Below are 72,089 nucleotides of genomic sequence, written 5' to 3' on the forward strand. Positions count from 1 at the left end.
ATATCTATACATGAGTTCATGGTCGAGTATTTTTTATTTTCCATTCTATGATTGATAAATGATAATATGTCCAAATTTTAACTAAAAAAATTGGTTTTTGAGTCAGTATTTTAAACATGTATAAATTTGTAGAAAATATCAGATTAAATACACCTGAACTGTAAAACAAAAGGGGTATTCGGTCTCATGATTTATTCTTTATGCAATTATGAACCCCCATTTGCACTCTATAATGCTTGATTGATATTCTGTTGCCTTATCTTTAGTGGTATGTTTCTGCTTTTGGATTACAGACATCATTTTCCCTAGTAACCTTGAACCTCTATTACAATCTGATCGCCCAACCACAAGTGTAGTGATTAGCCATTTCAATTTCAGTGCATTTATGTTACCTCTCAACTCACTTGTCCATGGAATATCTAAAAACATGGAAAGACAAATTTTTGGAAAGTGTGAGATGATAGTGAAGCCCTATATTTTTGTGCAACGTGGATGCCAAATTATTATCCATCATTATCTTCACTATATGTTGAAGCCTATTGGTCAACTCTTCAATATCTTCTACAAACTAGGGTATTTGACACAGATTCACCAATTATAAATATAAAATAAAAAAATAGATGATCTTGTTAATTAATAAATCCAATTAAAATCATATTTTTTGTGTTAGGAATATCAAATACATCAGAGATGACAATGACAGTTTTAGAGAACTAAACATGCATTTTGGCATCTACCCGAATTCCCTTGTGCAGGCGTCAACAAATCTTATTGCCCTTCCATCTGTTTTGAGAAAACCACAGCCTGAATGAGATAATATGTGTGGAATAATCTTCCTGATGAAAATCAATATTGGTGGTTAAGAAGTATTTTTGTTCAAAATTGGTTCAAAATATAAGGTCACTTACTTGAGACCCATCGCAAACTTTCAACTACCGAGAGCAAAAATCTGGTATGAGATGTACATCAAAAAAGTATAAGGGCAAGTAACATGTAATGAGATTAAGATAAATAATTTAGAATATTGAAATGATACAAAAAATAACAACACAAATACAGAAGATTAATACATCATACTAGTCGTCATCGTCATAAAAGTCCTTTGCATTATCTCCATCACACAATTGAGCATTCTCGGCACGTTACCAACACTTCACTATGACTAGGAGCTTAATGCTTTCAATAGTAAGATGTGCCCTCTTGAAAGTGACAACTGCACGTCCTGCAGAGAATAAACACTCTACTGGAGCAGTAGTTGCACATAATGAAAGAATTTATTGCGCAAGGGTAGATAGTCGAGGGTAAGTCTGTGCGCCTATACGTGGCCACCATCCTAGTGCTGTCTTCGTGTCCTTTCTCTATGTTGATTGGAGATAAGTTTCCAATTCCTCCATTGGAGTGGGTACCCATCGTTCCTTCTCCCTAGCCAGTGCTATCCCATCGATGAGTTCAGAGAGCCAATCATCATCCTAAGGGTCATTAGAAACTATATCTTGGTTCCCATGAAGGGGCATTAGTTGGCGAAAAAGTGCCAAAGCATCATGACTGGCGCTAGGATAGAGTGATGAGCCCTTGTTGAAAGGGACAATAATGGTTGTTGTTGTCGTCACACAATTGTTTGATATAATTGACTCATACTTAAACATCTTACACTTCATGCTCTCACAAGCTTGTCGTATAGATGCAATTTGACTACTGATCAGCTTTCTTCCCGACGTAAGGATTGTATAAATATCAAACTTATGCAAGAAATTATCAATATGTCTCATCAAGGACTTCAAAATGCGAAGGACTTCCACGACTTTCACTGTCTATGAGCCACTAAAATAGTTTGTTGTCCTGTAAAATGGCCCTTGGATGTCATGGGAGTCAGCCAACATTTCCCACTCTTCACGTGAGACTCTCAAATCCTTATCCATTACAAACAAGATTTGTAAAGACATAAAATCAATGACATCTTTCTTCTCCAATGCAGTATGTAACATGTCATGCGTATTGTTCCATCATGTTGGGAAGTCTAATGGGATTTGGTTGTGATTTTTTTGCATGTCTTTGCAGGTCTTCACACACTGTTGATGTCATTGAGTCGATGCTCAGATGCTTGTTCCTAAGGCTCTCAAACGGGCAACTACATCCCCCAAAACAAAGACACTGTCATGAATCACCAAGTCTGCATGACTCGCGTGACCTTGTGCTTGGCATCCAAATCATCTATGTCAGCGTGTTATGTGGTCCAATCTCTAGCTAGGGTAAATGCTTGAATTTGGCGCGTGCCGGCCTTAGTGCTTGGAGTGGAACACTGAGCAGCCTTGATCTCTTGTAGTGGAAGTCTTTGCAATAGCTTAAGTATGCATAGAAGGGGTTAGAGAAGAGGTTGGGGACGCAGGCCCATCAGGGAAACATGGTCATTGCATTAATATCATTACAAGGTTACATCATAATCGAGAGCATTATATGGGGGAAGCCGAGAGATGAAATTGAAGTAATGAGACAAGGAGTAGTGCACATTGGTAGCGTTGCCCTTGGGCCTTGAGGCTTGTCGTTCTGTGCGCTCGCTCGCCGGCCCTGCCGCTACACTCATGGCCCCCCATCGAGTGCCACGTGCCCGTGGACCTGGCAATCATACACACCATCAGCAACCATGCAGACACCTATCACTCTGTCTACTCGAACACCGTCATGCTCAACGCCTCAAGCTGGGCGCTGCGCGCACAACGCTATCCGTAGGGGCGCCAAACACCCACAGTGTCTCGGTGCTCTCTATGTGCCAGTGCCTTAGTCTCCTCGCGAGATGCCTCCAGCCCTACGCCCCGCACATGTTGTGTGTGCAGCATGCGCACGGCCGCGCGGCTCACCCACACGACTCCATGCGTAGTGCTACGGCACTACCGCGTACCCTACGTGTCCCACGCATGCATGTGGCACTTGGCACCCATGCGCGCATCCTCTGTAGGTCACGCACTCAGCACGCATGGGCCTCCCATGATCCACTTGCTTGAGTGCCGACTAGCACACACAACTTAAGCGCGATGGCCTTAAAGATCAAGGTTGGGCATTACCACCCGCAATGTGTGTTCGATGTAGTTTGCACTAGAGGAGTCAGTCTCTAAATTGACAGTCCAGCACACGAACATATCCCCATAGTTAGCACACAGAGCTCTATGCAAGAATGCCGAATACTTTGGGGGCTTACATGCCTGCACCGCCTGAACTTGTCAACACCCTTGTTGATGCTAATTGCGCCATTTCATAAGCCCGTAGTAGGCCCTCGAATTGCCATAAATTTGAGTCGATCTCCCATGGCGTTGATTTGGTTGGTATGTTCTTCCACTTGATGAGGTACTCAATCTTGTGGTAGCAACCATGATGTTCTCCCTGGTCAATCTCCCTATGTCTTCTAGTCAAAATGCACTCGCACATTCGGTGGAGCACACTAGGGCTGGTTCCTCGCCTCATCTTTTGGGCTCTGATATATACTTTTTCAGCCCCGATACATAGAAGACCAGATGGACCACCAATCGACGGGTTATGTTGAGCTGGTAGGCAACTCGTTTGATCTTCGCCACCACGTCAAATAGCCCCTCATAACGTGGTACCAGACCTTTACGCCTTTGCTTCCCCTATTTTGTCTTTAACATTTGGCCGTTCATCTTCAACAAGAGCAGTTCACTCACTTGAAACTCCACCACAAAATATCATCCACAAGAATATCATCCAAGTACACAACCAATAATAATCGATATACTCCTAAAAAATATTGTTTAAACAACAAAATGTTGTAGGAATGTTTGCAAGTCTAAAAGGCATAATGTTGAATTTAAAAGATCCATAATGCGTCATGCACGATGTCTTCAGCTCATCTCCCTCCTTGATCCACACTTGGTGGTACCCGCTCTTCAAGTCCATCCCTAAGAAGAAGCAAGTGTGATGGAGCGCACCAGGCCGACCCTCAAGAAATGTCTTCACAGCTGCCCTCATCATCATCGGTAGCCCCGCTGGTCTGCGTCCAGCCTGACCGACACACCAAGGTGACAGTAAAGACACCCCGGTTCAAATAGCCCGAGTAAAGCACATCTGCGTGACTCAAACATTTTGACTTTCCGCGCCCGTGCTTATCATGTTCGTTGGTTTTCCCATTTTTGTATGTTCATTTTTATGTGTATGTACTCGTCACCTCGTGTTTGCCGTGTTCCATCCGTATCGTCGTTTTTTGCACTGTTCATTTTATCTTCGCGTCATTGAATTTCCATAGTTATATTTCTTTGGTGTTGCAAAAAGGGGTCCCCTTGTTGGACCCCTTGTTGGACCCTTTGTAAGGGCCCATCATGGTCCTATATAAAGCAATGATGAGCACCGAACATATCTAGATCTGGTTGCTTTTCTTTGGAAGTTACATTCAACCTTGATCTCATGAGAGGAAGAAGAAGAAACGGGGGGGAGGGGGGGGGGGAAGAAGAAAAGAGTATGAGGCATCACCGGCGACCATCATTGTTGCGACTCTACCATGACCTCACGGATGCACCTCCCGTTTGCGTCGCTCTCTATGTACCATCTGAACTTCTTTGATTTTGGGCGTCTCCACGACACGGTCTACTTTGACATTCATGTGATGGCCCGTTGCATTGCTTCCAGCGATCTCCTCTAGACAAGTGCACTAGCTTGGCAGTGCTCGTGTGCTGATGACGCATTCGTCACCTGTTTGATAGTATTTCCTACCCGCTTGAGTACTCGATCAAACACCAAATGTCTTGGACTTGGGCATTGATTTTGCAGAGTCATGAGATTGGCTGGCCTGACTGCTTTCCCATGACACAAATGAAAGGCCGGTTGACCGTTCTCATCATCGTGTCATATTTGTGGATTGCTGCAAATGAACACTCATCGTGACCACGCGGGCTCGCGGGTTTGCTCCACGCCGTTCCCACTCGCTAGGATGATCGGGCAAATGATCAGATGTGGGCTGCTGCCATGTTCGCATTTCGTGTGGTTTCATTGTCTATTATTGCACTGCCCAGGCCCTTGCACCTGGTCACACCATTGTGGTCAGGTTGACCGTGCGGCGTGCGCACATGCGCCTTCTCGCCAACCTCTCTGGCAATTGTTCTCGCTGCCTGTACCCGCTCACACGCTACGCGCGAAATTGATTTGGTGCACGCCTGCCTTCAAATTCAAATGTGCTCCAACCTCCGTTGTCGGGTTGGTCGTGTCCATCAAATTGCTTCTAGCTGTTGTGGCATCTTGGCGACGCCTTCTGTTGCTTTCCTCTGACTCATCCTTGTTTATCTCCATGACCTGCTTTGGTGTCGTGTCTTGCTGCCTATCGAACCTCACCGTGCCCATCCGACACTACATCTATTTGTGCCAATTACTGCACTAACCAAGATATTGATGACAACCATCACCATCGACGAGGTACATCATTTTCCCCTCACTCACCCGTTACATTACTTTCTTTAGTATATTTCTTACTGCACTCCACCACGCTCGTGTTAGTTTAGGCGAGAGAATTTATTGAGAAATCTAAGAATTGAGAGATCTCTTAGGTACAGGACGAGCCTGTCCGTTACGTACGAGCGTCAACAGAATTATTTTGTTCGACACCATAGTCACCGTCGTCACTCTGATGAGGGTCAGAAGGTCACCGTCACTGTCGCTAGTCACCCACCTTGGAGCTCGAAACTCTACAAATCCCTACAAGTCGGACCTCCACGTACACTTCCACCTAGGTTAGGTCATCACATAGTTACATATCCCAGTAGGGATTTTACCCATCAAACGATGTCCTCGGTGACGTCCGGCATTAGAGCATCCCCAAACCTATCAAATAATTCTTTAGCATTTGGTACATGATATTTACTTTTCACTAGTACCTTGTTCAACGCTCAATAATTCACACAAAGTTGGAGCAACCCATCCTTCTTCTGGAAGAGGACGGGTGCACTAAAGGGTGCCTTGGATGGCCAGATCAGTCTGTTATCCAGTAGTTCTTGTAGTTGTCAGTTCCTCTAGGTAGACAGACAGCATCTTATATGCGGCTCGTGCAGGCGGATAAGTGCTAGGGAGTAGTTCAATTTCATGGTCCACGTCCCGCTTGGGTGACATCTTCGCTGGGAGTTTTGCGGGCATCATCCCAAAAAATCTTGTAGTACGTCCACTATCAGCCTTGGTAGTCACCTGCAACGACACCAGGGTTATTTTCGTTGTCACCCCAACTAAGTGCAGCCAAATGGGCTGGTGCACACCCTTGCTTTCCACCCTTTTTCTGGGGTGCCGGCCCTTGTATGGTGACGAGGAAGGTCTCTTCCCCTTTTCTCAAGCCATCCTTGATTTGTATCGTGGACAAGAGGGTGATCTTCCAAGGTTTTTGGACCCCTTGGTCTCTCATGAAACATGGGTGAGATCCCTTCGGGAACAATATGCCTCGATATTGAGGGAATACAACCGCATGGGCTCCTATCAAGGGGCCGATACCCAAGATGACTGCAAAGTCACCATGGGGGACACCATTAAGTTGGTTTGGCCCTCCCACATTCCCACTTGCAGCAACACCCCTTGGCCAGGCCGACAATGTCTCGCGTCTCCGAGTTGACGACCTTGATCTTCCCCGTACTTGGGGAAAGTTTCAAGTTGAGTCTTTTTGCCTCCTTTTCTATTAGGACATTGTGTGTCGCCCCCGTGTTGACCATGGCCGTAGCGGGTTTATCGTTGATGAGTATTGGGACGTGCAAGAGATTCAGACTTTCATACTGAACAGGTGCATCCACTTGCAATGTCGCTAGGCACTATAGGGGGGTTCAGTGCCACCGTGTTGCTACTCCCGAGAACATCCAGTTGGGTGGGGGGCACGACCATTGCGTTAACATTGGTGGCTGCCTCCACGCCCCTCGGGCAATACCTCATGAAATGGGGGCCTCCACCTGTGAAACAAAGCCTTCCCTAGTCTTGGGCTCTTGCCTTGTCACGACCCTTACCGTAGCCCAGTTTTAATTTCCTCTTTAGGCCTTGACTAGTTGGAGTAGAAAGTGCCTCCGTACTCTCTTTAGGCCTTGGCACTGCTTGTTCCATTTTTCAGACTTCGCGTCCGACTTCCCTATTCTGTTAGCACTGAGGTGAACCATTCCCTCCACAATTTGATACACATTTTTGGGGTCTTGATAGTGTCTCCTCTCCAACTCTGTCTGGGACTAGTGGGGGAGTCCTTTTGTGAAGCAGTAGAGCTTGTCCCCGCCCGATGTCGGTAATCCTCCTAACTATGGATACAAACTGATGCACATATTCTCTTGGAGTACCGGACATCCGAAGGTTGTCAAGCTCTCCCCGCGCCATCCACGTAGCGATGTAAGACATAAAGTTTCCTTTAATCTTCCACACAAATTCTTCAAATGTATTCGATGGCCAATCTTCGTCCTCTGAACATTGGCGCCACCATAGCTTGGCATCCTTGGAGAGGATGCAGGTGGCCTCTAGGACCCTTTTCTCCTCCAAAGTGTCTTGAATCTCAAAATATCTTTCACAATCATACAAGAAGTCCCCCACGTCCACCTTCCTCTAGGCACCATTGAACTTTGGGGGTGGCATCGTAATTCTTTCCCCACCTCCATTGGGCTGGGGTTTTAACCTCTCAACTCATCATTGCTCTGCCATTTCAAGCTTTAGGGACATCACCATGTTTGTGAGCTCGTGTACTGTGTCTTGTAAGTAATCTCCTCTCTTCCTGAATTTCATCCTCAGGTCATTGAGGCTCGAGTTTGCTTCATCCTTGTTGGTGTCCACCTGGGTTTTCAAACCCAAGAAGTTCTTCTACAATAGCCAGAATTCCTGCCTATGTTGTTTTGCCTTCAAGTGTCTCTCTTTGAGTGACTTAGAGTGTCTCCAAAACTCCATCTCTCCTCCAACGGGTTCACAAACATAGGCTGAAGAACCCCAACATGGCTCAAATACCAATTGTCACGTGGTCAAATATCAAGCTAGGTTAAATGCTCAAATTTTGCGCGTGCTGGCCTTAGTGCTTGGAGTAAAACACTGAGCATTCTTGATCTATTGTAGAGGAAGTCTTTTCAATAGTTTAAGTATGCATAGAAGGGGTTAGAGGAGATGGTGGGGATGCAACCCCATCAGGAAATAGGGTCATTACATTAATATCATAAACATGTTACATCATAGTCGAGAGCATTACATGGGGAAAGACGAGGGATGAAATGAAAGAAATGAGACAAAGCACAATGCATCTTGGTAGCGTTGCCCTTGGGCCTTAAGGTCCGGCGCTCTGTGCACGCGCTCGTCTGCCCTACCACTACGAGTGCACCCCCAGGTCGGGCGCCGCACACTCGTGGGCTTGGCGATCACACACACCACCCCAGCCTTGGCAATCACACACACCATCAGCACCCCGCGTTGACACTTATCGCGCTATCTGCTCGGACGTCACCGTGCTCGGTGCCTCAAGCTGGGTGTTGTGCGCCCAATGTTACATGTTGGGCGCCAGCGCACGTAGCAACATGGCTCACCCAGACATACTTGGTCAATACAACCACCTCTGATCTAGTCCTCCACGATAACTCGGTCACCCTTGATCGAGTACACCTAGAAGACCTAGGACCTTTATACTTGGGACATTTAGACAACTCTCGCCGGCCCGACTCGGGTACTTTGCCCCCCCCCCTCCCCATATGCTAACCGGTCTGGCATCGATGAACCAGCCCACGAGGTCTGGCATCGGTGGGCCTGGCATCTTCCATCGAAGTTGTTCCTCCTACTTTACCACACGTCGCACCACTCGGACTAGACACAGAGGCATATCGAGCACCAAACGACCGTGGCAATGCATTGGCTGGGCAACCATCATCGACAACCTGGGTGGCGAAAGTAGAAAGGACTACGCACACGGCTACCACTCAACCCCTCTCAAAGGTCACACTCCCTCCACTTAACGATGACACGACCCCCAAGCGGGGCTAGATTGACACGGAAGGTGTGAGAGTTGTCGCCTTCTCGAAAGAGGAGGTCTCGCGAATGGCGGCCCCATTCGCTTATACTTTGATAGGGCGATTCGCGATGAAATGTCCCCTCATTGATGAAATCATGAGGGTCTATGTAGTGCCAGGATACTTCACTGGCCCGATGGTTATTGGCGCACGCATCCACCAGATTGTCTTTATTCACTTCCAACAGGAAGCCGACTTTAGGAAAGCTTGGAGTCATACCACGTGAACAATTAGCGGTTCCACGATGCACACCTATCTATGGACAGCCGAACAAACTAGCACCTTGCGGGAGCATTGCCCCCACTCTGTACCAGTCTGGATCGGTTTTCCAGGGCTTAGGCCGCATCTCTTCGCACCCACCGCTCTAGAGTCCCTAGCTAGTGTTGTTGGCACATTTATACGTCTTAACAAGGACGTCCATCTGTTCAATCGCCCCTGATACGCAAGGGTATGTGTCGAGATTGACTTACTAGAGCCCATCCACCGCATGATCCTCATCCGCAATGGGGATGAGCTGATTCGTTAGACCATAGTGTACGAGAACCTTCCGTAGTTTTGTACGCACTGTATCCTCTTATGGCACACACTTCATACGTGTCGCCAAACGGCGTCGCAGACTTCCTCGGCCCCCCTTAGAGGAATACCTCCCACCTTTGCCTTATAACGAATACATAATAGAAACAAAGTCTACTTCTCAAGGGCGCCGCCCCATCCAGAGACCGAATCAGAGAACACGCCCCGCCCCCGCACCACTTAGTGTGTCGGCCCCTACCCTTCCCCCGCCTAGGGATTCTATGCCACCCAAGCCCGTAACGGCCAAGCACACAGTCTCAGGATCCCAATGGGTGAAGAAAGGGGTCGACAAGCGCCCACATTCCCTACCCCACCCCCCAGCTGCCCCCACTATCGGCAATCGGCCGGGTGAAGGTAAGGAGGTACAAGCATCTATTAGTACCTCCAATACCTTTGCCCTCTTGGATCTCCAAAGTCCTGAGGGAGACTATGTGGAGGCAAGGCAGAGTCACACGAGTATTCCACACACCTCTGGCCACACATCCACTCGTCCCCCACCCGTTACAAACCCCTCATCGTCGCCCCATTCCACAGCCCCTCCTCGTTCATCAGCCCACCAGCCCACATCCTCATCCCCCTCATCTTGTCCTCCATCCACTCCACTTTCCTTCCCCATGCCTCACTCACCCCCACCACCTCACGCTCCACCACCTCGCTCACCTCCATCTACACCCCCTTCATCTACTCCACTTCCCTCCCCTACGCCTTGCTCACCCCCACCACCTCACGCACCTCCACCACCTTGCTCACCTCCATACACACCTTCCCCTTCATCTCCACCCATCACTACCCCTAGCCTACTGCCACCCATCCCCACCACTAGCCTACCGCCCCACCCTGGCCATGTTCCCCCCCTGATATACTCACTCTCATGCCCGACCTCCACCCATCACATATTCCTTTTGAGCAAGAGGACTGCTTGACTAAACATCGAGCCCCACTCCCTAGCTCAGAGGATACCTGTGGAGATACTAGGGGCCACGCCTCCACAGGCGAGGAGGACAATGTCGCCTCCCTTTCAGAGGAGTCAGATGTGGACACCCCCCCTCTACCACGTCATCACTCGGAGACCCCGCATACACGTCGCATCTATAACACCCGATCGAGGGTGCGTCACGCGAGTCGATAGTTTTATGATTCCAAGTCTTGTTTGGAATTGTAGAGGGATTGGTAACCCTCTAACCCAGTCACATCTCCTCTCCCTAGTCAATAAGTACAACTTAATAATAGTTGGACTTATTGAACCGATGACCACATCGGATTGCTCCACTCCCATTGCGAGGAAACTCGGAATGGATCATGTTTATTGCCATCCGTCGAATAAGCTCTAGTTTTTTTGGAAGCATGACTATTCGTTGGAACTACTAGTTGAAGGGACCCAGTACGCCACTTTTGACGTACCAACCTCCCCAAAGCCCTATAGGCTTACTATAGTCTATGCCTCACATAGACACTTAGTGCGGGAGGCTCTCGAGGGAACTCACTTTGCATATTCACTCTCACTCACAGCTTGTTGACCTCCCTTGGTTTATAGCTGGGATTTCAACTGCATGCGGGCAGTCAGCGAACGCCAGGGAGGACGCCTACCTCGGCCAAGTTCTATGCAAGCGTTCAACGATTTTATCCACCAGATATCACTTGTGGAGCCTCCTACTATCGGAGAGAAGTGGACTTGGTGTAATCAGCGTCAAGTCGATGCGCGTATGTACTAACGGATCGACCGTTGTTTCACCAATAACACGGCGCTGATGCAGTGCACCATCGTGATTGAGATCCTCCTGAGATATTATTTGGATCACTCATCGATCCTCCTTCTCCCAGACTCGAGTAATCAAGTTTGCCGCCCCCCATTCCGCTTCCAAGCCATGTGGTTAGAGCATAACGACTTCCGTCATTTTGTACACAGCCATTGGCATGGAACGATCTCGACATCACCTATGGAGAACTTCAGCTATCGCCTGAGGAATCTCAAACTCCACCTGTAGTGGTGGAATCGACATGTCTTTGGAGACGTCCACGCGCCAATCGAAGCACTCAAGATGGAATTAGCTGCCGTCGAGCGACAATTGCAAGATGTTTGGACGGACGAGGTGGGAGAGCGCCAAGTTCAACTTAAGGAGCAACTTGAGGATGCTATGCGATGCCAGGAGATTTTCTATCTCCAGAAATTGCGTATCCAATGGCTACGAGAAGGTGATAGAAACACATATTTCTTTCACGCCTCGATTCGTCACAGAGCCAGGCCCAACTATACAACTCTACTAGAGACATATAATCAGGACCCTGCCCAACTGGCATACACATGAGTGGCATTTTACCGCTCGCTCTTATCAGCACAACCAATTGTGTTGAGTGAGGACCTTCTCGCCTCTATCCCTCACTTGGTGACCAACCAGGACAGCGCCCTCCTCACAACCCTGCCCACTCGAGTAGAGATCAAGGAGGTAGTCTTTTCCTTTGCTAGGAACAAAGCCCCCGGACCGGATGGATTCTCAGCGGAATTCTATACGGCTTGTTGGGACATCGTAGGCACCGATTTGGTGCTCGCTGTCAAGGAGGTGTTTACGCGCAAAGTCTTCCCTCGTAGTTGGAAATCCACTGTTTTGGCGCTCATACCAAAAGTGGCTCTTCCAACTACCTTTCGAGACTTTTGCCCCATTAGTCTTTGTAATGTATGCTACAAAGTTGCATCCAAAATCATTACAAACAGACTAGGGAACCTCCTTGAGTGACTCATCTCGCCTGAGTACTGTAGTTTTGTCAAGGGTCGATAGATCCATGACAACATCATGCTCGTTCATGAGCTAGCCCAGTCCTTGGACGCTCATATTCGGGGCTCAAATGTCATCATCAAACTGGATATGGATAAGGCATTTGATCGAGTCGAGTGGAATTTCCTTACCCCAGTGTTGCGCCGCTTTGGGTTCACTACTGAGTTCATCGATCTTGTAGATGCTTGCATAAGAGAGAATCACTTCTCTCTTTTGATGGATGGAAACTCTACTGGCTTCTTCACGGCCACGAGAGGTCTCTGGCAAGGCAATCCTATCTCGCCTACCCTTTTCATATTGATGGAAGAGGTCTTTAGCTGATCACTCACTCGTGTGATCGATCATGGCCTCATCCAACCGTATTTTATGAAAAGGGGCTGTCCGATCCTCTCGCATTCTATATTTGCAAATGATGCCATCCTCTTCCTCAATGTATCTAAAAAATCCATTAAGGAACTTATGAGTACCCTCACAACCTACGAGCAAGCTTCGGGCCAGCTTGTCAATGCCCTGAAGAGTAGCTTCATAGTTGGTCCTTCCACTACTATAAAGCGCACTCAGATCATCCAGCAGTATACTCGCTACCCACGAGGATGTCTTCCTTTTGAATATCTTGGATGTCCTATCTTTCTGGGACCCGCGAGGCATCATTACTTTGATACCTTGTTGGGTAAACTCCGAAAGAAACTAGAAGGATGGAAACTTCGTTTCCTATCACCTGGCGGGCGTATCCAACTTATTCGACACGTCCTCATGAGTATCCCATTGCACACCGTCACGGTTCATTCACTGTGTTCTACGGTTCTCTACTTAACGGAACGACTATGCGCACGTTTCTTATGGTCAGGCCACCTAGAGGGAGAGCGTCGTCACCATTGGGTTTCTTGGGAGAAAGCATGTCGGCCGCAGATGAGGGGGGTCTAGGGATCAGATGCCTCACAAATGTCCAGGATATGCTCCAAAAGAAGCTCGTAAGGCGTTTGTGCACCACATACTCACCATTGGGGAGTTTTATTTACGCCAAGTATGGCGAGTGGGCCCATCGAGAGGTTGATATTCGGGGTCCTTGGCGATGGCAGACGTGGCAGCGCCACTGGCTTTAGCTTGCCCAGATCACTCGCTGGCACATTGGATGAGGAGAGATTAGCGTCTGGTTCGACACCTGGCATGCTGATGAACCACTCGCGCACGATCCACAATTTGTCCCACATGAAGTGCGACTAACAGTAGCTGCTTATGGGTAACACGCAACACCTACTAGAGCAGCATGGCCTCCCTTCAGATACGTTACCTGAGGTCCAAAGTACCTCAATCGGGTCTAATCACGACTTTGCCATTTGGACGCTTACACCCGGTGGAGCATACTCATGCAAATCTTCATGGGAGCATTTCCGTGAGAAATCCCTCATCCAGCACTGGGGTCGCCGCATCTGGCATCTGGCGATCCTTCCTCGAGTCTCCTTTTTCCTCTGAAGACTCTTGCATCACGGCCTACCGACCGATGATTGAGTGATCGGTATAGGCTACTCTCTCAGCTCTCGCTACCACTATTGTCCAACAACCCCCCATACTGAGACCATGGATCATCTTTTCTTTCATAGTGAGACATCACTTGAATGCTGGCGCCAAATCACAGACCATTGGCGTCCACTATCTCATGCTACACTGACCCTGTTCGAGAGTTTTGGCAGGGTGTTTCTCTCGCCAACATACTCTAAACAGAGCCCCATTCTATACATCACCATAGCTTATCTGCTATGGGAGATGTGGAAAGGGCGAAACTCTTCTCGTTTTGCAAGATCGCCCATGCGCCCCGTGGATATCATGCGGCAAGTCAAGATGTGGATCAGGCGCATCCACCACCTCATTCCCCCTCAAGCCGGCAAATCAGCATTCGCATGTGACCTCCTCCGCCCCTGGGGCATTCCGGTGACCCCGACCCCTACACGCATTCAGTACCGGGTTGTTTATTGGCTGCCACCGCCAATAGGCATCCTTAAATTGAATGTAGATGGTGCGGCCAAAGGGAACCCGGGGCCAGCTGGAGGGGGGGGGGATCCTCCGGGACCATACAAGGAGCATTCTTTTTGCTTTTTCTTCTTTCTACGACACAGACTAATACAGTAGCCGAAGCTATGGCGATACGTGATGGTCTACTCCTCTGTGAGGAACGAAACCTTCACAATATTGTCGTAGAATCGGACTCACAGGTGTTAGTTGACATGCTTCGTGTAGGTACATGCTCCTAGTGGTGGCTTCATCGTGTATGGCAAGACATCATGCAGTGCCATCCTCGCACAACCAGCTTTCGACATCAGCGGCGAGAGGGCAACCAGACAGCAGATGCCCTCGCCAACCACGTGGTACATGTACGAACCCCTTCTTCCCTCTTTCTTTCTTGGCAGGCACTTCCTCCGACACCTAGGGGCTGTTATCGCGTCAATCGTCTCGACATACCGACCCTCCGTACGCATCGTATCCTCGCGACGGCACACCCGAGGGATTGGAGGATTGCGTGGAACCCTAGAGCTGGAGGGATGACCTGCGCCCACCTCGGCTGAAGATCTCGCCATGTACTACATTGATACCATTTGACGGAGGCGAGAACATCTCCACAATTACTCCATCATCGTCATCGCTGGGGGCTCCGGTGGGACGTCGACACGAACACATCTCCGAGCACGTGCCAGGTATCACATATGTATCTTTTCATTTTCTGAACATGGGCGTGGATGAGTGGGATCCGAGTGTAATTGGGATATTTATACTTGGTCCACGCCTATAAACACTTATAAACACTCCACTTATATATAAAATCCCCCTAGGTGGCATCAAGGGCACAGCTGGATCGGTCTTCAAGCACAACCGTCAGGTTGGCAGTACCCGGCACCATGTTTTTTGCCATTTAAAAAAAAAACATGGCTCACCCGCACAACTCGTTGTGAAGCGATGCGTCACTATCGCGCATCCCATGCATGTACGCGACGCTAGGTTCTCGCGCATGCGTTCTCGACGGCCCCCGCGCCCAGCATGTGCGGGCCTTCCTTGATCCACTGTGCTTGAGCACTGATGGGCATGCGCATCCTAAGGGCAATGGCCTGAAATATTAGGGTCGGGTTTCACCACCCGCACTGCGTGTTCGTAGTAACATTGCATAACCTTTGGTTGAAAAGGGTAACCTTCGCTCCACTCCTAAAGTCACACCTTCAGATAACATCTTCATTCTTCTTCTGATTTTCTTCATTCGCTGTTCATTTACCTCATAACATGACCTCTGAACCTTTTCGTGTTCGGAAGCATTAGCTGTTAGGCATGACTTTAGGAGCAATTTATGAGCAAAAGTGACTTTAGGTGCAACTTTAGAAGCAAAAGAAAAGAACTACATCTTCAATCATCTTCAAGAATGTTACGAAGTCAATTGTGAAAGTCTTCAAAAGGCTGTAGGACTTGAGTCAACTATGGACTTTTATGGCAATGAAATAATTCTTATCCATTATAAGAGGTGCGGCTTTAGGAGCGGAGCAGAAGCAATAAAGCGGAATAAATATCTCCAATCATATTATTACAAAATTTATTTTAAAATTTTAAAAATCTAAAGTAAAATTATAAAAAGTGAAGCTCTACAGCCTATATCTTCCATCATCATAACCAGCTATCGGCTTAACCCTATCTATTCTTTTTTTTCATGATTTTGACATTAAATAAAAATAGAAGGATAACCAAATTTGGTCAGTTGTTGTTCTTCAATCAAATAATATGAAAGAAGCTGATAGAACTGGGCAAGGAGGTGCTTACGGCATTGGCCTACTTTGATAGGCTTAGCATTGCAAGCCTTTGGAGTAGAGAGCTTGCCGTTTGTTTCTATTACAGTCACGAGCTTGTTGTAGTTGGTCCTAAGGGAGAACCTTGCTGCTTACTTGCTATATCCCTGCGTCCTTGCATCTTTCTGGAAGAACAAAAGGAACCTCCCCCTCTCCCCAGGGACCGACAGTATGGAGTATAGCCAAGTGGTATGGCAACGATTTTTGGTACCGACATTTAAAGGTTCAAATAATTTTACTCCAGATTATGAACACCCGATCGGATATGTCAAGAGCGACTTAACGACTACAGGTAAACTTGGTTCTACCAAAATGGAAATCTCAAATTTGAAAACCGGGAGAACATACAAGGTCTTGAGTCTACAAAATCACTTTTTGAGTCGACCATTTCTTGGTTTCTAGTGTGGAGTCTATTCGTCAATCGCCGACACAAGGAAACAGCAAGCTCCTTGCATCAACTATGACATTTTGAGTTTTCGGTTTTTGGGTTTCAGGTAAAATCAAATGCTAGGAGTTTTGAAGACAGCTTTCTCGGTATGAGGCTTTAACCGATTGAGAATGAAATTGAGTTAGCAAGGGAAAGGGAAGACATGTAAGGAGCTAGCAAGTCTTGGTGTGAGGCTTCACCGATTGAGAAGGGGAAGACATGTAAGGAGCTTGCAAGTCTTGGGTGTGAGGCTTCGCCGATTGAGAACACCACTCCCTTAGATAGAGTTACAGAGTTACAAACAACAATAAAACCAGAACGAGTTGACACTCAAGGCCTCCGCGTCGAGGGCACCTGGAGCTACGATTTAAGAAAAACTGGTTCTGATATTTTCTTTCATCGGTTTTTGGAGTTTCAAATCCGTGCAGCCAAAAACAGAAGGGTCTAAATGTACACACTATTTCTTCTCATCACCGCAGAGAGGAATGGTATCAACTAGGGCACTATTTTCGCCACTAGCCACTCGCTCGCCGACCGCTCGGGCTCCGCGTTTCAAGTTCCTTATCCTAATTGTCTCCTCTGCTCTACCATTAACACATCTTCTTCTTAACACTTTGTGTTACCGCCAATCGTAAACTCGTGCCTATTGCTCCAGCCTCTCACTGTAATAGCTTGCTTCTCAGTTGGCTCGCACCTCAGGTGGTGCCACTAAGCCAGAGTGGGCTGAGCAGTCGGCCTATGTATCCGATTCGCACTGAAGGACTTAGTCTCCATATCATGAGTCCTACACACAGACATGCCCCACAGTTAGCATGCAGGCCTCTGTGTAGGAATGCTGCATACTTTGGGCCTTACACAGCGCGATACACAATATCATGTACTTCATCAACTATGCAATTCTCCGCAACCCTAGGAGGAGGTGTATTCATTGCCATATGCAACGACTTCAAGGTAGCTTGAACAATGATGTTCAGCACGTGTGCAGCACATAGAACATGTAAATCCACTATGAAACTGTCATTGACCGGCTTGATCTCCTTTGCAAGTAATGATATCATCTGTATGTTGATTGATGCATTGTTCACAGTGATAGAGCCAACTTACATTAAAAATAGAGAGTTTTGTAATAAAGTAATATACTGCATAATGAAGTTTGATGGGTTGTCGCCGATCTTCTGATGTAACACGATGAGTGCCGGGATTGGATGGCTCATGTTACAACACAGATTAACGATCAAGGAAGGAAATGCTTTCAAATGATGTAGTATTTTGAGTAAAATCAATGAGAAATGTTATGACACCCTGATGATTAGGTGGTCCATCAACTAAAGGATCGAGAGTGGACCGGTTCAGCCGGACTCCCAATGACCCGTTAGGATCAGCTAGACGTCTACGTAATGAGGGGTAGGACGTGCCCACAGGCGTCCACGACCTCTATTTATAGGTGATCTAACGGTTCTCACAAAAAAACCCTACCTCCCAACACAAGGTGTCTAATCCTAATAAATCGTTGGTAAAATCTGGGCAGAGGAGCAAGTCGCAGAGACGGCACTAAAAGAAGTAATAATACCATACTTTATAAGGGGGGGGGATGGTAGAACCTAGTGGGATCTCTTATCCAACGTTCTCTTGGTGGTGACTCGAAGAGGCGATTGCCCAAAATGTATGCAGGAAGATGGCGAGCAGGAGACTGGCGTGCTTCTTGTAGGCCATTCGTTGTTGGAGAGGGCATTTTATTGAATCTCTACGAGGTCCTAACAAAGCTCCAATAAACTCCAAGAAACTCCAATAAAGGGTGTTTTCTTGAATCTGCTTCAACAAGCTCCAAGAAATATCCAAGAAAATGTCTTTTCTTGAGTATGCTCCAAGAAGCTCAAAGAAAACTCCAAGAAGCTTCAAGAAAGCTTTAAATGATGGCCTTTTTCTTGAATCTGCTCCACTAATATTCAACAGAACTCCAAGAGAGGGCCTTTTCTTGAATATGCTCCAAGAAGCTCCAAGAAAACCTCAGGAAGCTCCAAGAAAACTTCAAGAGAAGGCCTTTCTTGAATCTCCTCCAAGAAGCTCCAAGAAAACTCCAAGAAGCTCCAAGAAAGGTCCAAGAATGGCGTTATTGGAAAGTCGTCCACCCAAGAAAAGGTTTCTTGGTGAAACAAGGCAGAAGCGGCTGGGATAGGGCGGCAGTGCCAACGGCGGTGGTGACGATGGTGATCTCAAGAACAGTCCAAGAAGAGGGTTCTTGGCACTTCTTGAATCAGATCCAAATCAAGAAACTTACCTTCTTGATGTAGACCTTCAAGAACAGCTACAGGACGCGGTAGCTACGGCTCCTCCACGGGATTCTCAATGTGGGTAGGGCATCGTGGTAGTCGATCCCATGATCTATGCTAGGCTAGAAAATTGTAATGATAATCTCCCAAAGGGAGGATGCGGGAGCCCAGTCAAAATGAACTTTCACTTTTTTCAACTAAACTCCAAGGCTTTCTTTGGGCAAACCATCCCTTTATATAGGGGAGGAAGGATACCCAAGTGGGCCGAAATAGGGCAAAACCATCTCGTGATGTGGTTTCCCCTAAAACTTACATCAAACAATGTCAAAGAAAATTACAACGGACGAGGCCAAAACACGCCGGCCCAATCCAAATTGTTCAGAAAATAGAGGTACAAGAAATAAATGCATAGCCCACAGTGATTGGTGACGTAGGCTGATAGCGAACTAAGTCACTAAGAGTAAAGGTGGGATAGATCCCCCACTCAGGTGGGATACCCAAGACATAGACATTGTCGTCAATCTTTCAGACTATCGGGAAAGGCCTGGTGCTACAAGCATGGAGCTCTGTAGCGACCCCTAGAGAATCTCTCTCAGGCCCCAATCTGACCATAACTAGTTCATCCCCGAAAGTTCAGTGGACCGACGTCCTAGATCAGCAAATGCCTTTATATTTCTCATTTTGATGCAATGCAAGAATACATGAAATGATGCATGCTCCTACAGGCTAATGCATATGCATGGCCTAACTCTGAAGTGTTAGTATGACTACCTATATGAATGTGATCTAGCGACTACGAAGTACTTGACCATAGTCTACTTCGAACAACGCCCAAATAAAACAGTTCGCCATCGGGGTAGATAGGGAACTCGATCTCTTGAATGTTTAGATTCTATGACACTGGATGACAACCCACGCTAGAACATAATATGTTCCCTACTGCACTATTAAGGATCTTGTGTGTTGGAGCAGGGATCAGGCAGCTCGTCGTGAGTTGACGCGATAATGCGGTCAAGTGAGTCCGTGTGGAGACAACTTTAAGATAATAGGGAAGGGCATCCGGAGGGGCGAACTGGAGGGCCGGTGGTGGTTCTGGCTATGGGGCAGGTCCATGTGATCCTGGTGGCGCGATCAGAACAAGACTTCCCTGATGGCAGCATGGTGTTTGGGGTTTTGGTCGCAAAATGATGCGACGACATTGTAGACATAGCCCGCGTGGGCCGATATCGTGTGCCCATGCAAGGGCACTGAAAATTGGAGACCTTCCATCAGATCGGAGCTCAGAGATCTTGTCGTGGGTACATGCGACACTACCGAAGAAGAAATCCTCGTGATGGAAGTCTCAGTGGCCCGTAGAAGGGCAAGACTAATACCATACTGCAAATCTGGTGGTCGCACCAGTGATGAGGCGAGCTGTTGTATCAGAATAGTAACCAAAATATGAGCTCCCTCTAAAGAGATGGGGCTCAGGTAATTCCTCGCAGACGGAGGCGACGGTACTATAATACAAGACCGAGAGGGGGCGGTCTCAAGGGCCTTCGATCAACGTGAAAGAAAATTACAACGGACGAGCCCAAAACACAGTGGCCCAATCTGAAACTGTTCCCAAAATAGAAATACAATAAATAAATGCATAGCCCACAAACATTGACGGCGTCGAGTACTTGAGCGAGGGTCGTGGACGTTGGCTTGAGCTGCGCAATGAGGTCTGATGGTGTTCCGTGGCTTGGTTAGTGCGATGGTCCCCCATCACCTTCGTCCTCAACCTGAAGTCATCCAATGCTTGGAACAAAATTATGCTCATATTCTCATCATCATGTTTCCCCACGAGCTCGTGTATTGCAAGCACACGTACACATAGTTCCTATCGGTTGTTCACCCAATGAACCGTGATGCCGCAAAGACCACATGAATTCTCAATAGTCCACTCATTGATTGTCAATGAGACTTTGGGGACATTTGATAATAAGTCTATGAGCCTTCCCTTCATGACCTTGTATAGCTTCTATTTTGCAGCCTTTATTGCCTTCAATCATGGCGGGTCAACTATCATCTCAGCAGCGTACTTCCACATAATCTTGAATCCCACATTGTCCACGATGGCCCATGGGGAGTCCGTGAGACAAAAAATTGTGCTATGATTTCCTTCATCTTCTCTAGTGTCTTCATGACTACACCGCCCTTCCCAGAGAATGCCTCATCTATCGTCTGTTGATCAGAAGGAATGCCCTTCTACTTACCATATACTCTACCATGACTGAACTGCAAATGCATCTAGAATATGTTTGTCGACCCGTCTTGCCACCTCTTCAACCTATTTTGTAGTCAGTCAACTTTTTAGTCGCGGCATAATAGGCACACCCATATGCTTGACCCAACCTCTGTGAAATGTCTCAATATTTCTGCCTTCCCTTTGCGTTTGGTATGTGGAGTCCCAACCAATGATAGAAAGGTTTCCTGAACATCGCCTGTCGATGACTCTCCTACCAAGTCAACGCACACATCGGCACATGGAAATTCCATGGACGACTAGTTCATAGAGAAGATATAAACTCTGCTCAGCTCATTTAAAAATCCAAAATATTGTATTGAGCTTCATTCTAAAAATGCTCATTCAGTCAAATTTGAAAATAACCTCATTTACCTACATTCAAACATTCATATGACACAACATAAAGTAAACATTGAATAAGTCTCCATGAAAGGAACAATAAGAGACAATAAAAATTCATACACATTCAATAAATAAGCTGAACCTTGTGAAGATATGATATGAACGGTGACAACTACAGGTGAGTTAGGAGGGAAGGAGGGAAAAAAACTAAATTTCATTTGCATCCACTACCAAAATTAAAACAACAGGCAATAATGCTAGAAATGAGGTTAATTTTTTAAATATTTAAGTCTTCTTCTTATATTTGTCCTCTAGGATATCAGATCAGCCTACAAGGCCGTGTGTTATCCACAAGCTGCAGGGAAGCAACAGAAACAAGATCTAATAAATAAACTAAAGCAGGTCCAATATCGGAAAAAAAAAAGATTTCAAATGTTGCGTTAACCTTGGTGATTAAACTTTATAATCACAGTTAGTGATGGTGGACTCTTTATTCACCTGTTCAGACATTAGTCCGTATAGCAACAAAGAAAATTAAAAGTAAGTTATTTACCTGCTTGACTTTAATAAGTGTTCATTGTGATGTCACCAACGTGGCCGTTCCCTTCCAATGTGGCGACTTTGCACCTACTCTATATCAACCCTGTACAGATATGCGGAAGGAACCATAAAATAATCCATTAAATAAACCTGACTAGAATTGAATGAAGAAAGGAAAACCCTACACGAAAGCCCTCTTGCATTTGGTACGTTTTAATGATTGCCAAGAAAAATACTGCAAAATAATAAATTAGGTTGGTAGATAGCCCACTGTGGTTTATTATAATTATTACGATAGCTTGACAAGACAATCATTAAAAAATGGGTTAGCTTTTGTATTTTGTGATTACATTTGTATGTTCCTCTTCATAACATGATTCTGAGTCTTGGTTCTTACTGTGTGAAGAGAAATGAGATACAAAAAGTGTGAAGTGTTCGATCATGATTCTGCACTATTCTTTTATGAACTATTTATACTAATGATTGATCTTATAGATGTTAAATCCAAGCTCCTCGATCTGTGAAGTCCATGTTTAATCGATCCGCCTTTTTCATTTCCTTTCTTCTTGTTACACAAACAAGAAGGTTTAAATGAGATACAGAAAGTGTGAAGTGGCATTCAATCATAACTCTACAGTATACTTTGATGCACTATTAATACTTATAGTTGATATTATAGATATTAAAACCACACAGCTAGATCTTTCAAGGCCATGTTTAATGAAATTACTAAATTTGCTGAGGCGTGCGGTAGGTTTGCTTGTCAAAATCATATATCCACCTTGTTCTTGTCTGTTCCTCTTGTTTCACAAGCAAGAGGCTTTAAATCATGGAGTCGGTGGGGAAAAAATCTAAACAAGGAGCTATAAAAGACCTTTCTAAACTCCTCATCTACATGTTGAATGCATTTTAGGGAAAGATATTGGAAGAATTTGGACCATAGTGTATCTATTTAAAGGAATTTTTTTGGCACCATAGCGTTGCCCTATACGGAGACATCTCCTCGGTTGAAATGTGAAATGGCATTGTGTGAATTGACATTACAGCTCAATTTTTTCAAAAACCCTGAGCATGTTTTTAACGATGAGAATCTTCTCCAAAAATTAACCTCGGTTCGAGTTTTTTTAGTGAAACTTACTCTCAAATAATGTCAAAATACATATCTATATAAAACATCATTGAGAGCTAATCATACCACAGATTTGGTGGAGACACTGTGTTGACTTTTATTTCCAGAAATAGAAATAAAAATTACTTTATTACAACCAAATATGAATATTTTTCTATTCTAATCTTCGGAACCTTTTTCTTACAGATACGGATGCCTAGAAACGGAAGAAATTGAAAATTTTAACCCACTCTACGACGAAGTCTTGGAAGAAGAACAAGAAGACGTAAAACGAAGAAGAAGGAGAATAAGAAGAAGAATAAGCAGAAGAAGAAAAAGAAGAAGCAAACAAAGAAAAAGAAGAAGAAGAAGAAGAAGGAGAAGAAGAAGGAGAAGAAAAAGGAGAAGAACAAGAAGGAGAAGAAAAAGGAGAAGAAGAAGAAAAAGAAGAAGAAGAAGAAGGAGGAGGAGGAGGAGGAGGAGGAGAAGAAACAGGAGAAGAAGAAGGAGAAGAAACAGGAGAAGAAGAAGAAGAAGGAGAAGAAGGAGAAGAAGAAGAAAAAGAACAAGAAGGAGAAGAAACAGGAGAAGAAGAAGAAGACGAAGAAGAAGAAGAAGAAGAAGAAGAAGAAGAAGAACAAAAAGGAAAAGAAGAAGAAGAAGAAGAAGAAGAAGAAGAAGAAGAAGAATAAGAAGGAGAAGAAGGAGGAGGAGGAGGAGGAGGAGGAGGAGGAGGAGGAGGAGGAGGAGAAGAAGAAGAAGAAGAAGAAGAAGAAGAAGAAGAAGAAGAAGAAGAAGAAGAAGAAGAAGAAGAAGAAGAAGAAGAAGAAGAAGAAGAAGAAGAAGAAGAAGAAGAAGAAGAAGAAGAAGAAGAAGAAGAAGAAGAAGAAGAAGACGAACAAGAAGAAGAACAACAAAAAGAAGAAGAAGAAGAAGAAGGAGGAGGAGGAGAAGAAGAAGAGAAAGAAGAAGTAGGAGAAGAAGAAGAGAAAGAATAAGAAGAAGAAGAGGATGAAGAGGAAGAGGAAGAGGAAGAAGAAGAAGGATAAGAAGGAGAAGAAGAAGAAGAAGAAGAAGAAGAAGAAGAAGAAGAAGAAGAAGAAAAAGAACAAGAGGAGCAAGAAGAAGAAGAAGCAGAAGCAGAAGAAGAAAAAAAAGAACAAGAGGAGCAAGAAGAAGAAGAAGCAGAAGCAGAAGAAGAAGAAGAAGAGGAAGAAGAAGCATAAGCAGAAGAAGAAGAAGAAGAAGAAGAAGAAAAAGAACAAGAGGAGCAAGAAGAAGAAGCAGAAGAAGAAGAAGAAGAAGAGGAAGAAGAAGCATAAGCAGAAGAAGAAGAAGAAGAAGAAGAAGAGGAATAAGAAGAGAAGGAAGAGGAAGAGGAAGAGGACAATGCCGTCTCCACACGTCATCGGTAATGACAATGCCGTCTGGTGATGGGGACGTGACGGGATGACACACGGAGGGATGAATGGTGCAAACGCAATGGTTTTTCCCAACATTCTTGGACACGTGACGAGACGTTGACATGATGAAAGTTTCATCATCTGTTCCATCACCAATGTTTTCTTGTGTCACTGGTGATGATGACGCTGTCCGGTGATGGGGACGTGATGGGACGCCACAAGGAGGGACATGTGACACGAACGCGATGGTTTTTTCCCAGCATACTTGGACGGGTGACGCGACGTTGATGTGACGAAAGTATTGTAATCTGTTCCATCACCAATGTTTTCTCGCGCCACTAGTGACGATGATGTTGTTTAGTGATGGGGACATGACGGGATGCCACACGAAGGAATGCGTGGTGCGAGCACGATGATTTTTTTCCAACATACTTGGACGCATGACGTTGATGTTACAAAATTTTCATCATCCATTTCATTACCGATGTTTTTTTGCATCCCTAGTGACGATGACGCCATCTGGTGATGGGGATGTGGTGAGATGCCACACAGAGAGACATGTGATGGGAACACAGTAGTTTTTTTCCCAACATACTTGGACGTGTGACCGACGGGGACGTGACGAAAGTTTCATCACATCACCCTTCGTCAAGTTCCTCATCTGTTCCATCACGTCCAGGGCGTCACGTCCCGGACGTGCTGTTCCCTAAGGGGAAGGCCCATATTTACCCCTATGTAAGGGGGGGTACCCCTCTTAGACAAAGGAGAAAAGGAAAGAAAAAGGACTATTTTATTTTATTTTAATTTGCCATTACAAATTTGGAATTTTGAAACCCTAACGATGCAGGCGTCGCCGCTAATGTCAAAACCGCGCCGTCCGGTTGTCCACCCACACTGCTCAACCATCCGTCGGCGTCACCCGGCTGCCTGCTAATGTTTCCCAGCTGCCTGCTCTACTGCCTGCCACTGACACCTGCATTAGTCAGACAGCTTGCATGCGCCCGAGTTGCTCGCAATGCCACTGTGATGCGCTGTGCCACCACCGTGCCACGCCACCGTCAACCGCACTGTTCCGCTACAACCACATTGTGATGTATCAACTCTGTATTGGTATCCGCACCATCATCCCACACTATTGCCACCCGAGTTGTTGTTGTAGGCCGTCCACATCCTCAACGAGTCAGCCACCGGCTCCCGTTATTGTTGGCACTAGCGAAAGCATTGCAACTAATCTGATACACTCTACACGTCTACCCATTTATGCATTGTTATTTCCTTCAGTACCTCCCGTGCACAGCTCCACGGCTGGGGTTAGGAGAGGTCTAGATAGGATTAACATTCTAAGGGGTAGAATTTCAACCAATACATCCTTTGTTGGACTTGTCGAGGGTGTGTGCTCTAATGGCAGTAATCACGTTCATGCTGTCAGTCTTCAACTTGACGTCATGTCATTGGGAGCCTAGTGGCATACGCAACCCGCTTACGGTGATTTATCAGTTGCATGTGTCTTTCAACACCAGGTTTATACTTCTGGTTGACTTTTGCATGCACATACACATCATCATCCACTTGCATTACATTCACCCAATTGACATTGGATTGGATGATCAATCCCCTTCTTTCATTCCACATCAAGAACCCAACAAAGAGGAGATTGGAAGATTGTAGAATGTAGTTGAAATAACAAAACATTCTTCATTGAGATCCAGCTTACCTGTGAAGTTTTAACCTTGAACTAAGAACACCTCCTCAGTATGCCTCCACATCTTAATAAGATTCCAAAAAGTGCTGATGGAAGATTGGAAGATTGCATAAGAGAAGAGTGCAAAGAGGAAGAATAAAGAGATCAAAATGGTGGTCACCTAATGTTTTGAATTGAATCAAATCAGATTATTTAATCTCAGCATTGGGCTGGCTCAAACAATACAATCTGAACCCGATGCAAAAACTGAGTCCAGATCAGTATTTACCCTAGACTGATCAAGCGATATATTAGAATCTCCGATCCCTAGAAAGCCATGCAGACTTTAAATTCTCATATATGGTTAAATGTCATTGATGAAGAAATTAAATCTATTGCAGAAAATACTTTGGGGATCTCATCACATCACCCAAACGTGCGAAGCTCATTGGTTGTTAATGGGTAATATGAAAACATATAAATATTATATTTTTGCTAATTATTTATTCAATCAGAGGCCATATCGAATAATGAGACTTTGTCTCTACTTTTATCAAAAGATACTTTTATAATTATACATGCAATTTTAGCACATTTTGATATTGAGATACATCAGATGAACTTCAAGACTATGTTCCTCAACGAAGACATTGAGAAGACAATATACATGGTGCAACCAGATAATTTTGTGATTGGAGACCCAAATCCAAGGGTTTGTAAGATGAATCATTCATTTATAGTATGTACCAAGCTTCTCATGAATGGTATCACAAATTTCATCAAACCCTTATCTCCTTCAATTTTGAGATAATTTTAAATAATGAATGTGTGTACCATAAGATTAATTGAAGTAGTCATATTTTCCTTTAATTTTACATTGATGACATAAATTACTTGCCATAAATGATAAAAACTTACTTTGTAACACCAATAAATTATTGAAGTCATATTTAGATGAAGGATCTTGATAAAACCTCTTGTGATTCAGATGTATTGTGATCATTCTCAAAATATTTTAGATTTGATTCAAAAGTTAAATATTGAAAAGTCCTTAAAAGGTTTTGGCATGGAAAATTATAGACCTCTAGATACCTCAGTTGGTAAAGAAACTAACCTTAGTTTCCATTGGTGTTCAATGAATAATTTTCAATTCAAGAGATTCAAATTATCACTTATGCATAAGATATGGGAAATATTATCTATGCAAATGTTTGTACGCCTCTAGATATAGCCCATATTTTAAGTATACTTGATCAATATTTGAGTAATCCACGTATGGACCATTATAGAGCAGCCAACATAGTCATGTTATAGTTTCAAAGAATCAAATGACATATGCTCAAATATAACAAACTAGGTCACCTTAAAACGATTGCTTCATCGGATTTGGATTTTTCAGGATGCATTGAGAGAAGAAAATATACTTTGGGTTTTATTTTTATTAAGCAGGAGCTATATGCAAAAGAAGTGTGAAGAAAAACTCATAGCATCTTCCACCGTGGCAACATAGTATACAGAATCTTATGAGGCACCAAATCATGGATATTGGGAGCAGAACTTTGTCACAGCCTTGAGACTAGTTGATGCAATTAAAAGACCCCTAAAGCTCCACTGTAACAATGATATGATCCACCAGCGTGTTTATGTTTGGAGGAAGGAACGACAACGGCCCAGCCCGCTAACGTCGGCCCAGCCCAAGGTCGATCCTAATTAAGGCCTCACTCATGCGAGCAGAGGGGAGGAGAAGAAACTATCTGTGAGAACTTCCTCCCTTATCTCCTCCTAGCCTCTCCTCCTCTCCCTCTCCCTCTCCCTATGCCTCTCCGTAACATCCTCTTGTTCTCGCAGGTGGACGCGGCCAATCTGCTCGCGGAATGCTCTCCTTATCTGGCGATCCTCGCTTCCCCTCTCCCTTACCATTCCCCTCTTCTCTTACCCCAGGAACCCCTTTCACCTTCTCTACTCTCCTTTGGACAATGATATCGAATTTGAATCAATTGCATTACGATTTCGACGAATTACATTGTGAAAGTTACGATCGGGATCGTAAGATTGGTATCAGAGCCACATGCTTCACCTTCTGCCGCTACCACCATGGACACCAAATCCAAACCCGCATCTTCCGCCGGCGGTGATGATACGGCTGTGAAGGCTTTGGCCGATGCCTACGATCAGCATTTCATGCCGCTAGCCGCCTAGATGCAGCATCTCTTAGCGGCGCAACACCAGCTGTTGTCAGTATTCAGCTCCTCCAGTGACGCACCCGCTCCGATGGCTCGAAGCAGCCCGCATGGAGGGTGCTGGGGATGGCCTCCTGCCTTCCCCCCCCCCCCCCTGCCTGCTCGGGGAGAAGGCCCATTTGAAGGTAGGGACGTGCGAGGGGGGTGTGTCACCCTCATGGACCCGTGGCCTCACCCATAGGAGCACGCATTGCAGCGATCAGGACCCACTCATCATGGTGCCCCGGCTGCGTACAACTATGGAGGGCGCATGGCTTGCGCAAGGAATGACTTCCAGCCATTTGGGGATGGGCCTCGCCGACTACCGCCGGTGCATCCCCATCACGACTATGTGGGGGAGCCCTGGGGTGGAGACCGCAAGGACAAGTTCGACGCGGTGTCCAAAGCATCTTGGCTCCCTCTGCCGCGACAACCTCGATGACCTCGCCTCGAGTTCTTGGAGGGTCCACCGGATAGAGGGCGACCCTGCCTTTGCACGGCAGATCCTCCTATCTTCTTGGACGGGGATTCGGACCGCTGGCTTCGTCGCATGGAGCAATACTTTCGCTCTGTGCCAGCGGACGACGCGGAGGGCTCGCACATAGCGTCGCTGTACCTGTACGGAAAGGCCTCGGCGTGGTTCTGTTATGTTGACAACCGCGCGGGGCTCCAAGACTGGTGGGATTTCATACAGCAACTCAACCGCAGCTTTGGCATCAAGCCACAGGAGGCGTACAGCCATCTCATGCGTCTTCGGCAGACCGGAAGCATTGACGAGCTAGTGGCGTCCTTCATGGATTTTGTGGGGTACTTACCCACCCTACCAGATGACTCGACGATGCACACGCTCCATGCCACTCTCCATCCCACCCTTTAGCTGAGGTGAATTGTCTCAGACCGTGCAACACGGAGGAAATGATTAATTGTGCCTTCAAAGTGGAGGCGACCCTAGCGGAACTGCAAGCCCAAGGGACCGCCGGGTCATGTGACCACCGCGTGGGCAAGAAGGGGTACCTCCTTGCGCTCTGGCTGCCACACGGGGGGGCCCCAACAGCGGGCGTGAGAGGCCTCCCCGACCCATCTCCTCAACCTCATGGAAAAGGAGTTCATTCGCCAATGAGCACAAGGATTGTGCAATTAGTGTAGCGAGAGATTCACGCCCAGCAACTGCTGCAAGAAGGATCTGCATATCCATATCGTCACTTATCATCCTGAGGAGCCTGGTGGTGACCAAGAAGGCGAACTTGACAAGGCCTCCGAGGATGAAGACAGGGCTGACAAAGCCAACCTCAATGCAGTCCATTTGGAGTCATAGGCCGCTATGGGATGCACATCATCGCACGCTCTCCATATCTAGGGCAATATTCAAGGGAGGCTAGTCACCGTGATGATTGATACGGGGGCGTTGGCCAATTTCATTTGTTGTTGCCTCACGGAGGAGTTGGGCCTCTCATTCAGTCGTGGTCATCCCTATCATATCTGCCATGGCAACAACATCGTCACTAAAGATGACTAAAAGGTCGAGGTCATTCCCGTGGGTTTGCAAGGGTACATGGTGGTGGTTACCCTACTGCCGATGCATGACCTCAGCACGGATGTTATCCTCATGTATGTGTGGCTCCGCACCCTCAGATGGACGCATGCTCATTGTGACCTCTTCCTCCTCAAGTTCCAAGCATACGGGGTAAGGCACACCTTGGTGGGAAACCCCGAGACTAGCCACACTGGCACCACACGTCAGCGAATCAACAGGGTGCCATGAACTCTCTACATTATGTACACGTCGCCCTCCAGCCTTGTGGGAGTCTCCTCAGCCTCATCCAAAGTGCAAGCACTCTTGGAGCAATGCTTTCCACAGGTCTTCCAGCCCCCGAGCGGCCGACCCCCGCGTCGCACCTTTGACCACCAGATCATTCTCCTGCCAGGTATGGGTCCTATCAACTCTCGACCCTATCGGTATTCTCATCTCCAAAAGAACGAATTGGAGCGTCTAGTGCAGAAGCAATTGAAGTGGGCATTATTCGTGCCTCCTCCAGCCCCTACTCATACCTGGCCCTCCTCGTTGGCAAGAAAGATAATGGGTGGCGGTTTTGTGTCGACTACCGTGCCCTCAATTGGATTACAGTTCTGAACCATTTTCTGATTCCCGTGGTTGACGAGCTCCCTGAAGAATTGCAAGGCATGGCCTTCTTCTCCGAGCTCGACCTCAAGTCGGGGTATCACCAAATTTGAACGCACTCAGCCGACATTGCCAAGACTGCCATTCGCACCCATCAAGGGTACTATGAGTACCTCGTTATGCCCTTTGGATTGTCGAACGCATTGGCAACGTTCCAAGCCCTCATGAACCACATCTTTAAGCCCGTCCGTTGGAGGTTCATTTTAGTCCTTTTTATGACATTCTTATTTACAGCCGCTCCAAAGATGAGCACGTCGAGCATCTCCAACAAGTACTCCAGCTCCTTGACGCCCACTCACTCTTCGTCAACATCAAGAAGTGCTTCTTCCTCCAAGACCAGCTTGGATATTTGGGCCATTGGATATCTTTCGAGGGTGTTGCCATGGACGCCAAAAAGGTGCGTGCCGTCCGCGAGTGGCCGCCACCCTCACCCTCCGGCAACTTCTCGGATTCCTTGGGCTAGCGGGATACTATCGGTAGTTCGTCGCAGGCTACGCTGCCATTACGTGGCCTCTCACACGTCTCCTCAAGAAGGGCATGTTCGCGTGGTCATCCGAGGCCCAAGCAGCCTTCGAGAACCTGAAACATGCTCTCTCCACCGCTCCTGTACTCGTTCCCCCCGACTTTACTCACGAGTTTGTGTTGGAGACATATGTATCCAGTGCGGGCGTAGGCGTAGTGCTCATGCAATACGATCGGCCCATGGCCTATTTCAGCCAAACCCTTCCGCTGACCTCTCAGGCTTTTTCAGCCTACGAGCGCGAGCTCATGGCTATCATCTTGGCGGTGTGCAAATGGCGTCATTACCTGCTCTTTCAAACTTTCATCATCTGCACCGACCAACAAAGTCTCAATCACCTATTGGAGAACCAAGAAGTCCAAGACGACTACAATCGGTGGCTATCCAAATTATTGGGGTATCGCTTCACCATTCAGTACAAGATGGGACACGTGAAACGTGGCCGGCGGACGCCTTATCCTGTGTTCCCCCTTCCACGGAGTTCGTCCTCCAGGCCATTTCGTGGTCCCATTGGGACAACTTAAGTGCTTTCCGCCAGGATGTGTTAGAGGTTCCAACGCTCGCCCCTATCGTTGAAGCCATCAAAGCAGGCCAGGCTAATCCCCCGCTTTTTACCCTCTCTAACGAAACACTCTATGATGGCAGGGTGGTGATACCCAAGCTCTCCCACTTCATCGACATGGTGCTCAGTGAGTTTCATACACAGCCGATGGGCGGCCACGGTGGCTTCCTTAAAACCTAAAAGTGCATATCCTCCCAGTTTTGTTGGACAGGCATGAAGCGCGACATCAAGACCTTCGTCAATGTCTGCCATGTCTACCAACAAAACAAGGCATCCACGCTTGCTCCGCCAGGTCTCCTTCATCCTCTTCCAACGTTGACACGCATCTGGGAAGATATCTCCATGGACTTCATCGACGGCCTCCCCAAGTTGAACAACCTTGACTCCATCTTGGTGGTGGTGGATTGCATCAACAAGTATACCCGCTTCATCAACCTCCGCCACCCCTATTCGGCTAAGGACATCGCTGAACGTTTCACCCGCAAGGTGATACGGCTGCATGGCACCCCGAGCACCATTATCTCTGATTGGGGAAGCATATTCATGAGCACTATCTGGCAAGAGCTGCACTCCCTTCAAGGCACCCAACTCCGTCACAGCTCCGCCTACCACCCGGAGTTGGACGGCCAAACCGAGGTGCTCAACCGGAGTCTCGAAGCTTACCTCCGTTGTTTTGCAGGTGACCAACCCAAACACTGGAGTCTTTGGCTGCACTTGGCTGAACTGAGTTACAACACCTCATTCCACTCCACCATCAAGACCACTCCATTTGAAGCGGTGTATGGTCGCCCACCCCCCACTCTACTTCAAAATGGCTGCTCTTCCTCCCCCGTCGATGATGTGGACAAGCTCCTCCGTGAATGGGATGCCCACCTCAACCGTCTGCGGCACCACCTCGACCGCACCAAAGCACTCATGAAGACTTAGGCAGACAAGCATATGTGGCCGGTGGGATTCACCGTAGGCGACCAGGTCTACCTCAAGCTTCAACCTTACCGCATGCACTCCTTGGCACTCTAGCCCTTCGAGAAGCTCGCTCCTCGCTACTTTGGTCCGTATCCCATCACCCAGTTCATGGGTGCCGTCGCCTACAAGCTCGAGCTGCTGCCGGATGCAGTCTTTCACATGTCACAACTCAAGCGGGTCGCGCCTGTCAACATTATTCCCCAGCCGCTCCCCAAACATCTCACGACCGATCCAGTTTGTCAGGTCATACCCGAAAAGATCTCTGCCTTCCTTCCTTCCGCCAATGGCTGTCAGGTTCTCACCCATTGGAAGGGCCTTTCACCATCCGAAGCGACTTGGGAACAGGCTGCCACACTTCGTGATCAATTCCCTGACTCCCAGCTTGAGGACAAGCTGGTCAAATTAGGGGGGAGCATTGATATGATCCACCAGCGCGTTTATGTTCGGAGGAAGGACCGACAACGGCCCAGCCCGGTAATGTCGGCCCAGCCCAAGGTCAATCCCAATTAAGGCTTCACCCGTGAGAGCAGAGGGGAGGAGAAGAAATTATCTGTGAGCACTACCTCCCTTATCTCCTCCTAGCCTCTCCTCCTCTCCCTCTCCCTCTCCCTATCCCTCTCCGTAACATCCTCTTGTTTACGCAGGTATATGCTGCCAATCTGCTCGCAGAACGTTCTCCTTATCCAGCAATCATCGCTTCCCCTCTCCCTTACCATTCCCGTCTTCTCTTACCTCTGGAACACCTTTCACCTTCTCTACTCTCCTTTGGACAACGATCCCAAATTTGAATCAGTTGCATTATGATTTGGACGAATTACATTGTGATCGGGATTGTAACAAACAATCAGTCAGGGGTTATGTTATTCCAAAAACAACAGGAGTGTATGAAAGCCAAAGCACATTGACATCAATTTCCTCCTTGTGAAAGAGAGTTCATAATGTGCAGTTGTATATCAAGCATATTGGGACAAACTCCATGATAGTAAGCTCACTTACGGAAGGACTTTTGTCAAAGGTCTTTAATGAGCACACTACTCATATGGTTTTAACACCTCATGAGGATATGTAATTCAGTAGGACTTTGCATTTCAGTATTAATATAGTTATAAAAATGTGTAGATGATTAATTAAGATACGTGAAAGAGGATTACATATAAACTGAAATAATATCTTTATATGTAATAGGAGCGAGGTCCGTCAGTCTTATGAGTCATGTCCTTTGGTCATAAGGGTTGTGGATTTTTTCTCTTGGCGTCCCATTACCCAAAGATCTCCTTTCAAGATCAATCAGAGCTTCACAGCAAAAGATACAATGGATCGAGGCATGTTTTAAATTGATATACTAAATGGTCGTCATTAATACGTCAACTATTCTTCCTGTGGATCTAACATCCAGATGTCCAACATTGCAATTGACAAAAACATGTCAGTACTGAATGAGGGCGTTTAGATACAAAAAGAGAGAAATGGAAATAGGAGAAAGAGAGAGTTTGAGAGGGATAAAAAGAGCTTAAAGTTTTAGGAAGAGAATATGTGGCCGTTGGATGCAATTATACTATCAAGCAATGACTCGCACGCATCTTGTAGTAAATCTAGAACCTGCAGAAAAAACCCCAGAAAATGTGAAGGCAGTGAAGGCCTGGTAAATTGATGAAAAAAGTACAAGACGGTCCGTCTCAAATTCCAAAGGAATGAGTGCGGATATCACGCACTGCAGCCTTCTCTTCGATAGATTAGCCAGGTAGGAAGGAGCAACACGAGTGTAAAAATCTCACCTTTTCAAAGCCCTGAGGTCCGCCGTAGTAAGGGTCTGGTACCTCTGTCTCCTTGTGTCTCGTACAATAAGAGCACATAAGCTTAACCTGCACAAAGCTGCACCAGTGAATACCCACATCTTTAATAGCGATGCTTCTCCAAGCTCACATCTTTTCCTCAAGAAACTTTTATTATCCTTCCATTTTCCTCTTTCAAAAAAAAAGAGAGCGAGAGAGAAGCGGCTTGCGCTCTGGTCGAGATTCACTACCTTCTTATGGGCATTGGCAGGGAATGTTTCCTTGAAGCTCCATCTCTCATACTTGGCCAGTATGTCATCTGAGCGTTGCGAAACCGCAGGTAAAGACGAAAAAACAAAAGTAATTGAGAAACGAAGAACTGGATTCATAACCCATCTCTGAGAGGTCATTTTTTTCAGGAGCAACCATTGCAGAAACTCTAACCGATCTCGAAGCGGATTATAAGCGTGGCGAGTACCCACCTCTGTTCTGCATATCCATGGCCACAATCAGATCAAATTCCCTGAAGTCGGACGGTCGAATGGGCCTCGAGATGGAGGTCAACTCGATCCCCCGCTTCGTCGACGCCATCTTCATCCTCGGATCAGCCGGGTCTCCCTTCGTCCACGAACACAAAGACCATGAACGATGACAGAAACAGGAAGGGGGAGAAGAAATAATCGTCCCCGGTAGTCTAGGAGAACCTCGTGATAGCCAATGGTGCCGGCGGAGTCGATCTTAAAATGGGCGTCCAGGCCTTTCTCTCTCACTAAGCTCTTAAACACGCCCTCCGCCGCCGGGCTGCGGCAGATATTCCCTGGGAAGCGTAAAAACAGCAAGAAATTTGACTACTCTTGCGCTAGGAGAGGCCGAAAGGCTGAACCGAGAGAGAAATACCAAGGCAGACGAAGAGAAGAGAGAATTGGCGTTGTTGGCCGGAGAGATCCGCCGGGGCTGCGTCGTCCGAAGCAGCAGAGAGATGAAGGGGATGACGGGTTTCACGAGGAGCGAGGAACTCCGGCGGAGGAGAGGAGAAGGCGCCGCGGAAAGGAAGCCTTCTTACAATGGAAGCGGCGGGTCGAGAGGCAGATGGGTCCGTCGTTGGGAGGGCGGGCCCAGCGGCGCCGGCGAAAAGGCGGAAGCTTGCCATCCTTTCCCCCCCCCCTCTCGGCCACCAATCAGAGGCGCGGCTGCTCTCTCCTCCTCCTCTACCCTCTTGCGGAGAAGAACGAGTGGGATGAAGGATTTGGCGTCGCCCGCAACAGATGACGTAGCGACGGTAGGCGTCCGCGATGACTGAGGCCGATGATGAGATCGTGATGTATGTCTCGTTTGGGTAGTTCTCACGAGTCACGAGGGTTTGACAATCCACTTTGGGTCCTGGTTTTAAACCTTATCTAAAGTTTGCTACAATTCCATTCTACTCTTGTCCGGTCCTGGTGCGGTCTTGGTCTAGTCATCTTGATTAGTCAAAGTCAAAGATGAAAAATTTGTACAGAAATAATGCATTAAAAGGTAATTTATAAGGTCAATCTTGGAAAATGCAAAGCCCTTTTAGATGCTGCTTCCTAGCTCACTTCAGTTCAATTGTCACACCACATCCAGCATAATCTTGCATTGGCGCCGCCGCTCGTTGCAATAGCCTAAAGAATACACAGCTGGAAAATACATTCTAAGACTTGAATTATAGTACTACCATAAAATGGTCACAAAAATGTTTAGTCTTCTTCGTCATCCTCTATGATTTCCTCGACTTCACCGTCTTCCTCGTTGTACTCTTCGTCAGCTTTATACGCCAACATTTTAAAGTCATCAGAATATATTCTTCTACCAGCGACAATCCTTCTTAACGCCAAAAAAAGTGTCTTTGATGGTGCACTTGAAGCACAAATAGAGAGGAACTCCTTTGCGACCACTACAAGCCATGGATATTTTATAGACCCAACTTTTTGACCACCATTTGAGTGGGTGATTATCTAGGGTCAATGAAAGGTTCTTTCAAATATTCATATTATTCATCTCTAGTAGATATTGGACCTGGACCTGACATTATTTATCTCACTCCAATAGAATTATAATATGAATGGTTGATCTTCAATAATTTGTTGGTTGATTGAAGTTGAAGAGGCGGACACTTTATTCAGAAGTTGTACAGTAGTGTCAATGATAAAACTTTTAATCATCAGGGATAACATTATCGCAATGGGAAAATAGGCATCAATTTCAAGTGATGTTGATAATCTGTCAACTTCTGCTTCATTTCACCATATGCAATTTTAAGCGACCTTGTTTGTTCCTTTCTTGGAGCCCTTTAAAGATCTGGATGCATATTGCCCATTGCATGAATTGTAAAGTCTAATTGATCTAGTAGAATTTGATGTGCCCTCAAAACAACAGATGATGTAGTGACATGTGCCTGTGAAAGGATGTTAGTAGCATCGTGAAAGCATACTATTTTGTCAAAAAACTTTCTCAAGAGATCCCCCTTTTCAGTCATGATCAAATATCTACCTTTGTTTGTATTTAGATAATCGTTTTCCATCTGGTCAAATATATAATCCTCTTCATGTACACTAGTTTAATCATTTTCATATGTAGAGTTCCACTTGCTGAACACATCTTCAATGTGCGAGTTCTGATTTTCCATACCCTAATCCTGATATAAAGTATGATAGTGGTGAACTCTCTGTGGTGAAGCTCCAGCTGTAGTAACAAGTTTTAAAATCTATAACGAATTTCTTTAAATCATGGCTGAGTATTATTAAGGAGAATATTTTGGTCATGAATGTCTTCACAAAGTAAGTATTTCACCTCTATAATTTGATTCAAAGTATGTTCTAAATGTTTTTCAAAAGAATCATTTTAATTATAAAAAAATAATAACCTTAAATACCTAGATCCTTCAGGCCTTGTTGCACAGAAATAAATGAAAAAAATTTCAATCCATAAATTACTACATAATAAGTCATGAATGATGGTTTACCTTATTTGTGATATTATATTCCTTCGACATGGTGTCTATTACCTTTTCCAAGTATGATCCTTGATGAGAACTAATGAATTGGCAAACATTGATAACTTGTTCTCGAAGTTGTATCAATTCAATTCATAGTGATCCCAAATATAGTGACTTGTACGAGGTTTTCCAAGTGTCCATCATGAGCGATATGTTTTCTGTTGGCTTGAGTACCTCTTTTGGCTTTGACTTTTCCAGCATAAAATTTTCAGCTCTTGCGCATCTTATAGTTGTGGAAGTTTGAATATACGAATCAGCACTTTGTTCATTGAAGGATATAAAATTCTTAAATTTTGGATGGTCAAGAAGTGCGAGAAAAAGGTAGATCCACACTCATAATGAGATGCAAGAAAAGCACAATTGACTCCTTGGAAGATCTGCCCAAAAACGTTGTAGTCTTTATGAAATAAGGTAACATAGGTTTCACACCAGTAGAGGGATTTACGTCATTGTAATCAGTGATATGGTATGCTTTCAGGAGTTTCCTCAACTTTGATGTGCTACCAGTTTATCCCTGTTTACTATTTTATCCATTCTTGTACAATGTTTATATTAATAATTACCGTCACTATTTTTATCTTCCACCTATTTTCTCTCCTTTTTTTACCTAACTTTTCATTGGATCAACCGCCCACAAAACTTGACTATTCTACCACTCTCATCCCTCATTAATTATCTCTTCCTTTTCTTCTATATAACCGCCAAGTTTGAGTTTTCTCAAAACCTCTGTCTCTTATGTTACTCCCGTGATATGCTCCCGCGTAAACCATCACTTCCATGTTTTCTCCCTGGCACTCTCTATTAACCATCCACATTTAATGTTTCTTCTGTAACTGCATATTTTCTTGCCTTTTAAAAAGGCCATGGGCATGTGCGTAATAATACCTTTTGCTTGAATTTTATCGTGAAGTATAGTTCCTTTGGAGAAGAGTGACATTCTGGTGATAATGACAACAAAAGTGAGTATAATTGCATCTCCTCGTCTACAAAGATCAATTACTCTTGGGGTTCCCACTCCCTTTCTTCAATACCTTATCTTCTTACGTGATCATTCAACATTTGAGCCTTAACATTATCTATTTTGCACTCATGTCTCATCACCGCATATTGTATTTCTCACCTGTCCTTTTTCTCCTTTCTTCTTCTCGTCATTTCACCTTATACCATCTATATTGTCAATTCACATTCAGTCCATCTCTTCCACCTTTTAAAGCACATGATCCTCTTCTCTCATCGACCTGATTCATTCACTCCCATCAAATCTCATTCCCGCACCATCCCTTTTTCCTTTAATACCCTTTACTAGAGCTGCAGATAAATGTCAATCAAGGCATTCTAAATTAGAGTAATCAAGCTATTGGCTCCCATCTTCGAGGTACCTTGCAACAACTTAATTTTCATACAATTTCTGGTTTCCTCTGAGTGGTTGTATGATCTTCTGGTTCCATTTGTATTAAACTTTGACTTGGCATTCTCTGAGTGGTTGTACCATCTACTTCCATTAAATTAAGGATATCAAAGTCATTCCCATGTTTTGTCTTTTTGAAGAGCCTAGCTCACAGATTCAGGTTTGTTCTACAAGATTAAACCCATTTGGATCACCCTCGCGGAATATTTAATTAATATTATTTGATGTTGATTAACATTTTCATGCATCTACTATCTAGCTCAAGTGGTATAATAGTCAAAAGATCTTGATTCCTTGTTTTGGTTGCTTAAAAAGACGACGTTCTCATAATTACGTTGTTCCTTATTTTAGTTTCCAAATAACTTTTTATTTGTTTATACACATCATCTCATCATGATGAATCAATCGGGTCTAGATTGTTATAAAAATATAAAGATTTTACCACTCCCATAAAAGAGTGTATTCCACCTTGGGAAAATGTGATTATGGATGGCCTCATAGATGTTACTCAACAATTAGCTTCCTTAGAAAACATTAGGGCTAGGGCTTCTCTTCCAAGCATAGACCATCCACGGAATCCTAACCATGATTTCTGTTAAAACCTCTATGGTTAGAATCCCCATCTAAACAACCATAGAAATGCTCCTGGGAGGATTCAAGCCCAACACTCAGAAAACGATTATAAGCATGTAAAAATAGATTTTCCCAACCTTGAAGGTCTTACTGACCCAAAAAGAAGATCTGAATCGAGCATCTGAAACGAACTGTTATTTCTCATGGGCTTGAATCCCCTAAAGACAGGTATGTGGAAGTGTAGTAAGGTCCAGCTAAAACTGATCCCTACTTTCTGACTTTTCTTCCTTAATTTGCGGTGAGGAGCTGACTTCCATTGAAGAGCGGCGTTGATCGCCATGGGAGGAAGCGATCCCGCCGGCGGCCAGGCGGCGTCGCAGGACACTCCGCGCGCCATCTGTTTCGTCGGCGACGTTCACGGGTTCTACGACAAGCTTCTCCGCCTCTGGGCCAACCTCCAGCTAAAACTGGGCGGCGCCGCCTTCCGCACGGCCCTCGTCGTCTTCCTCGGCGACTACTGCGACCGCGGCCCGCAAACCCGACAAGTCATCGACTTCCTCCTCTCTCTTCCGGCGCGCTACCCCGAGCAGAGGCACGTCTTCCTCTGTGGCAACCACGATTTGGCCTTCTCGGCCTTCGTCGGCGCCCTGACGCCGCCGATCGACGGCTCCCCTTTCTCCGAGACGTGGGCGGAATATGCGTCCAACGAGGAGAGAGAGGGCTGGTTCAGAGGAGATGGGTACGAGCGGATGCACCTGCAGGGCCGCCGCTGGGGAGGAGCGATCCGGGATCGCTGGAATTACAAGAGGGGCTCCGAATACATGGGCTCCATCTACGACGCGGCTCCTACCTTTGAATCTTACGGCGTCCCCCACGGCTCCATTGGTGAATAATATCTTCTCCTTTCTCTGAATAATCTCTTCCTGTTCATTCGAGGACATGGGTCTCTTTCTTGTGTTTCAGAGTTGGCGACGGCCGTCCCCGAAGAGCACAAGAAGTTCTTGTCGGACTTGGTCTGGATCCACGAGGAGGTGATTAAGAAAACCCACGAATTTGCTGATTGTTGCGGGCGAGAATTTGATGATGAAAAGACGTGGGAATTGCAGGATGGCGTGCTCATCGACACGGCCGAAGGAAGAACGCGCTGCAAATTGATTGCGGTTCATGCCGGGCTGGAGAGGGACAAACCCATCGATCAGCAGCTGAGGGCTTTGCGGTCGAGGGACACTCGCATCTCCAAGGTTGAGGCTCTCAGCGGGAGACAGAATGTTTGGACTATTCCCAAGGTGAAGAAGAGAAGACGCGAGTTTGCATGGTCTCCGTCGCGTTATCTATCTCTCCTTCGATCATGATGTCCTCCTTCTCCTGCGCAGGAACTTGAAGGGGAGAAGCCGACGATCATCGTCAGCGGCCATCACGGCAAGCTTCATCTGGATGGCCTTCGGCTCATCATCGACCAAGGAGGCGGAACGGAGGAGTCCCCCATCGCCGCTCTGGTCCTCCCTTCTCAGCTCATCATTCGGGATGATGACTGAGCGACCATCAATCATCTTGAAAGAACGATAAGGTCTAGAGAATGGGAATGAAAGATTGAGAGATTACGGGGAATGAGATGGCTGGTTATTGAAGAAACATATTTCGATTGATTGATTGAGCTACAAAGCATCGTCTTTTAAGATGTTTTGGAAGGTTCTTGAGGTCGTGCCTCTAACTGGAGATTTATTTCATCAAAAGACTTCGCGGGTGCATTTTCTTGCTTCATCCTGATAGGATGGCTAGCATCATCGCATCATCATAATCTTCGACACAGCCACCATTGTCTCATTCAGTGAGGGGTTTATCATCGATCATCTTTATTTCCTCTCATTTTAATGATTCATTAATAGGAGTTGCAATGAGTTCAACATGATAAATTGTCATCAGTTGGATGATATTTTACTTACCTTAAAGCAGAAATCAACCCTTTCGCAGACCCCAAAGAGATCATCAGGCAGCATTATTCATTTTACCTTTCGGCAATCCGATAATATTACATAAGACTCAACATTCTTTGAACCTGGAGAATTTGAAGGTCAAACAAGACTTGATCACGTGTTTCAAAACTGATGATTTCGTCTAGAACGACAGGTTTGACGGCTCCTTGAGAAAACCAGTCCCTTCTTTAAAGATTAAATTGTTGATTCATTTGAGAGGATGAACGTAGGGTACAAGCACAGGAAGCAATAACTTTTTTTTTTTCGTACAGGAAAATTCTAACTTCAGGTTTATATTAAGTAATGAAACACTAAATATTCATAGTTCTGAGAACAGGATTTGTCCACATCGTTACATCAGGAAGCTCATTAAGCCCGAGAGACAAAAGGTCATTGGTCCAAACATAAAATATGGGGATCAGGGCCTGAGAATGAGAACAATGCGATAAAATCCCTAGATTTGTTCTCAGATTCAATTTCACAGGGCATCATTTCTCCCAGCCAGAATCGTTAGCTGTTTACCTGAGTCTTATATTGAAATGTGCATTTATTTGTGGCACACAAAGAGTAGCTGGAGAAGTATTGATTGGCAATAACTATGCGGCTACCACAGAGATAATGGATTATGTTGTTCAAGTTAGTGAATCAATTTACAGCAAATTTAAAAAATAAATATGAAAACTTGGTGAAAATAATGTATCGGTCTCCCAATCATGGAGTTGTCTTTGTCCCAACTCTTAGAAAAACAATGATTTTGGACTATTGACACATGAGTTTGAGGCATTCATATTTTAGCGAGTTTTGATGCGTAGGATTGAATTTCTTGAAACTTATATTATAAAATTAATAAAAGGTGTTCACTGTTATTGAAGAATTCAAAGGAAATAAATCAAGCTACGCTCCTACTTTTATTCTGAAAAAATGAAATTAATATTAGTTATTTTATATAACGGAATGAAATATTAGAAATCTCTTTCCGATGTCGGGAATAATTATTTATCATCACAGGGTAACTAAAATGCACATGATGGTAGAGGCTTTCTTATAGACCATGTAAGCCTCTAATGTGTGACACAACTGTCTTTACATCCAAGTTGTGTCAGGGGAAGCTTTTATTTTCCTCATAGCACTCTCACAAAGTTTTTACATAATGGGTTATGCATGCGTTGCTAACCTAAACAATTATATTACTCCAGTAGGACACATCACTTAATTTTTAAATAAATAAAAGAATATTTTTTATACAAGAATTATTGATCAAAGTCATCTTCAACTTGTTGTCATCGCTAGCCCTAATATTGCACACCATATGCTTTACAGATAGAAATATTTTTTTGCAAATATGAAGCACCTAATATTAACTATTCCTTCAGGATTTATCCTATTTTACGTTGTACCTTTGGCAGGAGTAAAATGCGATTGGATTAAATGGCCTTTTCAGGAGTGGGGGGGACTAAGAATTTTCCACATTGTGAGAGATTGATATGATACCGGGCCGCATTTACGAGCGGCGGAAGCCCAAACAGCATCAGCAGCCCACAAGCCCAACAGGAACCCTAACTTAAGGGTTGAGGAGAAAGAAGAGAGGCAGCTTGAATCACCGTGAGTCTCTCTTCTCTCTCTCTCATTTACCTAGCGAACCCTGTCGCTGGCCCCCTTGCTCACCTTCCGCTCCTACTGCCCCTGCAGATGTTCTTACCTGCACCAGAGGACGCTACTCTCACCCGGAAGCGTCGTTCTTCCCGCTTTCCCTGAAGTTCCCTTGTTTTCTCCTCTTTCTATCTCCCGGATACATTGTTCCCTTTTGAACCTGGGATTGGTACCCCTTCTCCCGGCATCGACGAAGCCTGTGAGAAGGGCAATACTTCCTATCGCAGCAGTAGAGTCACTATTTTTTTGAGGGTTCTTATCAGAGATTTGGTATCTAGCACATCTACAATATTCATTTCTAGTCTATCTATTTTAGAGGTTAAGATATGGAAACTTTTCAGTAAAAACGATTAAAACATTCTGGGATATTGATTTTTTTCATTTATAAACAACAGCGATTACGTTCTATTTATCAATTATAGATAAACAATACATTTCATACAAATGAAATTTGACCGAATTGTGGGACAAAGGGGAGAGGGTTTCGTCCAGTCCAAGCTAAGCTACCTGGGTTCTGGACAAAATGGAGTGTACCAAAAAGGCTTACGATGTTCTATAGAAGTTGTATGCATAAAATATTCAGGGCAAAATGGGATGCTGGAATGCAGTCCAGTGCAAACACTAATGATAGGGTTGATAAGTATGGATATAAACTTGATAATTAATGAATATTACTGCGCACGGCGTATGATGATGACGATGACTAATGAAAAAGATATGGGTGGATGAGTGTGAATGGATGGATGGATGTGTATTGAAATAAACTTCCCACCTGTTTCCACGTGGTTAGGAGATAAATATCCCCGCTTAACCGCCTAATGAAATAAAGTAAGATAGAGGGGATTGATAATATACTCTGAAGGTCTCGGAGGGAAAATTGAGGAAAATTTTATTAAAAAAGGAGGGAAATTTGAGGTCCAATCGTCACCATCCGCTCTCCAATGCCATCGGAAATCCGAGGGGGGATAATTTTAAAGGATCGATGGAGTCGGTGGCGGATTAAAAAATGAAAATGAAAAGCGAGGAGATGGAGATTCGGGTAGAATCCGGGGGCGCGCGTTCTGGTAAGGATTAAGGAGGGTGCCAGCCTCAGACGGAGAGAGTCAAACCGTGGGTGACCCATAAAACCGGCCCCGGCGGCGGGCTTAATCCGGTGGGATTTGCTTCGGGCGCAGGCCCCACGGCTTCCGGCTTCGCCGACTCATCATCATCCGGCCCGCGGGTACTGACAAAGATGGAGCTAGCCAGTCGTGGGTTTCCCGGTTTTCCCGTAAACCGCAGGCTCCACCGGATATTGACCTTCCCTCCCCCACTGCGCTCCTGGCAGGGACGGCTGGATATAAGCCTGCTGGCGCTCAAGTGGCAACTAAGATCCTTCTTCATTATCATCATCATCTTCTTCTTCTTCTACCTTCGACCTTGAGCCAGCAGACTACGGATGTACGAGGGAGAGAGAGACACACACACACAGACACCCACTGAGAGACACGCACGCAGATAGAGAGCGAGAGACGCAGAAGAAGCGACGGAGAGAGGGGTCATGATGGAGAGCAATGGCTTAGCCGAGGGCATGGTCCGAGGGTCGCTGGGGCTGGAGATGCCGCTCTACCAGGTTCACCACCCGCAACCGCAGCAGCAGCAGCAGCAGCAGCAGGCGCAGCGCCAGGTTCTGCTCTTCCCCCACCGGCATCTCCTCCCCAGCCACCAGCAGCAGCAGGCCGAGGCGGACGACGCCAAGCACGTCTACGCCTTCGGCGGCGGAGCGCAGGTGAAGCTGGCGCCCAGCCCGGACGACGAAACCTACGGAGACGACTCCGGCATGGATCTGGCGAGGCAGCAGCTGCAGCAGCAGCAGCCGCAGCCGCAGCCCGGCGCGGCGTCGCCGTGGCAGAGGATGAAGTGGACGGACGCGATGGTGCGGCTTCTGATCATGGTGGTCTACTGCGTGGGGGACGAGGGAGGCGCGGAGCACCACCCCGCCGCCGGCAAGACGGCCAAGAAGGGCGCGGGCGCGGGCGCGGGGGCGACGGCGCTGCACCAGCAACAGCAGCAGCAGCAGCAGCAGAAGAAGGGCAAGTGGAAGTCGGTGTCGCGGGCGATGATGGAGAAGGGCTACTTCGTCTCGCCGCAGCAGTGCGAGGACAAGTTCAACGACCTGAACAAGCGCTACAAGCGGGTCAACGACATCCTGGGCAGGGGCACCGCCTGCCGGGTGGTGGAGAACCAGGCGCTCCTCGACGCCATGGACCACCTCTCGCCCAAGGCCAAGGAGGAGGCCCGCAAGCTCCTCAACTCCAAACACCTCTTCTTCCGCGAGATGTGCGCCTACCACCGCAGCTGCGCCGCCGCCGACGGCTCCTCCGCCTCCATGCACCAGCACGCCCCCCCGCGCGACCCCGCCTGCGACTCCGCCTCCTTCCCGCCGGACCCCTACGCCGCCCACCCGCAGCTGCAGCCGCAGTGCTCGCACCCGGACCTGGCGATGGCCTCGCCGCCGGGCAAGCCCGCGATGATGCCCGGAGAATGCCGGGGAGAGGGCGACGGGTCCCCGGCGGCCAAGGCCGGGGAGGAGGGCGACGACGAGGACGACGAAGACGAGGAAGAGGAGCGCCTGTACGACGACGACGAGGAGGGGGACGACGAGGGGGAGGAGGACGACGAGGAGGAGCGCCGCAAGGGGAGAGGGCTGAAGAGGGGGAGGGCCTCCTCCCCAGGAGAGGAGGACATGCACCGCCTCAAGGGGGAGCTGGCCTCCCTGGCCGGCTCGCCCGAGCAGCAGCGCCAGTGGCTCAGCTGGCGGGCCGTGGAGCTCGAGGAGCGGCGGGTCAGCTGCGGCCGCCGCGCCCTGGAGCTCGAGAAGCAGCGCTTCAAGTGGCTGCGCTTCAGCGGCAACAAGGAGCGCGACATGGAGCGGGCCAGGCTCGACAACGATCGCCTCTCCCTCGAGAACGAGCGCATGCTGCTGCTCCTCCGCCACAAGGAGTTCGAGCTCGCCTGCCAGCCCAACGGCCACGACGCCGCCGTCGCGCACAGCCCCAACGACGGACCTTCCGCCTCCGCCGCCTAGCATCCTCTTCCGTCATTAGATCAGACTATTTAATTAAAATTAGCTAGAACCTCAATTTTTTTATACAAGTGTAGAGGACGCTCCGACTCTTCCGTGAGAATATTTTTTCACCCAATTCTTTCTCTCTTCTTGTGTCCCTCGGAGAAGATGGCCTGGGCATCCCATCCAGTTCACCCCACAAGTCACCGAAGAAAATTCTGAAGAGGCTGAGGCTATAGAGGGAGGGGGACAAAAAATAACCAGCGCGCTGGCCCGATCAAACAATCAATCAACCGCCGGAGCATTACCTTCTATTCCCAGTCCCGGCAGCCGACGCACTTCCACGGCCCGCCGGCAGAGTCGCCGCCGGGGGCTGCCCACGGCACGCAGGCCGCATGCACCGCGAGTCCGCACGTTTGACACACGAGCTCCGCCAGCGGCTCCCCGCTGCCGCATTTCTGGCAAGCCCGGACACTGTTGCAACTTGTCCCATTTTCTGCAGAGGCGTCGGCCCAACCGCCATCGCCGACCGACGGCAGCAATTCCTCAAGCTGAGCATCAAAGAAGCTATCCTCGGGCGCTGACAGCAGTTCCGTGAAGGAGAAGTATGTCTGAGGGGGCTCCGAGTCCATGTCCGCGCCCAGCCCCATGACCATGCTCATATCCATACCGATATCCATGCCCATGTCCATGTCCATGTCCATGTCCACGTCCACATCCACGTCCACGCCTGCGTGTGCCCTCATCATGCCCACATCCATCTCCATGTCCATGCCCACTAAGGTCGGCCCGGACGAGGGGTACTGACTGGCTGTACCTTCTCCGCCATGTTCCTTTGCAGCGACGGTATCAGGAAGATGCTGCAGCTGCGGCTGAGGCCAAGGCTGCAGCTGTGACTGTGGATGTGGCTGCCGCTGAGGCTGTGGCTGCGGTTGTGGCCAAGGCTGCAGCTGCAGCTGCGGCAGCAAGTCATCCTGAGAAGGATGCAAGTGGGCCACTGAGTCTCTCTTCTTCTTCCTGGAGAGGTCGGGGTCATCTTCGTAAGGGCACTTTGGCCACCCTTTCCGACGGCATTTGCCGCATTTGAAGCCAACCAACCTGGGCAGCTGCTCGTCCTTCAGCTGCACTGCCTCTGCATGAACCCAATCTGTAGCGCCAACATGACAATAAGAACGCGATCAAGGACATGGATAAGGAATCAAGAATGATAGGTTGAGCGTTAGTTGCTGCATAAAAAGCTACATTTTAGAAAAAGAAAATAACATCCGATGAAAAGTCAACTTACTGGGGCATTTCTGGCAGCGGATGTATGTGGACGACGGACTGTACTCCTTAAGACAAAGGACGCAGACTGGTCTTGTTGAAGAAGGGTAAGCCCCTCTACGGATAACGTGATGGAATCTAAACTCCTCGCCGTTGTCGTCTCCCTTTCTCCTCCTCCTCCAAATAAGCCCATGGTTGACTTGGAGGGATCCCTGACCGTGTCTTCTTCCGGACTCGGAAACTGGGCTTGGAGAGACGGTGTGTTTTGCCATGGCCTGTGCGCAAGGGCTCGCGAATGGGGGCGGTGGTGGACAGGTGGCAAGAGCAGCACCGCCATTGCAATGGATGCGATGGTCCCCAATCCTTCTCAAGTCGCCGGCTTGAGCTTTGATTTTAGGGGAACATGCTGGGTAAAGCTTATAATCGATCGCATCCTCTCCGTTCTTTGCTGCTGCCGCGCACAGAACTATATGGCATTGCTTGCACAGAGGAGAGTTATCCAGATCCAACCCCTGATGAGCAGATGAGGAATGGAGACACGTCACGTGGCAATAACCTGCACCGAGTAACCAATCCGACATAAGAGAAAAGAAGGTACACGATGGATAGTGCAGATAAGCAAGATAACAAACAGATGATCACCTACCTTGACATGAGCTGCACCTTGCAGCCTGCCTGAGAAAGAAAAGAAGAAGAAGACAGAGATATCAGTCAAGGAGAGATGAAGCACGCAATGGATGTGATAGAGAATGAAAAGAGCAATGTAGCGCACCGAAGGATAACATCACGAGGGCAGGATGAGCAGACACATCTGATTGGGTTGTCCTCCCTGTGCAGAATATAGGAAAAGATGTCCCTGCGGAAGGCTTTCAGCTGTCGCTGCTGAACCTCTTCAGCCGGAGAGTACCTTCGAGGAGCAGCGACAGGAATCACTCCCTCTCTGCGTGCCCTCTCCTCATAGGCCTTTATCAGATAGAGCGGAACATTGTTCTCAGCAAACCAGAGTTTCTCCTTCTCTTTCCCATCCGGATCAGTTCCGATCTCCAACACGTTCTTCATCACGCTCGAAGGAAGGTGCTTACGGTCCCCAAAAGTCAGCGCGTATCTCACCCTGGTGGCTGTCACATCTTTACCACAAATGACAGCGTTTCTGAAGACTGAAGCTTCACTCTCTGCCCCCTTGGAGATTTCTGAAGGCATCTGATCCGGAAGCACCAGGTCCTTCCATCTGATGTGAGCATCGAGACGCCTCACCTTTTCATTTTATACACGGACAACTCAAAAGATCAAAATACTATAGACGAAATATGACATGAAAAAATAAAAATAATGCAGGAGGGAGGAAAGACCTGGAGAGCGATCTGAGATGGGCTCCTGCTCATCTCCACTGCCACTCGCCAAGCGAGCTGCTGACTTCTGGGGTTACCAGAGTAGTTAATTCCGCGGATGCATCTCAAGCCACCTTCTCGAGAGATAGAGAGAGCAGGGGGGGAGAAAGAATGACGAAGCATTCAGTGTACATACACAAAGGAAAGACGAACCCAATACGCAATGGAACCGTCACGTTAATAGGAATCAAGTTAAAATGCTTTTTTTCTTACCTTCACGAGCAGCCTTCTTAGCCAAGGAGCGGGTCAACATGCCCCTGGGGAAGACAATCCTAGATATTCTACCCCCACGCCACCAACTGATTTCTATCAACCGTTCCGTTTGGGGAGCTGGTGTTGCTCCAGATGGCAGAGACTTCTTCTTTGGTCTTCCAGGTCCGCGCTTCTGTATTGGCGTGGCAGGAACTCTTCTGGCAGGACGGTCTCCAAACCAATCCTCAAAGAGCTTAAACCAGTCCGCAGCGACGGCAACGCTTCGAATGTTCCTCTCAAGCTATGAAAGGAAACGCACAGTAAATAATTAGACCGGGGAGTGCTCTTCGTGCACGTTCATCATGCTGCAATAGCACATTTCGACCCAGTTGGCACAATTAATAGCTATGGACTTTAATGGATGAAGATGACGATCTAGTAACTTATATACTCTTCAAAAGAACTACTAAGATATTATATTTATGCTACAAAGATGTCGACGACTCCAAACACCAACAAAAGTACTTCAAACAAGACTTAAGTTACCAACCAATTGCACAAACGCACCAAATAATCATGAATCAACAAAAACACAGGCGGCCTTGGAGAAGAGAAGAGCAGCCTAAAATTCACCTCAAGAAGCAGCGGCCTAAGGGCCCCAACTGATGAAGCTTCTCTCACCAGCATACGCCACCGTTTAATGTATTTTGGGTCCGCCAGAGGCCCAATAAGAAGCCCAAATAGATCGGCTTCCATGTTCAAGATATGAGAAGCGATGGCAGACACTTGGCTTTTCTCATTTGAGTTCCTCGGGAAAGGACGCATGCCTACATGACCTCTTATGAGAGCAGCTTTCACCGCATGCACCATGGCGAGGTTCAGCAAGCAGCCCTTCTTGTTGACAGTTGCTCCTTTGCAAGAAACACACCAACCACATCTTTCCCTCGGACACTCCAGAAGCTTCCTCTCGACACTCGTCCAAATAAAACGCATGCTGCACGACCCAGTGAAGGCCTTCAACTGCATAGCAATGCTAGCTGACACAAACTTCCGGCGACGAGCTAAGGATGATGACGATGCATCAACTGCCAGTTTGTTACCGCCCTCCTTGGCATCAAGAGCCACCAGATTTGCTGCGGCGGATGCGGCGAATTCGCCAAGCATATATTGGTTACAATAAGCTAGAGGATGAAAGGAAGTTCTCACCAGGACGCACGAATTTTTACATTCTTCCCCCATGCTGTTGCCACCACCCACAGGATTGGGGCTAACCTCTTGCCAAGGAACAATGCACATCCTTGAGCCAGAAGGTGAAACCTCGCTCTCTGCATCACCCTCTCTGACTGAGGCGACAGTATCATTGGTGGACTTTCCCAACTCTTTGAGCACTCTAGATTTTTTATCTGATCCTTGTTGGACTAGGCCAGTTAGAACAGTCGGCTGACTGAATGACCTGGAAGAAAGTAAATCCGAGTCCTGATCAATCTGCTGGTGTGATTTCTCGTGGGAGCACTCTTCAGCCTTTGGTATGCCTGAGCCATCTGCACATCTTGAGGGAGACTGGTTTTCCATGGCCAGATCAACCCCGTCGTTATCAGGCTCTTCTGCCGAACTTTTCAAATACTTTCTAGTTTCGGAGATATAATCCATCTGATTCACGGAATCGGTCTCATTGATGACAACTCCAGCGGTCAAATCATCGTCGAGATTGGAAATGGCCGCACCACTGTCGAGAGCACCAGGAATAATGTTCGCCAAATTTTCCATCTTTATCTGTGAATCAGCATTTTTCAAAGGTTCCGCCGGCAAGGGACACGTCGTTTGGACTCGAAGATCCGCCATCTGAAGAGCACCAGTGTCTGTCACTCCCTTTTGAGAGAGACATTGGTCGATAGGAATCGCCCAGTATTTTGCAATCTCTTGGCAAATATCAAAATATACTGTCGAATACCCTTCCGCCGAGAGTAAAAACTTAAGGATCGCAGGACCATCGCTTCGATCATAATACCGGAACGTCGATTCAACGTTCGACGACGACGACGCCTCAAGGCTGAGACAGAACAAATCCCAAGAAGAAAATGCCAACCGTTAAAGAGAAGTCAAAGAAACTCAATGAACTGATCCAAACGAAAGAAAGCACCAACTAGAGAAAGACACGGTTAATAATCAGATCACCAATCGACTTACACGAGCAGGAAATTGCAGGCGCCCATGAATGCCCGTCCAAAGGGATCAATGCCGAACATCTCAGCTCCTCGAGGACCCATCTCAACCTTGTCGAAGGTGGGTGCGAGCTGGCGGGCCGCACACTCGGGGCAGTACCAAATTCCTTCGGGAAGAGAGGCTTTGGCCAAACCGATGCACCTGGAATGGTACGCCGAGGGGCAGCCATCGCAGCATATCAGAGTACCATCCATTCTACAAATCCGACATTCGTCAGAATTTCCGTCCTGGGGATGATCGCCGGGCTCATCAGGAACTCCAGAGGGCAGATTGTTGGAGCCCGCGGTCGACCCTTCGAGAGCAATCGCCGCACTGTCAACGACAGCCGTGGAACGCCTGGAAACACATCTCCGAGGATGCACAACTTCCTTCGCACTTACACCGGCTTGCTGGGGCAGAGCGTCATCTGCAGCCAACTCCCCTTCTTCATCCGCCTCTTCCCTCGCATCAACCTCGGCTCTTAACTCGCTGTAATCCAACACCGCATCGCAAAGCATTTGAAGGGCCTCCAGCTTCCTCGCGGCGGGCAAGCTGTAGTATTCTTCTTCTTCTGCTCTACCGTACTGCAGCCCCTTCCAGCCGGGGCCTTTCATCCAACCCATGACGTGCAGGTACGCCACCACGTACACCGGCCAAGTGAACGCGTCGAGCATTGCCCAGTCCAGACACCTAAAATTAGACATGGGTCGGTCTAATTCACGAGCGGGATGACGGAGGAGGAGGAGGAGGAGAAGGGCAAAGAGATGGTGATTACCTGAGACATTTCGACGCAGCTTGAGAGCCTTCGGAGGAGAGGACCTCGAGATGACGCCAGAGAGCTCTCATCAGCGAGAGGTGAACGGAGTCCGAGAGCGAGTTCTGGGTGAGGCAGACGAGGGAACCCACAAACTCGGGGAGTCCAAAGGGGCTCAGAAACAGCGGAACGCTGAACGCCCTCAGGAAGCTGTAGACGGAGAGAAGGCACCCGACAGACTCCTCAGGAACCCCCAAGTTGCCAGAGGAAGCAGGCAGGGCCAGCGCCTGCAAGGCCGCGGCCGGCGCCGACGGGGGATTGTCGGGCGGCGCGACGATCGATTCACTTGAATCCGTAGAAGAATCCACATCGTTCTCCGCCTCCACCGCCCGAGAACCGGCGGGCTCCTCCTCTCTGCATCTCCTTCTCCCCTTCTTCCCCTGCGCAGCCGCCGGGGCTCTCGCCGAAGACGACGCGTCCACCTTCCTCCGGCTCGACCGGGTGCATGTCGTCCCCTCGGACAGAATCTCCTCGAGCTTCCTCTTCCGACGCGCGAGCTCCTCGTCGTCGGCAAGCGGCGGGGCGAGCAACATCCTCCGGATCTCGCTGTGCTCGAGCTCCTCCCGCCGACCATCTTCGTAGACGGCGGCCAAGAATCGTCCGGCGGAGACGATCTTCCCGATGAGCGCTCCAGACCCGTCGGCGAAGTTCTTCGTCACGTAGCTGCCGACCACCGGCGGCCGCTGCACAGCGCTCCCTCGCCCTCTCCTCCGCGTGACAGTCGCTTCGGCAGCCATCTTCTCGTCAGAAGACTCCTCCGAGGGCCGGGGGAAGTCGGCCCCTTTCGTGTCAGGGGTCTCACACTTCATGGCACTGAGACGAGATTAGGGATTTCCAGGAGAGTAGTGAATAACCAACCACTCGGGCGTGAATGCGAAAAAATTATCGAAGAAATGTAGAGAAGTTGTTCCACGCACCTCGATTGATCCATCTGCCCTAACGGAACCATGGCGCTAGATCGCCCTCGAAGCCCTCAAGAGGGGCAGGAGAAGGCAAAGGGTTTCATCCGCCTCCATTGAACCGCCTTCTCGGAGAGGGAAGCCACCGCGGAGAAGGGACTGCAGAGCGAAGAGAGAAAGCGCGACCGACGGGAGGATGTGATGGAAGCGCAAAGCCGATTCCAGAAGAAGAGTTGGAGATTAGGGCCCCAACCCGAGAGATGGGCAATGCGGGAAGAAGAGCAGAAATCCTGCAAAGGGTCGGCGCAGCGATGGCGGAGAAAGCTCCCGATGAGCGGCGGAATGAGAAGCGAGGGCAGAGCGGAAGAGAAAGAGAGGGGAAGAAAGAGCCGAGGCGAGGGGGTGGGGGGGGTTGCGACGCCCCCCGAGAAAGAAGCACCTCGGTCAGAAGAGAATGGCGGGGAAAGCGAATCGCTAGTCTGGATCGCAGTCGAATCGGAGGGGACTCGGGTCCCATGTCAATTGTCGTCCCGGAGCGGGGTTCCATTCTTCAAAAAAAACACTATCACTTATGTTCTTCAAACTCACATTTCTTCCACTTTTATGAATGAGTAATCATCATGGAATTTTTCATCCTCGAAAGATAAACTCATGAAGCACCAACGCGTAAATGTTCATCTCAATTTGCCGGTTCATGTGAGCATTAAAATGTCATGGTAAACGATCGTACATAGAAAATGAGCCACATTAAGTAACTAAATGAATAAGTTTACAAATAATAAATTAGTTATGTGTTAAAGATGCAGTAAATCATTTCTCATTCTCTTTAATCTTCTTGAAAGTTATGTCTTTAGTTAATAAAGATATTGGATTAATGTCACTATTTTATATGTTCATGGGATTAATGCCTATGCTCTCAACACGATGGCTGCTCATGCTTCTCGCGGTTGATCTTGCTAAGTGGAAAAGAGAGCTAGTGCAAGACTGAACCATGTAGTTTGTTTTTACTTATGGGCAAAAACACAGTTCTAGGTATGACCAACCCAAGGGTTGTGCTCATAGAGCATTCCAGCCGTGCCCTAGATGCCATCCAGGGGGGTTTTATATATGTAAGGTTGAATGTTGGGAAAAGTTTATAGGCATGGAGCGAGCGTAAATATCCCAATTACACGTGGACCTTACACGCCCACGCCCATGACACAAAGGAAAAAGATACAATAGTGATATTGTTGCATGTTTCTGTGGAGACCTCAGGTGCCAGCAGCTCGTTCGTGTCCCCCCCCCCCCCCCCCCAGTTGGCAATGCATGGGGCAAGTGTTTGCGCTCATCAGGTATCATCTTGGAGTTCCGCGAAGGGGACAACGTCTAGGTGGGACTCTGTACATTCGCCGTTTAATTCCCCTCATGTAGCTGGTGGTGGATATTGGTAAGTTTTGTCCGACAGAAAATGATGTCCTTACGAGCACTCCACATAAACTAAAGGGAGCAAGAACTTATGGAGCATGTCAGTTAACAATTTTGAGCCAGATACTATGACGATACCATGAAGGTTTTCTCCTCACAATGGACCAAGTCATTATGTATCATCATAGCCTCTACTACAGTATTAGTCTAAACACTATAGATGTGGAAAAAACTGAACATGATACTCCTTGTGTGATCGTGGAGAATACCACCCTCACTAGCTGGACCCAAGTTAATAGTGAATTTTTTATATCAATCAACACAATCTGAACTTAATTTGACAGCTTAATAGTGAATCGAAGATGGATAAAAAAACCAATTATTTTGATAGAACCTAAAATTGCATCATAGCACGAACCTAATATGTGATTTCATCATTCCGTGAATGAGTATCTTGGAGCTATTCACATGTCTAGCCTTTAGATGTACCAAAGTGATATTTGGATCTCAGATCTCTTATTCTTTTGCTCGAACTGTGCTGCTAGAAATCTGAGTTCCTCTCTATCTAGTCTCACTAGAACCAACACTCAAGAGAAATAGAATAAACGGTTACACCAAAGAATAATTCTCATGGATGTCAAATGAGGGTTCTTCCTCTATTTATACTCTCCAGGACACCTTCTAAAAATCCCTACAGAAATTTTACAAGAGCATTCAACTTAGAGTATATCAACAAACAATTAAAAATATAATGTGAGTGACACCCTAGGCACATGTAGCAGCATAGTTAATAATTCCAATTGGCCAATTAACTTTATTAACATTAGTAACTAACTAAATCAATTTATATTAATTAGTCAATGATTGATTTCACCCCATTAATAAGGTGAGTTTCCAGCCCTTGTTGTGCCAAGCTACGCCTCATGGTTTGGAAGATACGTAGTAATAAATGAACTCTCTCATGGATTTTACTATCACCAGGTATACATAAAATCCTTCATTTGCATGAGACTCCCAAATGACTTAGAACATGGTTAACCATCAAACCTTAATACATAATTTCTGGCGTTTCTGATGTGAAGCAGATATCATTAAACAATATGTTCTTAAATGTCTTCATTTTCCTGGCCAGAATTTAATACATCTTCTTCCTCAAGTCAATCTCCTATTTACCAAGGATGAGGAATTTCATATTGATAATACAATCACCTTCATGGACTTGTTACTGCATCTAAGATAAGACAGTTTTTTTCTCATGTATTTAGGAGCCCCTAGCTGATAGTCAAAACATAGATGTCCATACAAAAGGTGTCTTTAGTGTCTTAGGTCTATAGACCATGCACACAACCGTAACATGAATAAATATGATTAATATGTCTAACACTATTCAGGGTTTCACTAGGATAAACTCTTTCCATTTTAAATGGCACTCAGTATCAACTTTAGTGTCTCAACAATAATGGTCAGGCAAGCAGGCCTACTCATCATATGATTGGAACTAAACGACATTTTTTCTTTCCAGATATTTTAATGTGCATCTCAAGTGTCCTATGAATAGGAATGTTTAGAACATATATTTAAAGACTAATGATCACTGTATTGTGATCTCATCATAATTCATTTTTTCACAACATGTATTTGGAGATTTCAGTTACATTGCATCTATATAATAATAAATATATTATAATCAATGAATATTGAACAAGATGTGGAATGTGTGATTTCTTCTATGTGACATATGTTTCCAAAATTTCTTTGATATTGACTTCTTACCATGTTGTAAATCTGATCATAATGTTGAAGAACATCCTATCAAATGAAGAAAATAAGGAATTTCCATCCAAAACCATTATATCAACACATTAAACCAACTCGGCATGAAATAAAATTCAAAATGTAAAGTTGTGGATGTTAGAATAGAATAAATATGGAAATCACAAATTATAATAATATCTGATATATTTATATATGTTAGAATAAATATGCATCATAACTGTTAGAACTGACAGGTTATGATTTTCACTAAAGGGGGATCACTTATTTCCTTTTGACTTTCAAATGGTTTGTATTATTCATGAAATTAAGTTAATAAAATGATACATTAATGATTTAAATGCCTGAAATGATACAAAAATGGTGAAATTATGAGTAGAGTAATAATATTTTTAATGTTTAAGTTACAGGCCCACTCTGAAGTCCTTTAAGAAAGAATAATTCAACTAGATCATTCAAACATGATGGAGACTTTAACTACATGCCTTTTATTGTATTGACGCAACATATAGAAAACTGAAATGAAAGTTTGGAAGAATAGTGCATTGGTGAAAGAAAAGGGGAAATGTAATTAGGGATTGGATAGAAGAGGGATAGAACACTCTCTATAAATCTATAGGTAGAGGGGCAGATCAGGGGTCTCAATGTTTTATTCATCCATGATAGAATGTTTAAGACAAGATTCATGCATCAGAATGAATATAAATTTGATAGGATCTTTAAAATCTAAAAATATACTAATGATAGAATTATATTTTGCAGAGTTAATCCACTACCATGAGTTTCCTCACACGAGTCATCTCATGCCACAAAGATATCCAGCTTCTACATGTATTCATGCACTCCTTAATATCATCATATTATTCTTGATCAGCATTGACATATATCTCATAGGATCTTCTCAACATTATTGTCACATCATAAGGGGAGGCCACTCATAAATACAGAACAGGGGAGGTGGAGGTGGCAAGGAGAAACTTACTATGGTGATTCTCAATTAGTAATGTTGGCAAACGAAAGTTGCTAGGGTGTTTATCAATTTGCGCTTGTTAAATATTCATCACATATTAAATCATGTGTATGGTGATTCATAATTAGAATCATATGATGCTGATTTTTCCATCTAGCAAACATTAATGTATTCAACTTCATGACCCGAATCCTTTCCACTTGGTACACATTCTTCATCATCTTCCCTCTCATGTTTCTTGAAATTTCTTATTCTTCTTATCTTCAAACCTTTTTTGAAATGGGGCTTTAATCTTCCCTTTGTCCTTTTGTACTTCTTTCTTCCCCATTTCAGGGCTCAGGCACATCTTCACTATTTCAAAAAGCAGATCTCTTACCTTGCTTCTTGAGAATATGGCTTAGCTTGGGAGAAAGCATACAAAATTTCTCTTTCACATCGCTTTAGGGATCATCAGCATTCAATGTGATATCCAATTACTTATCCTCTACTTTCCCTAGATCAGCCTGATCTTGTGATGTCAATTGTCAAATACTTTTTCCTTTATTTTTTAATCTTATTGGTAATGAGTGAACTCACAAGCTCTTCAACAGGGATCATCATTCAAGTCTTTTGACTCTTTAATTGTCGCTACCTTTATGTTCCATTATTATAAAAGAACTCAAGACCTTAAGGCTAATGTCCCAATCTGTAAATGCCTTATCCAATGCCCATATCAAGTTTACAATCTTGTTGGATATCCCCATCATCTCTTTGATATTCTTGCCTTCATTCTTCCAGAAAATCTCAAACTCAATGGTAAGAATAAATAAACTCGTTTATGTACCCACGATGTATTTTCATGGATGGTACATAATTTATCTCACATGTCCTTATTAGTGTTGAGATATGATTTCTTCTCTTGTTAGGAAGGATCCATGCAACATAAGATAATGTTCATGACCTTGGATTTAAGTGATAATTCATTTTTGTCAACCTTATTAAAGTCTGCTCCCAATCGATTAAAAATTAATTTTCATTGTGTGCCACTAACGTTCTCTAGCCAGTCAAGGTTTTAAGTCTATGTGGGTTCTGATATCACATGCTAGTTATAAGTGACTATGTTACGACATACGAAAGGGGTTGATTTAGATTATTTAAATTTTATGATCTAGGGAACTATGTGTCATATAATCTATCTAATGAATATTATGTGGTTGTCAATCCAAATCACACCACCATATTTTATTTAAGTTCATTGAACAAAATATTATGTTCATTATCATTCTAGTGTAATGTTTACAATGAAGTCCATGAACATACAATGACCTAGTGAATTATGGTGAGATCATAATATAGTAACCACTCGTCTTTAACATGTATTCTAAATATTCCTATTCAAAGGATACTCGAGAAGGACATCAAAGTACCCAAATAGAATAGGACGAACTGATCCTACTTATACTTGATCTTGGTGTTATTAGTGTGGTGACACTAAGGACAAATAGTGGGTGCTCTTTGGAGAAAGAGTTCACTGAATTGATCCAAAGAATCCCTGAATGGTATTATACCTAAATGTCAATCTGATTGATTCATGTCATGGTTGTATAAGTGATCCACTGATTTGAGACACCAAGGACATCTTGTATATGTACGACTACAGTTTGACTACGACTACAAGCCTCTAATCATGGGATTCAAACAAGTCAAAGCTCGGATGTAGTAAGAAGCTCATGAAGATGATTGAGTGGTCAAGGGATCATCCACCCTTGGTATAAGAGGAGATTAACTTAAGGAAGACAATGCAGAAAATCCCTGGCATGGGTAGTGAAGATATTGAAGAAGGCGTTCTCCAATAAATCACATTATGCATTAGTACTAATTGAATGACAGATTAGGGTTTAATGATTAACCATACCCTAAGTCGCTCACAAGTTTCCCACGGTGTAGTAGCCAAATGATTATACATATACGGCAATTGATGATAGTAAAGGTTCCATGAGATAGTCCAATACTACAATGTAACTTCAAGAGCACGAAATGTAGCTTGGAAGATATACTTTATTGTAGGCCTAGAGGGTGACATGCAAAAGACTAAGAAGACATTGGAAGATATACTTCATTTGAAGGTTTTTTGTAAAAAATATTTAATAATTATAAATAAAGGGGCATCCATTTTAGGTGCCCATGCAAACTAGATCTAGCCCCCCCCCCCCTCTTTCTCAACCTTCTCCACTCATTCTAGAAGTCATTTTTTATGGTGAAAAGAATCATAAGATATTCAATCATCGGTGAACAAGGAGAGGAGATCCATCAATCTTCTAGTCTTGTGGATACCGTTGGAGGCCGAGCAATGGTTCCACTTGAAGAAACTCTCCCAAGAAGCAAGTCAAGGGTGGGAAAATTTTCTTGAGAGGTACTCAAACTGTTTTTTTGGTTAGGAGGATCATCGAAATAAAATTTCAAGGTAAAATGGGGTAGGAGCTCTTTATCATATTTGTGATGATATCCTACGGTAATTATGAATTTATTTCTTCATCTCTTGGATAAACATAAGCATTATGAGGCAGAATTAAAGGATATTGTTCTAATGGACATTGGAAATGCTACGATAATGTCTTAAATAATGATGAGTCCCCTCCTTTTTACTAGAAATGTTTGACCTAATCAATTGGTGGTGGCTCACACATCCATGCACCATCACCGGATGTGACACCACTACCGTAGGAGGCATCCCGTGTCATGACACGTCACGAGCACCAACTTTGCACCCGGGATCCGAGCATTATTTAAATTAGATTCGAATTTTATGGTTATTCTGAATTTCTCTTTCCTTCGAGGCCTATACATAGGCCAATGTTGTACTGAATTACTTGGTGAATTTTCATTTGGAATTGAAGTTTTCTTCTTCTAAGAGAAATTTGCCCTACTCTCCTCTCTGTCGTCGTCGTCGCCACCATTTGCCGCCACTGCTGCCGACGAGAGGAGACCTCCCTACCTGATCCATCGCCTCGACGCATACGATTGTCGCACACGTCTGCTTCCTACGTAGCCTCTTTCCCACTACGCGAAGCTGCCTGCCCACACGGACGTCATGTGCAACTGCCTGTCCACATGCCTGCCCGCCCACACGGACGCCACGCACAGGCGCCTGCCCACGCGGCCGCCCGCCCATGCGGATGCCGCACGCACTCATTTTCCCATGCGGCCGTCGTGCGCAACCGCCCACCCACGCAGCCGTGTGCGACAGCCAGGCGCAACCGCCCGCCCTCGCAACCCAGCGCACAACCTCCGCTCGTGTGACCGCTACACGGAGCTACCATCCACTACGCCAGCGCGTGCCTTAGACCCTACGTCCTGCATCAGTGCGGGCCTCAGTTGGATCCGTGACACCCTGTCGAAGTGCACATCATTTGATCCGGTCAATGACGCATCATCAATTTCATGCATTGCCTCTTAGCACTACTCTTGTGCCAAAGGTCCACTCTTCCCTCTTTGGTGTCGGTATCACTTATCTAGTATTTCTCATGTTTTTTTCCATCTTCGTCGGACTTAGTTGAATAGGTTTGAACCTTCTCGTGATTGACCATTGGTGATATTAGATTTGGAGCTTTGTTTTCACCGTGGTGGTTGTACCATCAACATTTCTCCCGCCCTCGATCGAGGAAAAGGGGCTGCACCATCAACATTTTCACCGGATTTAAATGTTTGAAAATCGATCGTGTTGATTTTTGGTCTGTTTTATCCATCGCTAGTTGAGTTAGCCTATCCCTCCAGCGTTAGTCCTAGTCCTCTACATCAAATTGGTATCAGAGCCTAACCTTTGTCTGCCTACCTTCCCTTCATTCTTAGACATCATCCATTATCATTTCATCTTGCATGCATCTGCGTTCTGGCAAATGCGTCGTCGTCATGACTAATCTGTCCCTAGATAACCGTGAGGCTTCTATTCCTATATACGAGTCATCACCACCTGCTCCACCATCCTCATCACGTGGGGATGTAGATCGTATGTTAGAGGTTATCCATAATGGTTTTCGTGAGATGAACACACTTCTAACCAACATGGACAACCGTCTTACCAACTCCATTGATGCGGTTAGTGAACGAATTTGTCAATTAGAAACTCGGGGTCGTGATAGGAATCTTCGTGAACGTGACAATCCTTATCCACCGGAGCTTAGACCTCGAGGGCACGATAAGAATCATCCTGATTATGATGATCTGTATCTACCCGAGGGTAGACCCGGAGGTCGTGTTCAGAATCGTCTAGAGCATGACGATCTGCATCTACCCAAGGATAGAACCCCAAGTTGTGAAAGGAATCACCCTCCTCATGATGATCCCTATCTGCCTGAGAATAGAACCCCATGTTGTGATTGGAATCGTCCTCTTTGTGATGATCCTTATCCGCTTGAGGATAGAACCCCAGGTCATGATAGGAATCATCCTCTTTATGACGATCCTTATCCGCTTGAGGATAGAGCTCCAGGTCGTGATAGTAATTTTCCACCTCGGAATGACCCCTACCCACCCGAGGATAGACGTTGAGGTTGGAATGGGAATCGTCTTGAACGAGGCGATCCCTATCCACCTGAGGATAGAGTACAAATTTGATATCATCATCGTCCAGATTATGACAACCGATGGCAGCAGATCCAAAAGAGTGTCAAGGTCGATGTTCCATACTATGATACTATGAGGGATCTAAATACCTTAAGGAGTACCTTGTTTGGGAGTAAAAATTAAATAGTTATTTAAAATGGTACCATATGCTTGAGTGGAAAAATGTCCAATATGCTGAGATGAGATTGGGTGATCAAGCAAATTTTTTTTGGAGAAATCTTGAATTTTCTATTCATAACTGACGAGATGAACCTATAGAGACTTGGGATTTTATGAATTTTAAGGGATTTATTTGAACTTGAAATTATTATTTTTGAATGAAAATGGCAATTTTAATATTTAATTTCAAGATTTATCAGTACGGGGATGAATCAGGAAATTTTCTAGAATTTTCTAGGATTTTTCTGAGATTTATTTGAAGAAGAAATGCATTTTTCTAAGGAAAAAAAGATATATTTATAAGAAAACAATGAGTATTAACATTATTTTTGAACTTTGAAGGGCTTTTTGTAAAGTTTTGTTGCAATGATACCCTCAAAACAGCTCTCAGTCGTGGTTGCAGGCGTAAAGATATGATTTAAAATGTTCTAGGGTTTTATTGCAATTATTTTATATATTTTTTTAATTTTTTAGGAAAAAACCAGAGGAGAGAGAATGCGCAAGGGGTATATACATAAAGATTTTCGAGCGGCGTCGGGCGGCAATTTTACATTTTACAAAGGATGTATGTGTAAATTGTTAGGTGTCATTCGTTGGCGGCGACGTGGCCTTATCACAGCCGTCGGATGAGAATCCGACGGCAGGTAGTGATAGAGGCCACTAGGCGGTAAGTTTACCGCCCGTGCGGCGCATGAAGTACGCACGCACGGGCGGTGACGTGGCGGCCTGCAATTGGGTATGGCGGTGAAAAAAATGCAGGTTAGGTGCGCTGCGATTCTTACGGTGTCTATTTTTCTCGCCCTTTCTCTTTCTTTTTTTTATTTTTACCAGGGGGTACGTGGCGTAATGAGAACGCACCCGCACTTAGAAATTGAAAGGGTGCCACCCAATAACGGAGCGACACATCATTGCGTGTTATAAGATTAAATGATTAAATAAATGAATTTAAATCCAATGGTTAACATTGGTTTAAATTCATTTATTAATAACTTTTGATCCCGAAGTCCGATTAAGATGATTTTTTGTGGAATTGCTCGTCTTTATTCCCTCTTTCTATCTGTATGGTTGGATCATTCAGATCAAGCCTACATTGATAGATAAAAGTTAATTGCTAAATGGGGGTAAAATGAGTTTGGAGCTTAATTGAATAGGTTTGAATCTTCTCGTGATTGACGGTTTGTGATATTAGATTTGGAGCTTTGTTTTCATCGCGGTGGCTGTAAGACAATCCTCCCAACCTCTATCGAGGAAAGGACTGCACCATCAACATTTTCACCGGATTTAAATGTTCAAAAATTGATCATGTTGATTTGTGGACTGTTTTATCCATCCCTAGTTGAGTTATAGCCTATACCACCTACGTTAGGCCTAGTCATCAGGCATCAATTAATGTCCTGGTGGATCTATAGTTATTCCTAGGTCAGAAGTATATCTTTCGTTAAGGTAATGAGAATAAGGATTTATTTTATCTTGATCCGTGTGAAGGGACAAAGAAAAAATATTGTGTCTAGACATACCTATTGCTAATATTCATAAATCACTTTTTTGGTAATAGATGTAAATCATAAGTATATTTAGGTGCATGGTAGACATTGGTATCCAAGTCCATTTCTCCTTATGATTCTGAAAAAATATGTTTTTGAAGATTCTTCGAGTTTTGAGCTCTAGGTGGGCAACCAGTGATAGTGACGGTGACCTTCTGACCCTCGTCGAAGTGACGACGGCGACTACGGCGTCAAACAAAGTAATTCTGTTAATGCTCGCACGTAAAGGACGGGCTTGACTCGTACCTGGGAATTCACTCAAGTCATAGTTTTTGATATGTAAACTCTCACCTAATTCTGACCCGAGCGTGGTGGAGTGCAGCCAAAAATATACTGAAAGATGTAATATAACTGACAAGCAAGGGAAATGATGTACCTTGTTGGCACGGTTGATCATCATCAGAGTCCTTCGTCGGTGCATGGACCGGTGTAGGTAGATTTTCAGAGGCGTCTCGAGGTTAAGCACAATGTATCTCGACAGGCGATGATGGCACGTTAACGGAGCAGACACTGGAGGACGAGGGTGGGGTGCAGGCTGCGGTGGCTACGTTGTTGAGCACGCTGACAATGACGCGTGGCACAACAGCGGGTGACGCGGAGGCTATAGTATGGTGTGATCATGATGCTCTGACATGAGGATCACCGGTGATAGTGACGGCAACAGCGGGTGGCGGTGGCGACGTGGCAAGTGGCGTAGGGGTCAGCGTCTGTGATGGCGGTGACACAACTGGCCCAGGGCAATAAAGTGGCGGTAGCGACAGCAAGTGCACGGAGGCGGTGAGGGCAATGCAGATCACAGCCCGCATCGACGGCTGCTAGGGTGTGGTGGCGGCGACACACGTAATTCCAAGCGTCAATGCAGCCAAGTGGAGGTGCGGTAGCTCATTGTCGGCTCTACGCAGCTCGTCAACAGTGAGGTCGGTGGGCTCCGTAGGGCATTGGACGTTACAATGCACCGGAGGATAGCGCAGGCACCGGTGATGTCACAATGGGCAGCCATGGTTTCGCTCGAGCGTGCTCGCACTAGTCAGCGGCATCGGGCATCAATAAGTCACATGTAGCAGGTCATAGTTGTACCAGCAACGCAGCACGGTTGTCGCGAATGGGTTGGCACAGGGACTCAAAACCACACCAAGTCTCACCACAGTACTACGCGTATTTGACCAACAAGTCAATGCCGGGAATACGCGTCTACTGATGCACGCAGCCACGGGTTCGCGGCACAACACTGCAACAATCCTCCCTAGTCGGGGGGTGGGGGGGTCAATCGTGAAGCAACCTCAACCACGGTGATCGGGGCCTTGACCAGGCAAGGGAGTTGTGCACGTATGGGTGGCACAATGGAGATTCCCGACGATGTCGAGGTGGGAACCCAGAGGTCATTCCTCCTCCCTCTCCGCTTCCTTTTCTTCACCCCCTCCTCCTCTCCTTCCTCTTTCCCCTCTCGTGAGACCCAAGCCTGAGTGAAAAATTCACAATACGATAAAACGTATATCTGAAAAATCTAGGGTGCAATCGTGCCCCCTTTTATAGGGGCACAATGGCCTTTACTAAGGGCAGGGATGCCCTTTGTAAGGCACAAGTGCCCTTACTAGGGGGGGGGGGTCTTATACATAGGACCCCCCCTTCTAACAAAACAAAAGAAATGTGATCGACACTTACATTGGCGACAGATGATGACACAACAGGCGACGATACGAATACATTCGCGACTTGATGAATACCGACTAGACGAGAATGAAAATGCAAACACAACTAAACAAAGAAGCCAAAAGAAATCAAAACGCGATAAAGGTACGGACGTGATTTCACCTGAGATACTCGAATCCAGGTGTCTTCATTGACGCCTTGGCATGCCGGTCGGCTGGACACTAACCAGTGGGCTATTGACGATGATGACGGCGGCTCCGTTGACATTTTTGATAGAGCAAGGTGGCACGCTCCATTTCTCATACCTATTAATTGGTTTACCTGCAATGCATTTCCTCTAGCTCCAGAAAATGACATTCAATGGACTAGATGAGAGGGATCAATCATCCAAAAATTAGGATTCATTTCTTGTCTCAAATATTCGCAAGAATCATACCATATTTCAATGGACTGACGTAATTTTTCAACCGCCTATACACTTCCATTATGATGGTATTTTTACAAGATTAAACTTTGTGTTGGGTTATAGAGTCCTTAATCTGGATGAACATAAGGATTCCATGGAGCGGATGACTTACAACAGAATCATAATAGCATTGACAAAACCATGAAACAAAGCACTTGTTGCACTGTGATTTCTTGTATCCTCAAGCAAGACGAGTTGACCTGCTCATGTGTGCAGCTTCTAGATGTCTCCACGCAATCCTCGACACGTTGATCTCTTCCTTCACCTTGGTGAGCTCGATTCAACCATCGTCATCATCGTTACATTGTCCTAATTGTGTCGAGATTGGAGAGAGCCGTGGGGAGAAGGAACAAGAAGGGGGAGGCCTCTGAAAAATTCTGGCCTGGGTGATTTTCTTTCACAGCCTTCCCCAATTGGCTCCTCAAAAAAACCCCAAAAGCTAAGTATATCTTCTGACATCCAAAAAACCATTTGCAGGTGACCCTTCAAGCCCATGTATTAGTCTAGTTACATTGTCCTGATTGTGTCGGGATTGGAGAGGAGCCATAGGGAGAAGGGAAAAGAAGGGGGAGGCCTCTGAACAATTCTGGCCTGGGTGATTTTCTTTCACAGCCTTCCCCAATGGCTCCTCAAAAAAACCCCAAAACCTAAGTATGTCTTCTGACATCCAAAAAACTATTTGCAGGTGACCCTTCAGGTCCATGTATTAGTATAGTTAACTACTCCAGAAGCTCAATAACCTTTATTTGGTCTTCCTATTTAATCAACTATATTATTATTTAGATTAATTGATGTCGGATCGATTTATCCCAATCGATAGGTTGAGTCTTCTACACATGGGGCGCCAAGCTACAAATCGTACTCCAGAAGATACAAAGGAGTATGTATCGACTCACTCATGGTGCCTTTCTGTCATCGATATGTATAGTCACTCATCCACTTGACACTCCTATGATAACTTAGGGTAGGTTCAACTGTCAAAACCTAATTTCCTATGATTACAACATACTATATGAAATATAAAAAATTTATCGGGTCCACTTCCTTCGAACGATGAATCTTTTTTTTGAAAATAATAGTAAGCAAATATAACATAGTTTTAACATTTTAAGCGATTTACTTGTCAAAATATTATATATGCTACCTGATCGTTGAGGTGCCTACTCGCCTCAATGGTTAGTTTATGATGTCCCTTAAAGTGTATATGTGATGGATAAACTCCTATAACTATTATATATTTGCTTACTTAAAACTTGAAATGAAAAGTAAAAGTGTTTTGTCATGAGGTAGAACTAGAAACTATTTTTTATATGTTAAAGGGTCAACCATGGATCAATTTCCTTTTCCTGGAAGCATTGAATACACCCATAAATCTGATGTTCATGTTACTCATCCCAATATGCATGTCACCCTAGGGGAATCCCAATCAGATTCAATGGCACACTTAGTTCGAATATGTAAAATGTCAATTTTGATTAAATTATACATCACAATATACTATCCCTTCTAATTGCTTAACTGGTTTATCTAAAATATTCACGATGTACCTAGGAAGATGTTTTAAACACCGCACATGAGTTATTGGATAAGTGAGTTTTATGTATCAAATTTGATATCTTCATACACGAGAACCACAAACTTGAATCCACAGTGTTCACAAAATTTTAGGTTTTCCTTTTCAACGTTGATCACTCGATAATATCCACAATCACAAATTCCATTATTTTAAAGGTCCAATATTATTTCGCAAAACAATAGTCTCTTTTGTCTTTCTGATCTTCTAATGAAAAGTGTATAGTTTTGTCACCTCTTCAACTATTTTGTTAGTAGCATTTCGTTAGCCCTAACACTTATTTGTTTGAGAGAAACTAGTCCCATTCCAAGTTGTTCATATTTATACCGCTCAATGATAAAATAGAAAATCTGATTCTTTCAGATCAGATGAAGCTTCTGTCCTATTAATCTAATTTTTTGTTCTCATATACAAGAAAATGATTCAGTTCTACACCCAAACATCGTAGGTCTCTAACAAGAAATTGAAAAGATTCTGGCACACCCTCAGGATTAACTATTGTTCGTCCAATAATCATATTACCATTTAATTCCTAACAAGCTCCAATATGATCATATTTATAAGTATGAGCTGTAATATCTATAGTAAAATATGACCAATGCCAAATCCCTCTAAAGCCCAAACTGATATTTTTCCAACTCATTGGCCACCTTGTTTTGCCCTTCCTCTACGGGGTTGTCATGTAACAAGTCCATAAAGTCCACTGGAACATCCATGGATTTTATCATCAACTTGATAAATTAATTGAAGTACATAGTACCTGCATATTAGGACAGGTGATGACATGCATGTTTAGCGCTATAATATGATCATATTTACATGTATATTTGCATTCAATCACTCATATTTGCATGTTCTAAACCTTGAAATGATTAAATCTGTTTTTAGAATGATTTTCTGAAAATTTTCAGATTTTTTGGGATTTTTCTAAAATCAAATTCTAAAAGAATATAATTTTTGAGACAGTATATGATTTTTCTGGAATTTTTTGACATTAAATTTGGAAAGATATGATTTTTCTAAGTTGAAACATATCTTTACGAATCTATTGAATATGAATTTTAAAGTATTTTTTGCTTTTTTTGGTGTAGAGTGACATGGCACGCTCACGTCCACTCATTTAAAACAAAAGTAAAAAAGAAGAAATAAAAAGAGGGTGATGTCGGGAAATGTGATGCGCTGGCGCTCCGCCATGTCATCCTCGAGAAATGTTTATCAAACATTTTTATTTGTTTTCTTTATCCTTTTTTCAGGTACACATGGCACAGAATACAAAGGGCGCCCGCACGGAATACAAAAAGCACAGAATATGAAGCACTTTGACTTCAACATGCACATAAAATGATGACGATGACGAGGAGAGAAAAAATATCAAGGGCTAGGATTTCTTCAACTTCAAGCAACCATAATTTTTGATCTACGACTCCGATTGAGCTGAAATTTTCAGCACTGCTTCGTCTTCCCCTCTTCTTGCCATGCATGCCCTCTGATCTATAAATAGAGGCTTGCATCATTTTGAAATTTATCTTGACCTTGTTTCCTACTTGTGTGGGCTGATTGAAAGATAGTGAGTTTTGAGATCCATAAAGTGTGTTCCTGGTGTCCTAGATGTGTGAGAAGAAGCATTGAAGAAGTGGGGGATCTTACCGACACTTGAAAATTGCCGTGATCCTGGTGGAACATAAGGATGTAAGGTAAGTGTCTTCGCCTTACGTTGCTTCTTTTCCAACACCATCGTTATCATAATTAGATTTTGTTATCATCTTTTCATTTATCGTTTCACTTACGCCCCCATTATCTTGTCTCTATCTTTCCCATCATTCCGTTGGTGCATTCGATCACAATAGTATCCATCACACCATTTACATTCAACCACTATCATCGTCCATGCACTCGACCATCACCGTATCCTTAACGTTCACTTGCTAGTTGTTAAATTAACATAAACTTACATCCTTCTACTCGATATCACTAGCTCATATCCTCTATTCTCCTCTTCATCTCTTTTTTCCTTCATCATCGCTATCACAAGAAATTAATTCCTTAATCATCGTTCCCTATGGAGACGATCCGTACTCATCACTAACTAAGTATTCTTAAGTACGGTTAAATATAATTTTTTATTGAATAATCTCAATTACCAACGATGAAATTAAAACCCATAAATTTGAGATTATCAACAGGTTGTTCAGAAGGATATACACTTCTTCCATCAAATATTTTACTTTTTCCTGGATATTCGGTTTCAAATGCCCATGGATTTTTTGTTTGCTTATTTGCCTCAAATAATTCTGGAAACACTAGTTTCTTTAAGCCTCTTTCTAATATCTCTCATCAAAAGGGTATATTCTAGAATGTCTATTCAAGAGAATTTCTGCTAAGCCACAAACATTCAAATATACATCCAACATTCATTCATGAGAGTACTCTTGAACGGTTGAAGGCCATATCAACCAGAGTTCCATATTGTGAATAGGGCATGTCTTTTATAGGAAAATTGTTGGAAATAACAACCTTATTACATGTCTTCGTGCTACTTAATCACCCACTTTGATTTCAGGTTTTTGTGAAATATATACACAAATTATTTCTGGGTTATAACTGGAACCCCCTTTGTTCTAGATCAATGTCACATCGATTACTTGACCCCTTTAATATGAAGTTTTAGCAAAGTTTCCTTTTCAATGGAAACCTGAATACCAAGTGTGCCTGGTAATAATCTGTCATTTGGTGCATATGAAAATTTCATTACCTACTAAAATACCTCATGTTTCCACATGATAATCTCAATTGAGATTATTCAACATATTATGTTTCCACATAATATCAAATGATAATCTCAATTTTAGGGGTTTAATTTGTCGTTGGTAATTGAGATTATTAAATAAAAATATATTTACCTACACTTAAGAATTCTTAGTTAGTGATGAGTACGGATCATCTCCAAAGGGAATGATGATTAATGAATTAATTTCTTATGCTAGTGATGATCAACGAAAGGATAGAACAGGACAAGATTCGAAGATATGAGCTTGTGATATTGATAAAAAATAGGTACGTTATGTGTTAATTTAACTTAGAGAAAAGAGTAAGCGAATGTGACGGACACGATGATGGACGATGGTATGAACGAGGCTGGAGATTGGATGTGGAGTGGTACGATGGAGAGGATAGAGAGACGAGATACGAGAGTAAAATGTGAGTGCATATACGATGGTAAACCCTAATTACGTTAACTATGATGTCGGGAAAGAGACAATGTAAGGCGAAGACACTTACCTCAGATCCTTACATTTCACCAGAATCACAGCAATTTATGAGTGCCAGAAAGCTCCCCCTCTTCTCCAATGCTTCTCCCCACACACCTAGGAAACCAAGAACACACTTAATGGATCTTAAAAATCACTATCTTTCAATCAGCCTACACAAGTAGAAATAAAGTTCCAGATGAATTTCACAATGATCCAGGACTATATTTATTAATCTATGGAAAGAGGAAGGGAAAACAAAGCAGTGCTAAAAAGTTCAGCTCAATCGAAGTTGTAGATCAAAAGTTATGGCCGTTTGAAGTTGAAGAAATCCTAGCACTTGAAATTTTCTCTCTCCTCATCATCGTCATCATTTTCTGTGCCCGTTGAGAAGTCAAAGTGCTCCACATTCTGCATTTTTTGTATTCCAAATGGTGCTCATCGTATTCTGTACCACGTGTACTTAGGAGAAGAAAAAGACAAAAAGAGAGAAAAGAAAAACAAAGAAAAAAAGATTTGCGGCTGACGTGCGGTCTATTTTTTTTCAAAAAATTGGATGGATGCATGCTCGCCACGTCGCCTCCGTCAGAATCAATAGAGAGAGAGAGAGAGCGAGAGAGAAATTTCATTTTTTTGTCTTTTCCGCCTCGATCTTCATCGCATTTATTACAAAAAATACCTTCTTTTTTCATTCGTCCACGTCGCCCCCCTGCGTCAGAAATTCAAATTTTTTATTCGTAAGGTATAACTGCAATCATCGCTTTATGAATCGTGAAGTGATGATTGTGTGATGAAATGATTGGCTGTCGCCAATCATTATAATCATTTATAATTTGGCGCCGTTCGAATAATCGAATGGCAACACACGGTGATGTAAAATAAAAAGGTTTGAAAGTTATTGAAAAAAATCGTATTAATTAAAATAAAATCCCTAAAATACATATTAATATATATTTCAACTTAGAAAAATCATGTCTGTCCTAATTTAATGTCAAAAAATTCCAGAAAAAGCATATGCTGCCTCAAAAAATTATACTCTTTTAGAATCTATTGTTAGAAAAATCCCAAATAATGTAGAAAATTCAGAAATGTATTTTTCAAAAAGATTTTATCATTTTGATATTGATAAAATGAAAATATAAGTAATTTAATGCAAATAATTATTTTAATATGACCATGTAAGGCACTAATAATGCATGTTATTAATGGAAACCTGAATACCAAGTGTGGCTGGTAATAATCTATCATTTGGTGCATATGACAATTTCATAACCTACTAATATATTAAATGTTTCCACCCTAGAACTAAGCAGTACAATGTCATTTTTGTATAAATTGTGGAGTAATTTTTACTGGCATAAACCAAATAAATTATTAATTATAGAAAAATCACTCAAATGTGTATAGTTGGAGTGAGATCATCTCCACAAGGACTGACCTTTAGCGATAATAGTAATAATGAGGATACTAAAAGGGTGGAGCTAAGTAAGTGGTAGATGGGAATAAGTTGTAAGAGTTAAAGAGAAAAAGAAGGTAGATGTAAGGTGTTTATAGGATAAGATATTAATTATACTTTTATACATAATTTATGTATGGATATAAGAAATAGTGAATAATTACAGAGCTATTTTTTATATTATTATAAGCAAGATAGTGTATAGGTGTCGAGGACATTTTTTAGATTTTAATTAAGATGTAGGAGAAATAAGGTGAAGATGGATTATTAAGGATAAAATGATTAGTAGGTGAGATTATTGGTATCATTATCTACTTTTATTAGTAGTAGGTTTAGTAAACAAATACAGAGATACATTAGTGAAGAAGGATGATCATGTTGGGAGTTAGTTGATAGGATTATTTATTTTA

General features: G+C 45.0%; 4 protein-coding genes across 4 annotated transcripts; 2 read left to right on the plus strand and 2 right to left on the minus strand.

The window, feature by feature from the left end:
• Positions 1–34,050: 34,050 nt before the first annotated feature.
• Positions 34,051–35,717, minus strand: LOC144716237 (uncharacterized). The gene is made up of 6 exons (XM_078591335.1): positions 35,308–35,717; positions 35,115–35,227; positions 34,893–35,028; positions 34,662–34,729; positions 34,414–34,500; positions 34,051–34,237 (listed from the first exon to the last, which is right to left on the minus strand). The coding sequence occupies exons 1-6, from the start codon at positions 35,558–35,560 to the stop codon at positions 34,157–34,159; spliced, it is 738 nt and encodes a 245-aa protein (XP_078447461.1). The 5' UTR covers positions 35,561–35,717; the 3' UTR covers positions 34,051–34,156.
• A 3,944-nt stretch (positions 35,718–39,661) lies between these two features.
• LOC144716207 (tyrosine-protein phosphatase RLPH2-like) lies at positions 39,662–41,104 on the plus strand. Its single transcript, XM_078591299.1, has 4 exons — positions 39,662–40,292; positions 40,371–40,438; positions 40,514–40,693; positions 40,781–41,104. The coding sequence occupies exons 1-4, from the start codon at positions 39,746–39,748 to the stop codon at positions 40,940–40,942; spliced, it is 957 nt and encodes a 318-aa protein (XP_078447425.1). The 5' UTR covers positions 39,662–39,745; the 3' UTR covers positions 40,943–41,104.
• Positions 41,105–44,307: 3,203 nt separating this feature from the next.
• On the plus strand, positions 44,308–46,212 carry LOC144716184 (uncharacterized). The gene has a single exon (XM_078591258.1). The coding sequence runs from the start codon at positions 44,571–44,573 to the stop codon at positions 46,095–46,097; it is 1,527 nt and encodes a 508-aa protein (XP_078447384.1). The 5' UTR covers positions 44,308–44,570; the 3' UTR covers positions 46,098–46,212.
• A 40-nt stretch (positions 46,213–46,252) lies between these two features.
• LOC144716183 (DDT domain-containing protein PTM-like) lies at positions 46,253–53,315 on the minus strand. Its single transcript, XM_078591257.1, has 10 exons — positions 52,853–53,315; positions 51,897–52,748; positions 51,107–51,811; positions 49,553–50,969; positions 48,941–49,220; positions 48,689–48,801; positions 48,112–48,593; positions 47,986–48,014; positions 47,362–47,895; positions 46,253–47,223 (listed from the first exon to the last, which is right to left on the minus strand). Exons 1-10 carry the CDS (start codon positions 52,882–52,884, stop codon positions 46,388–46,390), a joined length of 5,280 nt encoding a protein of 1,759 aa, XP_078447383.1. The 5' UTR covers positions 52,885–53,315; the 3' UTR covers positions 46,253–46,387.
• Positions 53,316–72,089: the final 18,774 nt, after the last annotated feature.

This window comes from Wolffia australiana, chromosome 20 (assembly GCF_029677425.1).
Source record: "Wolffia australiana isolate 7733 chromosome 20, ASM2967742v1".
In the NCBI taxonomy this organism is placed as follows: Eukaryota; Viridiplantae; Streptophyta; class Magnoliopsida; order Alismatales; family Araceae; genus Wolffia; species Wolffia australiana.

Coding starts and splice junctions, on each gene's coding strand:
- LOC144716184 (XM_078591258.1), top strand. CDS start 44,571: ATGATGGAGAGCAATGGCTTAGCCGAGGGCATGGTCCGAGGGTCGCTG.
- LOC144716207 (XM_078591299.1), top strand. CDS start 39,746: ATGGGAGGAAGCGATCCCGCCGGCGGCCAGGCGGCGTCGCAGGACACT. Junction 40,293..40,370: donor CGTCCCCCACGGCTCCATTG/GTGAATAATATC, acceptor CTTGTGTTTCAG/AGTTGGCGACGGCCGTCCCC. Junction 40,439..40,513: donor TGGTCTGGATCCACGAGGAG/GTGATTAAGAAA, acceptor TGGGAATTGCAG/GATGGCGTGCTCATCGACAC.
- LOC144716183 (XM_078591257.1), bottom strand. CDS start 52,884: ATGGTTCCGTTAGGGCAGATGGATCAATCGAG. Junction 48,594..48,688: donor CATCTCAGATCGCTCTCCAG/GTCTTTCCTCCC, acceptor TAAAATGAAAAG/GTGAGGCGTCTCGATGCTCA. Junction 47,224..47,361: donor CCGCTGCCAGAAATGCCCCA/GTAAGTTGACTT, acceptor TTGGCGCTACAG/ATTGGGTTCATGCAGAGGCA.
- LOC144716237 (XM_078591335.1), bottom strand. CDS start 35,560: ATGGCAAGCTTCCGCCTTTTCGCCGGCGCCGCTGGGCCCGCCCTCCCA. Junction 35,029..35,114: donor GCACCATTGGCTATCACGAG/GTTCTCCTAGAC, acceptor TCGTGGACGAAG/GGAGACCCGGCTGATCCGAG. Junction 34,730..34,892: donor CATGGATATGCAGAACAGAG/GTGGGTACTCGC, acceptor CGCAACGCTCAG/ATGACATACTGGCCAAGTAT.